The 72,089-nt window shown below is 31.8% G+C and overlaps 4 protein-coding genes and 2 long non-coding RNA genes across 8 annotated transcripts in view; 2 read left to right on the top strand and 4 right to left on the bottom strand.

Moving 5' to 3' along the window:
• Positions 1-4,056, top strand: part of LOC105780425 (phosphoglucan phosphatase DSP4, amyloplastic) — a 6,490-nt gene extending 2,434 nt beyond the window's left edge. For all 3 annotated transcript variants that reach the window (XM_012604745.2, XM_012604743.2, XM_012604749.2), the window contains exons 9-14: positions 110-169; positions 727-783; positions 1,700-1,795; positions 2,668-2,727; positions 3,220-3,327; positions 3,816-4,056. In XM_012604745.2, the coding sequence (XP_012460199.1) occupies positions 110-169; positions 727-783; positions 1,700-1,795; positions 2,668-2,727; positions 3,220-3,327; positions 3,816-3,932 (498 nt within the window). In that variant the 3' untranslated portion in view covers positions 3,933-4,056. The remainder of the gene's footprint in view (positions 1-109; positions 170-726; positions 784-1,699; positions 1,796-2,667; positions 2,728-3,219; positions 3,328-3,815) is intronic.
• Positions 4,057-4,984: 928 nt separating this feature from the next.
• On the bottom strand, positions 4,985-5,934 carry LOC128040368 (uncharacterized). Its single transcript, XR_008194992.1, has 2 exons — positions 5,720-5,934; positions 4,985-5,607 (listed from the first exon to the last, which is right to left on the bottom strand). It is a non-coding gene; the product is annotated as an uncharacterized LOC128040368 (long non-coding RNA).
• A 21,089-nt stretch (positions 5,935-27,023) lies between these two features.
• LOC105780530 (uncharacterized) lies at positions 27,024-32,526 on the bottom strand. The gene is made up of 6 exons (XM_012604917.2): positions 32,151-32,526; positions 31,589-31,779; positions 31,306-31,351; positions 29,333-29,415; positions 29,120-29,236; positions 27,024-27,382 (listed from the first exon to the last, which is right to left on the bottom strand). The coding sequence occupies exons 1-6, from the start codon at positions 32,350-32,352 to the stop codon at positions 27,311-27,313; spliced, it is 711 nt and encodes a 236-aa protein (XP_012460371.1). The 5' UTR covers positions 32,353-32,526; the 3' UTR covers positions 27,024-27,310.
• Positions 32,527-32,782: 256 nt separating this feature from the next.
• LOC128040608 (uncharacterized) lies at positions 32,783-36,346 on the top strand. The gene is made up of 2 exons (XR_008195399.1): positions 32,783-33,593; positions 35,983-36,346. It is a non-coding gene; the product is annotated as an uncharacterized LOC128040608 (long non-coding RNA).
• Positions 36,347-41,116: 4,770 nt separating this feature from the next.
• Positions 41,117-48,005, bottom strand: LOC128040509 (putative glycine-rich cell wall structural protein 1). Its single transcript, XM_052629283.1, has 3 exons — positions 47,743-48,005; positions 41,586-41,645; positions 41,117-41,366 (listed from the first exon to the last, which is right to left on the bottom strand). The coding sequence occupies exons 1-3, from the start codon at positions 48,003-48,005 to the stop codon at positions 41,117-41,119; spliced, it is 573 nt and encodes a 190-aa protein (XP_052485243.1).
• A 17,259-nt stretch (positions 48,006-65,264) lies between these two features.
• The window catches only part of LOC105780900 (glycine-rich cell wall structural protein), a 10,292-nt gene continuing 3,467 nt past the window's right edge, over positions 65,265-72,089 (bottom strand). The window contains exons 3-5 of the mRNA XM_052629282.1: positions 70,828-70,838; positions 69,883-70,448; positions 65,265-65,761 (exon numbers count right to left, since the gene is read on the bottom strand). Coding sequence (XP_052485242.1) covers positions 65,265-65,761; positions 69,883-70,448; positions 70,828-70,838 — 1,074 coding nt within the window. The remainder of the gene's footprint in view (positions 65,762-69,882; positions 70,449-70,827; positions 70,839-72,089) is intronic.

Here is a 72,089-nt window from a genome sequence, read left to right as displayed (position 1 = left end):
GTCTTTCCATCCAGATTTTATAGCTAAACCTTGATGAAATGAGCTGTGTTTTTGTTCCTCTAATTTATCTTAATACTGATCTGTACATTTTTGTTGTTACTCATTACAGTTGGCATATATGTTCTGGGTTCAAGGCTATAAACTTAGCGAAGCTCACAGAGAACTGCTGGTATCTTTGCCTCTGTTTCCGTGCTTTTATTTTCGGGTCAATTCAATTTTGGGTGCCTGGATTTGTTTCTACCATTTCAGGGTTGATGACTTTATCCTTGAATAAATATTCATAAGAATGATACTCCTCAATCAACTAGTACATTCAGTGATTACTGTGATTGTTTTTGCAATGCCAGCCATTTGGTTGAGAGTTCCTCGATTTAAGTGGCACCAATCTAGATTCTAGGATCTAAGTTTTGGTGTCTGAACAGCTTGCTTTACCGTTATAACAATAAGCACTCCCTTCATTTTTGTCCCTCCTTTCAAAGAAGCAGGCACCAATCTGATCCCTATCATAGAAGTAATTTCAGGTTAGAAGTTAGTTTATGTCAATTCTGGAAATAATTTTGGAAAACATTAAATTGGTGGGATAGTAACCTCTAGACTTATTCCGTTTTTCCCTCTCTCTTTTTCTTTGTTAAAGATTAAAGAGGGTTTTGCATTGTTATAGTGTGCAACTGTGTGCAGGTTATCTTATAACATCTCTGATATATTTTTTAATTTCTTCTCTTTCAGAGCAAACGCTCATGCTTCCCGAAATTGGAGGCCATCAAAAGTGCTACTGCTGATATTGTGAGTTGTTTTCCTTCTATTACGATAGGCATAATCATTCATGAACCCAAAAGTTTTTATTTTCTTTTTGGATGTTTGAATTTGTTTGTTTATTGTATGAAGAGTAGATCTTGTTATTTGCTACAAGTTTCATATAAATGCTGCTTGATTGTGCAGAAAACACTTTTAGTTTCCTTTTTATTTTGGTAGTGCTAATATATATTTAATATGTGAAGCATGCAAGCCCTTCTCCAGAATATTTGGTTAGAATTCTTGTCCTTGTTTGGCATTAATCCGTTTGCTTTCTTGTATGGTATAAGTCATTCATATTCTTGAAATTGAATATGGTTGCAAATGATTGGCTTCTATATAATATTTTTCTTGCCTTAGCTCTTCAATGGAGCCTTTTTTTGGTGACTACAGTTGAAATAAATATATCTAAGGATTATAAGGGTAATTGAATTCTTGATGATTTTATTTGTTTTGTTTGTCTGTACATGCTAAAGATAGTGACAAATAAAACTAATGAGGTAACTATCCATGGGACTTGCATTGCACTTTCTCGGTTTTTCTTTCCCCTTCCCTCCCTCTCTCTCCCCTTTAGCAGCATTGTTATTGATTAATATGAAGGTTAGAAATGTAGAAAAGCTATTTTATTATCTGCTTCATTGAGTTCATGAAATTGTAAAGCATTCTCTCTTTTGGTGTTCAATACAATATGTTTATTGCATCATTCTCTAAAGAATAAGCTCATGCAGTCATTGAAAAACATTTATTTATTATTTGGTGTGTAATATATATAATGTTAATTGCAGTAGTCACTGGAACACAAGCTTCATGATGTTGTTATTATTATATTTAAAATTTCCTACACAAGCATTATATATTGAATGAGAAGTTTTTACAAACTCATTTATCATATTTTCTCAATGTACAGCTCACCGATCTCAAGAAGGAGCTTGTCACTTTGTCATGGGAAGACAGAAAGTGCTCTACAGTGGAAGTTTCTGGACTTGATATAGGTTGGGGCCAGGTAATGATCTACTATTCATTATTAGCACATTTGAGCTACTCTAGTTCTTGAGAATTATAGAAGCCATGGACTTCGTTCAAGGATGCAAAAAATGCCAATCCTTCAAATACATAGAAAAACTTGGAAAAATCTGAACATAACCGTGTCGGTGACATATTCATATCCAACACTGCCACCCGAGGCCAAGTAACATAGCTGTGAAGATACTTGACTGTTGGAAACAAATATTTTTACTGTTCTTCTCAGTTGAATAATATTGACTCCAGGAAAACATATTCACCACTCTTTGCATATTCCAGCTGTTTTCTAGATAGATGTATCATATGCTGTTAGGGATAGTATTCTCTCTAAATCTAGACAGTTGTTCCTTTCAGTTATGATGAAGGATAGCATAACTACAAGATAGTTGCTATTTTATATGTTGAAAAAAGATAACCTTATTATATTTATAGAAAGTAAGATTTGGATGATTTTCTTTTCTAAAGGATACACATAGTTAGCTTCGTTTACAGTAGGCAAGATAAGTTGAATCAAGCACTCTTTTCTTACAGAGCAAGTGGATTATGTGGTATCCAAAGTGAGGCCTCTATTCCTCATGGTAGCTTTCAACCTAAATCTTGCATATCATATCCAACTGATTTTGTGCATATAGAGAGTTCTTGGTTTCCTCTATATTGGATTCAGAAGTGTGTTCTACATATGAGGCAGATTGTGGTTAATTCGTTTGCTTTTATTCCCTTTTCATGCAAAGTTGAAAAATAAGTTTTGAGAAGATTTCAATGGATTATTCATTCTTGTTAAGATGAAATACTAATTAATTCATTCACTTTCTGCTTTTTTATTATTCTACCTATATTGTCTTTTTTATCCAGAGAATGCCTTTGAAGTTTGACGAAGAGAATGGTTCATGGACTCTTCAGAGAGAACTTCCGGTAATCATATTTTGTTCGCTGGACTGTGTTTTATTTGTCTTTAATTTGTTCGATGCTGAAAAATATATTCAGTATCTTACATTTTCCCTGTTACAACTTATTGCTTTCTTGCCCTGTTTTCTTTTAATGTTTCTCTTATCCATGTTCATTCTGAGTATCCTATTGGGACGAAAATTTTGCCTAGTGACCACTCATGGTTTTAAGATTAAGATCCCTGTGCATTTATGTTTCAGTTATGCTAAGTCTCCCAATTTGCATGCATTTGTCTTCAGGACCAGAACTTCTATCCTAGTTCTTATTTAAGCTATTTAAATGCTTCATTCATTCATGCGTCTAACTTTCATAGAAAATATCATAGAATTCTTACTTTCACTTTAGTGTTAGGAACGAAACAATTGGTACAGGTCTAAATTATTGGTATAGTTTTTCTGAGCAATAATATATGTAGACTACATTACAAGATAATGGTTCGTTTTTTTGTTTCTTTCACAGGAAGGACGCTATGAGTACAAATATATAGTTGATGGTGAATGGACCTACAATGAGTTTGAACTGGTAACAACCCCTAACAAAGATGGCCATGTCAACAATTTTCTTCATGTAAGCTTCTACTTTCTAGTTTGGTTGTCAAGTGAGGAGCTCAATCTTGTATTATCAATTATGTATGTGCCATTTATGTTAATCAGACTTGGGAGTGAGTATTGGGTATGGGTATGGGCATGGGTATGGTATGGGTATGGGTATGAGTATGAGTACGAGTACGATTTTTTAAGTTTTCTTGGAGGTTACCAATTTGCCAGACAGGAATGTCAGACAAGGGTACTTTCAGAACAAGAATTAGGTGTAACATATATATCATGGATTTATTTACCCATGTGTTAGACATAATGTTAGACATGGGTACTTGGAGATAAATAAAGAGTCAGAGCCGCATAGAGTACAGTTAACTGCTCCAACATTGTGTAAATTAGTTCCAGAGGTACCTCCAATGGACCATTATTAGATAGTTTGAAAGAAGATTGTTCACGAAGCTGTATCAGTTGTGAATAAATTTGTGAGGTGGAAGTTAATATTTGTGATGGGTGCAGGTTGTGAACAGTGACCCAAACAGCGCAAATGGAGAAGCTCGGAAGAGGCTGACTAGTGACGATCCTGATCTTACCAAAGAAGAACGGATTAAGATTAGACGGTTTCTGGAGTCCTAAACTGAAAAATAGAATAGAAAAGCAAACATGTAAATTTTGTTTGAAATAAGCTTGTATCCTACTGTTATCTTGTAGAATTACTACGATAAATAAAGAGTGATGGCTTTAATAATTACCCACAAAATGCCACCTTCAAATATAAACACCCTTTATTTATTTAAATAATATTCAAGAATTACCATGATCTTTAGACTCATTATAAAAAAAAAAAAGAAAGGAAAATAGGCATAATAATAATTTATAGATAATTAGATTTTGACACAATCAGGTTCTGAGTGAAAAGAAATATGTTTTGTTGAAATAGTAAAAGAAATATTTTTAGTTGAATAGTAAGATTGCTTTTTAAGTTCAAGTTCTATTAATTGGATTTTTTAAATTTATTCTAATTTTAAATTAATTTTCTATAAAAAGATAAAAGTATTTTTATAATAATATTTCTTGCTTTTAATTTTTTTTTAATTCAGTTATGTTTGAGTGGTAAAAGTGAAGAGATGATTCAATTTAGTAAGTATAGAATCTTGCATAAAAAATTTCAAAATGAAAATTTTAAGGAAGTCATGTTGCCTAAGGATTTGGTCACAACATTAGAGGGTCAATGTCGCGACACTGAAGTTTTAAAGCACCCAAAGCACTCGACTGCAGAGGGTGTCACAAAGCCAAGGTTTGGGTGTCACGACACTGGTGCTTGATGAGGAAAAAAGTTGAAGGACATCTTTCAGTTTTACCTCTGATTATTACATTTTTGATTTTGGTGATTTTGCAATTTAGTCTTTTAGATTATAATTTAGTTTAAATCAATCTTTCTATTGTTTGTCATACTATGTCACTTAGCCATTAGCTATCCAAACTCCTTGTTTTTGTGCTTGGTTTTAGTTAATTCACCTTATCACACAATCTCCTTTGGGTTCGATCCTTGGAATACTTAATGTGTTCTGATATAACATTACAAATATTACAACTAACCTGTCACACTTGCAGTAAAAGTTACTTTTTAGTTATTGATATTTTGTGTGTATTCTCATATTGTTCGTATGGCTTGGTCAGTCACTTAATAATAACAATACGAGGTTTATTTGTTTATACATGCAAGCCAAATCAAAAGAGGCATGGCATTGATCACATCCCTACCCTCTAACATAAAAAGGTGAACTCTCATTGCCAAAAGATAGTAACACATTTTAAAATAACTACCTTTCTTGAAACGATTGAACTAGTGTTGGCAACCTCATGATCCAAAAAAGGTGCATGCAAGCATTGCTCTTAATAGGGCTCATTCCGATGAGGAAAATGTTAACCCTTGAACTTGGCCTCCACATATATTTACCTTCTTTTGTCAGGATCAAAGGAGGCATTCCCTACGTTATTTGAGGTACTTAGGTGTCCAACTCTTTTTTGACGAGAAAAGTAAAACATCTCACGATTCTTACAACTCCTTATTGTCAAAAATTCAATCAAATTCTTCTAAGCTAGCAAAAAGAGTGGCTAAACCTCTAAGTAGAAGAAGAAAAAAAAAGAAACATGCCAAAAAGGACCAAGCATGGCTTGCCAATCAGTGGAGGAGAAAAGGCTGAGTCGCACCCTCAACAGACCAACCATGACAGCCACCTGGCGAAGCCCAGTGCAATTACACCACTTGTCATCAAGCACCACCACCGACGGATCTCCAACGTCAAAGCTGGCGTTCCAACACAAAAAGCAAGGGCTTTGAAAATGATAGGGCGAATAAAGAAAAGAAAACAGAGAAAAACAACATCTAAAGGCTTTTGGCATTGCCACCCATTACCAACCAAGAGCTACAACAAAACTCTCATCGACCACCGACATCGGAACATCACACGGGACCCTCCTCAACAAGGTTCTGCTCGGGAGAAGAGAAAAGAGCCATGAGAGCTCAAACAAGGCCCCTAAAAGGGGTTATTAAACCAAGAGGATGGCATAAAAAATAGAGCAGAAACAAGGAGAAGGACGACCAACCACTGACGGCAGGTGGTTGGCCGTCAAGGACGAGAAAAAAGAAAGAAAAGGCTGAAGTTGTGCTTAGGTTTTGATCTTTTATAGTTCTTCATTCAACTAGTATAATAATAAATAATATGTAATTTACTACTATTATATATAAATATTACAATATATATTATAATAATAGATATAGTTTTACATGATATTATAATGTTCAATCATTGATGCATATATATAAACTATTAATATATTGTATGATATGATATAGCATTATATAATATAATAGGAGGACTAACTTTCAAATATAGGGAACAGTATAGGGCCTAGAGCATATTTCAACAATTATAATAATAAACAATAATATATGATAATAATTAATAAATTACGCACTATAATGTAGTCATAAACCAACTAAAAATTCGACAAAGACAAGTGCACCTATTAATTAAAAGTATAGCTACGGTGAGTACAGACATCGTTCCCACGAGGACTAAATTTCTATTATTTAACTAAAAAATTAGAGTGATGGATTAAAACTAAAATTAACTAAAAAACACAACAAAGAACAAATTAAGAAAATAGTCAATTAACAACCAAGAAGCGAGACAATATCCAAGAAAAAACCCACGTAGACTTCATCTATCATTATCAATCTAAATTGTTGACACCATTTTTTTGTGAAAACAGGGTCGACTTGGATTTTGAAAATAAAAACAAAAACGGGAGTCGTCACCAATCCTTTTTGATGAGGTGTGATCAGATCACCTCGAAAAGTGGTTGTTTTTAATTAACGATTTAATTTTATTAAAAAAACGATTTTGGTCCACGAAATTCAGAAAAACAGGTTCGGGAGTCGGTTACGTACGAGGAAGGATTAACACCCTCGTAACGCCCAAAATTGGTATCTAGTTGATTAATTAATGTCTTAGTGTCGAATATTGAAAAGTTTAAAGAGATTTAAAATACTATCTTTTATTGAAATGTTGAAAATTTTCGAGAAAATGGCATATTTCACGTTAATCAAGAAAGAGAATTATATCCAGTAAGTTAGAACGCAATGTCTTGAATTCCCGAGATCGTTTAAAACTTGAGTTTGAAAAGATTCGTGTATTTGGATTCATCGAGAAAATCGAAACCCCGTAAGTTAGGGCACGACCTTTTTGAATCTCAAAATACGAAATTTTGCTTATTTTAAAGTCGTGATTTATACCTTAAATAAAGTAATAAAACACAATGTCAATATGGGTAGCAAGACAATAATAAATACAACGATGTAAACATAACGTGAGCAACCACAACAAAATGATAAATAAATAAATAAATAAAATATGACAAAATAATTATACATGAAATAATAAACAACTAGGGCTAAAATATTTCATAAAAATAATGATGAACACATAAATAAATAAATATAAGATAAAACAATAATAACAATACGAAAATAAATAAAATTATAAAAAGAAAAATCTATGTATGTATATTTATATATAACAAAGTTTAAAATGAAAGAAAAGATATAAATAAGTAAATAATAATAGTAATATTAATAGTAGTAAAATAAATAAATGATAATAACAATAATAATAATAATAATAATAATAATAATAATAATAATAATAAAAAAATAAAAATAACAACATTAGTAATAATTCTAATGATACTACTAATAATAATAGTAAGGGTAATAATAATAATATTGATAATACTACTAATAATAATAATCGTAATAATAAACTAATTAGCTTAATAATAATAAAAATAACAATAATAGGACTAAATTGAAAATAAAACAAAATCTCATGGGAGAAATCAGAAGTAAAATAAGACAAAGGATCACATTGTGACACGCACAAAACATGGAGGGATCGAAAGGAAATTTTCCCTTTCCCCCAAAACAACGTAGTTCCAGTGTGGACTAAACTGAAACCGAAAATAAACTAAAGGGGAAAATTTTAAAATAAGAAAAAAAATGATTGCGAAATCATTAAAAAGCGGAGGGGCTAATAGCGCAATTTGCCCCTCCGCATAGAAAACACACGGATCCCACTGGAGGGTGTCAGGTTGGGTCGGACGGCCTTAAAACGACGCCGTTTTGATGTTTTAAAGGGCTGAGCAAAATGGCGCCATTTTGCTCCCCTATTTAAACCAAAAATTTTCTTTAAAAAAATCCCATTTTCTTTCTTCTTGCCAAAAATAAAAAATAAAAAACACTCTCAATTCCCCTCCCCCTCTCTGAGCACCAGCCCAGAATCTAGCCAACGGTCGTCGCGTCGGCCGCCGGTCGTCGGTGCCACCGTGCACAGCGGCGGAGAGTCCAAAAAATCTTTTTTTTCTCCGATGCAGATCCTCGGCCTCCAAACACTCCGACGACAGCTAAAAAGGTAAAAAGCCTATCCTTTTATTATTTTTATAATGCTTCGAAATAAAAAAAAAAGAGAGAAAAAAGGAAAAAAAATCACCTTTTAAAAAAAAATTGATTTCTGTTTTTTCATTTCTCCTTGTTTTTTGTTATTGTTTTTTTCTAAAATCCCCCCAGACTATTACATTTGCTTCGGCTTTTATAGCCTATTTTTGCTATTATGCTGCTCTTTCTTTATTGTTTGCAGGTACTCGAGGGCGGTGGGTGATGTGACGATGGCGATGGGTGGGCGTTGGTGGCAAGTGGGGTGCGCCACTTGTGCTGATGCGATGGAGGCGCCGCTGGCAAGTCCAGAGTCAGAAGACCCTAGGTGCGACGCACTTAGGGTTAGGTTTAGTTGTTTGTTTCTGCTGATGGTGGGCTTATTGGGCTGAATCGGGTTAGGTCTAGGTGGGTTGGTATTTGGGCTTGTAATGGGTTTGGGTAGTATTGGACTTTGTTGTAATGGACTTTTTGGGTTGGTTATTGGGTCTGATGGTATTTTGGTCTCTGTTTGTTGGGCCCGGGCTAAATTGGGCTCGTACATAAATTATGCAATTTCTTCACTTAGTATCTTGATCCGTAGGAATCTCTATATTATGCTAATATCTCTCTTCAAGACTAAGAACAATTGACTCTAGGTTGATTAATTGAAATTTCTTTCTAATTAAAACCCTTATTATCGCTATCGCATTAACTCGATCTATGAATTCCCCTATTAGATTTGACTCTAATCCGATAGATTTATGTTGTTCTATTTCTAGGATTGCATGCAACTCCACTCCATTACGCTAGATCTACTTTTAAATATGGTTTATTCCTTCTCTAATTTAAGCACATCAAATAAGGATTAATAGCCTAGAAAGATTAAACCAAGAATTAAGCACACTAATTGACAAAAAGATCCAAGTATTTATTGTGTAAAAATAAACATCAAATAACAGAATCCATCTTAAGGTTCATCTCTTTAGGTATTTGGAAAATTAGTTCATGATAGCAAATAAAAACGTACCAAAGATAGTATAACCACAAGAAATAAAGAAACTCATAATAAACTTCAAAGAAATCAATAGGAGATCTTCAATCTTAACGGAAATATGCTTTAGAGTTAGCTTCAATGGTATTTTCCGAATTGTTTTCTTAAATATTCTACGATGGCTCTCCCCTATCTTCTTATCTTTGTCATATATAGGTCTTAGAATGCTCGAAAAACCTAAAAAACGCACTTTCCTGTAGGTTTGGAGTGCGATTTGCGATTTTCACACTGTTTGGCACATGGTCGTTTGGCAGCCCGTGTGGAATGGTCCAGCCAGTGTGGCTTCTGAAACTTGCTCCGATTTTTCGATTGTCGCTCTTTTTTCACACTTTTTGCTCCAAAATGCTCTCCTAAGTATAGAAACATGGATTTAAAGGATTAGAAGTATAAAATTCACCATTTTAAATCGAATAATCATCTAAAAATACATTAAGAATGAGGCTAAAATATGTTACTTTTGGCATTTATCATACTACTCTATTATTATAGTATGTGATATAGTATTATATAATGAAATAATATATTTTATAAGTATTAATATAGATGATATTATAGATTATAATAAAAGATATAACATCAATAGTTATGTGTAATTTAGTATATTAAAATACATGTTTATAATTATAAGTAACAATACATAAATTATTATTAAAATCTTAATATCTTAATAAAATATTATTTTTATGAAATTAGATTTCAAATTGGGCTTTAACTTTTACAAATTGTAATTGGATATTGAGTTTAATTTCTTTTTATTTTGGAGTTGAGATTTGATTATAATTAGTTTATTTTGAGTTTGGGTAATAAAGAGCATATTATTTAGGTTTGAACTTAGTATGATATATTTGAATAAATATTTTAGGATACTGAGCATCATATTTATAAATTTAATAAGAAAAATAAAAATTATTTGATTGTCAATATAATATAATAATGAACAATAAAAGATATTTTCGTTAGTTTATATAATATCATAGAATAATAAATTTTACATACAATAAACACTTTAATTATTTTATATAAAATAACTTTATTAAATATATATAATTTATGCCTTTTATAAGGTAAATTTGAATTGTGTTGTCATCAAATAAAAGTAAAATAAATTATTACATTTGAAATTAATATATTTATAACTTATAAAATTCAAAATTATTTAAATCTGTCAGAGACCACCCGACTCGATCTGAGCCCGAAAAAATCCGAGTGTGAAAGGGCTCAATCCAACCATCATATTTTATATTTCCTTTATATAAATCATGCATGTCAAATTTTACATAAAATTGTTATTTTTTAACTATTTGTTTATGTAAAAACTTTCAACTGTTCAATCTTATTAATATATATAGTATTTTAGATCGATATAATAGAGATATTAAATTAGTTTAAAAATTTACATGCATGGCAAGTAGATCGTTAGAATATTAATCCTACAAAGAGATATGAAATTGTATAAATTTACTTTAATTATACACCAATATAAGTAGATCCTCCTCTACATATTCAATTGTCTTAATTCTAAATTCGAGTATTTTAATGTAAATATTAAAACCAATTCGGTCTAGTGTTTTTTTAGGCTTAATATAACATTTGGTACCTATACTTGACACTTTTTTTTAATTTGGTACCTAAACTTTTTTGGTCCAATTTGGTACTTGAATTTTCCAAATTAACATTTTAAAATTACTCTAATATACTAACAATGTTATTTTAATGAGGTAGCAAAAATAATCAACGATGACCGTCATGTGATAGATGATATGTTTATATTTTATACGTTCAATTACTTTTAGTTTTATTTATTTATTTATTTATTGAAAATAATTAATTTACTTTAATTTGGATTTTAAAACTCTTTTTTCTTATTTAATATTAATTAGTTAAGCATAGTTAAATACTTTTTTTAACATGAATTTCCTCTAGTACTAACAAATTTTTGTAGCATTACAATTTTTTTAACACTGTTAGTGTTTTGTGTAATTTGTATAATATTTAATAAATTTACGTACCAAATTGAATCTAAAAAAGCTTAGGTACCAAATTAGGAAAAAATTTGCCATGTCTAGGTATCAAATTAGGCCCAAAAAAGTTTAGGTACCAAATTAGGAAAAATGTCAAGTTCAAGTACCAAATTGGGCTAAAAAACTTAGGTACCAAATTAAAAAACTACCAAATTTAAGTACCAAATGTTATATTAACTTTTTTTTATTTTGTTGGTCATATTTTCTAATATTTGACGTCATTCATGTATGTTTAAAAAGAAGGTATAAACATGGGAACCGTAAATTCCTTTTAAATAATGGCCCAAAAGTATTCCTTCTTAAATTAAAAGAAAGAAAAGAACATATGCCAATCGAAATAAAATCCCTATAGTACAGCTAGGAACACCACACCTTCATATGGATTTCTCAATAATATTCTTGTAAAACAAACAATTAAAATGAAAAATATATAGTTTAAGTATGATAGTAACATAATTTATGTTTACAAGCTGAAAATATGGGTTTGTTTATCTTTATGAATGTCTAATTGTCCAACCTTTTCTTTTTAATTTTGAAAATTATTTATAATATTTTAATTTAATATTTAACATTTTTTATGTTTTTCATTTATTGAAATTTTAGATATAGGAACTTAACATTTTTAATGTTTGCATTATAATATAAATATATTATTATATATTATAAATTACATAATATAACATTGGATCTTGAATATTTGACCCCAAACCTAACCCGTATTTTAAACGAACTTAATTTTTTGTCCAAACTCATTTTTAGCCTAATATTATTTGGTATTTACTAGTCACACGGATTCACTTATTTTAAAATTAAGCAGGATTAGATTTTACAAAGCTCAAACTCGAATTTTATTTAAAAGTATTTATTTATTTCTTTATTACTCGATTCAAGATAAATTGTCGATAAGAATTAATGTGATACAATATTATAAAGAGAGACAATAAAAATAAAAAGGCAGGGAAAGGTTAAAAATTCTTAAACAAGGTTGACACAAGGAATAAAGTGGAAGGTTAAGAAGGTAAGATTTGGAATGTTGTTGTCTGGTTTTATCAAGAAAAGTTGTTCATCCATTGACTTTAATATTATTAGGGTTTTACTTTTTTCACTGAATTCTAGGTAAAAATGATTGTTCACTACAGTTTACGAAGTAAAACCCTAATCCAATTAAAAAATGGATTTGTGGTTCAGCAGCTTTAAATGTGGTTGATGAAGGAATATGACCCAATGGTCTACCTTTTCCAAAAAGTTGGTGTCACATATAGAGGACATGAACCATGCAGAAATTGAAGAGACAGCCTTCACGTGGAAAGAGAAGATTAACGAGTTTGGTAAAACCTAATCCAACCAAAATTTTGATTAAAATAGTGAAGAAGATAAAGCGTCTTCAAGGCTCTAACATGGAAGAATCCAATGCCAATGTCAACATGAAAACACATGCCATTTTTTTATAACTGGATTTCCACAATCATTGAACCATATGAGATCATCAGCTTTATTTTATTTTTATTTCTGAATGATCCGATCTAAGTAACATTTGTTAGATTGGTTTAAAACTTAAGTTTGACAAATCGTGTGATCTTAGGCAATTTTTTAGTTTTAAATCTGTTTAAGTCAGTCTAACATTTAAAAAGTGGGAATTTTCTTAAAAATTCTTTAAGGCATTGAAAAATATAGTGGAAGCAAACTCGAAACAAAATTGCAATGAGAAATTTGAAAAAACCACAAGAAAGCAATACATATCAAGTATTTGAGTAGACTCTCAAATATATTCTTTAACTATCAATGACGTTCTATGGGATGAGTACAAATAATGGGTAACACTTTTATTTATAGTTAAGCTCCCCTAAATCCAACGGTACAATTTAAACTCTATACATTTTTATCCATTAGGATTTACATTAATTACCCTGGTAACTTTAATTCTGGAGGGTTTCACTGAACCACCAAAGTTTCAAGTAAATAGACTTCTTCATAGATTCCACTATCGAACCAGTTCAAGTGAGTCAAATGAGTCTCATTTAATAAATTAACCTCTACAAAACATTCTGTATGCAATAATTACAAACTTTAATCCGCGGCCCGTGACACTAACAGTTTCACCATCTTCTTTTAGTTAAAAAAATATAACTTTATTTTTGTTAGGTAATTAATATATTTAAGTAGGACATCTTAAATTTATGATATCCAATGAAGGTTGGTTTAACATTGTTTCGTACAATTACTCTTAGGAAAAAGTTGAATATATTTAATAATGTGTTTCACTACTGAAAAAAAATTTTATTTTATAATAATGTATATTTATAATTAAATTTAAATAAAATAGATTTTTACTAAAAATATAAATTCATAGTCGATTCCAATAATTTTTTTAATTCTGTATCCATGTTAAATCTAATACAAGCTAAACCAATCGAATTGATCAAGTAGGTCGAGTGTCTAATTATACTTAAGATTAATTATAATATATATAATCTATTTTACTAATATTATTTAGATTATTATTTAATTATAATATATATGACAGGGATTATTTAAAATTGAAACCTTGGAGGTAAAAGTATTAGGAAGGTCCTTGTAGTAGTAGGAGTAAAATTACATTTTGTTCCCTCTACTTAAAAATTGTGCAAATTAGTCTTTATACTTTAAATTAGAGAGAAACTAGTCATTGTATATCAATATGATGTACACATGGTACACCACGTGTTATTGTTTGATTATCTTGTCAAGCACACCCGTTTTTAACCGTACAAATAAATAAATTTTTTAACAGAAATGGCTCATTTGTGCTTTGATCTAATGTACAGGGGCTAATTTTCTCATTTTTGAGTAGAGGGGATAAAATGCAATTTGACTCCTAATATAGAAATCTTGTTCTAGAATTATAATAAAATATATCATAACCCAACCCGAAATCCAACCCGCTCTGGTGAACCTATTTGGGTGGTCTACTCTCCAGACGATCCACCTCTTATCTCCTTCTCCAGTGCCGTTGATACTATGTATCAATGGTGCGGTGAGCGTGGATCAAATTCGCCAAAAGAGTTCGTCGTTCTCTGTGATGTTGAGGTTCTTGTCATCATCTTCTCCAATACTGGCAAGCTATTTGGTTTTCCAGCTCTGGTTCAAAAGCAATAGTGGAGAAGCTGCAGTACCCAATGGCGACGGTGGATATCAAGAGGAAGCGAGCGGCATCGATAGAAGAGACATGCACTGCTAAGAGCCGCGCCAAGCAAGGGGAATGGCTCTAACAACACTATATCCAACACATACTTCTGCCTCTTTAGTGCTTCATAGCTATTTATGGATACATTTGTGATTTTGGCTCCACCTTCATTCCAGCTTGCTCCAGTTACCGTCTCAATTGTTGCATTAGTCGTTTCCTATCATCTGTGTTATGGGGTTCGCCATTTATTGGCGGATTTTTCGGGAAAGCTAAGGTGAAGAACGATGAGGAAGAAAGGATGTGATTCAGCTTCAAATCGACTGATTTGCTGGCTTGAAAATATAGTCACCCTTTAGGAAATAAAAAGAGAAGGTATTATGCCCACACCAACTGTTTCTACTGTGCTCATGAACTACTCGATGATATGCCAGAAAAAGGACGCCTAAGGGTGAGCCTCTAGTCTTTTCCTTTGGTTTGTAGCACCAAAAATCAAACTTATTTTTATATAACAATTAAAATATATTTAAACTATTTTATAATTTTACATTAATTTTCAATTTATTTTATATATTTTGCAATTCAATATTTTATTTAACAAAATAAAGTATTAAATTATTAAATGTGTATGATATATACAATTTCTTAGATCAAACATAGATAAAAAGTATTTATGGATTCAATCGTTACTAATTAAGTTAAAATATGTTTCAAGTTGTTGTATTTTTATAAATTTAGAATTTAGTTCTTATACTTTTTAGATTTCAAAATTCAGATTTAATTGTTAACGTCACATTAAATTTATTTTGTCAATTTCACCGATGTGACATTTTAAAATTTTGAAAAAATACTCACTTGGTAGTCATATAACAAAAAATAATACTTCAATGAACTTGAATTTAACAAAAAAAATTAACGGTGTTAATAATTAAACTTGTATTTTAAATCTAAAAGTAGAGGATTAAATTATTTGAAATAAAAGTAGTAGGATTAAATTTCAAATATAAGAGTATAGGGACTTAGATTTTAACCTACTCATTAAATTTAATTTATATATTTATAGGGTTTTTATAAAAAATTAATTTATTTTTAAATATTTAAATATTTTTTATTTTAAACTTATCAAATATGGTAAAAAATATTTATTTTGCAAATATTTTAAGGAAAATAGGATTTTTTAATGGGTAATCTTATCACATTTTATTTTATTTTACCTTTTTAACTAATAACAAAATTTTAAAATTTATTAATTAACTTAAAATATGAATAACCCATATGGTAAATAATTAGGTTGTTCACGTCAATTGGCAACTATATATATTTTCAGATTTGGTGTCATGAGTTAATGGAACATTAATTTAATTGAAAACCGACTAAAAGCACCACCTCTCATAAAGTAACAAATCTAAATCTAAATATATGTATATGTGTATATTTAAAGGATTTTTTTATCTTTTATATTTTTTGACATCATCTTTCTATATTTTATATAAAGTTGATAAAAATCAACACATGATAAAATTCGAATTCACATGACAAAAAGAAAAATAGGGGAAGGCCAAAAAGATTAGAGCTAAATATAATCACGGGAGTTGGGTGAGATGGTAATGGTTTCTCTTATCTTAATCAGTGGTGAGGGTTCAATTCTCGCTCTGGGTATGGAATAGCTTTAAAATTCGTGACCAACATTTATTCCTTAAGCTTACTAGATACGGAGGATCAATTACTAGATTTGTTCCGATAAATACTTGGAGAATTCAAAAAAAAAAACTAAATATTATACCAAATATTATAGATATAATCATAATTCATAGGATCTTGGATGAGTATGGAAGACGGAATGCTCACAACCTTTTGTCTGTAACGTAAGTTTCACGTTCCGCGTGTTACAAATTAATTCCGCCATCAACTACTATACACCAAACAGTTCATCTGGTATTAATCACAGTTTTTTTGTTTTTTTATTTTTTTATATGAGTGTAATATCATAATTTTTATTTTTATTTTTTAATATAATGTTTAAAATTATTCATAGCCCCTTTTCAACCTTTAAATAAGAAGATAATGCGCTTCAACGTACTCGAATCCATATTTTTTGCACTAACAATAATATCGATATTAACTAAGCTAAAACTCAACTAGCATTAACAGTTAAAATTAGCGAAAATAGTTGAAAAAGAAGTTACTGGAAATAATGTATTATTATTTCGAAAGCATAACCCTAAATAATAATTTAATTATTGTTCTCTCAAAACGAATTTTGTTTTAAAATAATGATTTAATTATTATTTCGCCAATGGCTTTAGACATTACTCGGAAGTTTGCTTTTAGACATTGCTAATATTTATTATCTATGTGAATGTTTATTAATATATTTATTTTTAATATATAATTTTATATATTTTTAAAAAAGATTGAACTCAAAAAGTGTAGGTTAACTAAAAATTATATTAACATAGCCAATTGAGTCTTAACTTGATTGACATGAATATTATTGTCAATGCAGGAGGATGTGGGTTCGAGTGCGCTGAAGCGTATTATCCTCCTATTTATGGGTTGGGAGGAAAATGTCAGAGCAAGACAACACAATACACTATATAGCGACAATTGACCTGTAATGATGATCATTGCCTACCCTTCGTACTGTTGGTTGCGTGGCATTACAAGACAAGGGGTGATCCCTCTAGAGCATGAGGGACTAAGGATCTCCCCTTCTTGCCCAAAAAACCCTTAAGGATGTGCTTGGTTGAGTGAAAAAGTTGATGGATGGGAAGGAGGGAATTAAAAAGTGGAAAGAAAATAAAATTTGATTGTAGTTGGTAAGAAAGAAAAGTTAAAGAAAGAAAATACGAGAGATGATCATTTTCCATCTAAATGCATAAAAATCAATCCTTCCAAATTGAAATAATGATCAGAATAAAGAAAATGAGAGAGATGTGTATGTTAGTTCAAAATTTTGTATTTTTCAAATGTTTTATTTTATTTTCCTTTCATTTTTCAGATCTACCAAGCCATGGATGGAAGAAAAATAATTTTCTTTCTATTTTTTCATCTTTCCTACCAAGCACACCTATGAAAAGAAAATTTATATCTTCCATCTTTCTATTTTTTTCTATCCTTTCAATTTTCCATCTTTCTAATTAATTTTTTTCCGCTCTACCAAGCAAAAGCTGAGTGTCACCAAGCTTTCTCATTCTTTCTTCTCTCCTCTCCTTTAACACCTAAACTCGTACCTCCACCACCTTCTCTTCCATGTTGAGTACTCATATCGACATATTTATTATCAAATTATTTCCTTTAACAAAAGTGTTATAGTAAAATTTACTTAATTACATAAGTTCCAAATTATTCTAAGAAAAGTAAAGAAATAAAATAAATATTACTTAGAAAAATAAAAGATTCTTAACTCAAACAATTAAACCTAATGATAAACCTACAATGTGAGTGAAAAAAATATGTACCAAATTTATAAAAATTAATATAAAAATTAAATGTAGGTTTGGTTGAAATAGTGCACATCATAATGTCTTTGATTCAAATTTTATGAACATATTGTTTTAAATTTATCAAAATATAAAAATACAAAAATACCCTCAAAATAATATATGTTATTTTGTAAAAGGAAATAGCTTTAGGTAATTCTACAATTGAGTTAGGACCGGTTGATGAGTGACACTAACTTAGTCAAACCCTTAATATATATACATATGTATAGACTATAGATAAAGTAGAATATATTATTTTTATTACTGTACAATCATAGACGGTTAGAAAATTTGAATTGTAGGTTAATTTTTAAAAATTAAAACGACTATAAATGTCATATAAACAAATGCATAATATTAGTCCATAATAAAAATAATACAAATATGCTCTTCTTATGTTGTCTCTATTATTTGGATGATAATCTATAATCGTAGTTCTTATCTTGAATTGGTTGGAAGGTTTTCAAGGCTAAACTCAACTTGACCTTTTTTTTTCTTTTACTGTTTTTTCAATTGGTATTTCTTAAAATAATTTTCATTCCGTTAAATAATTTTAACAAATAAATCTAAACCTTAAGCACATAAAGGTTTTCATAAAGCCAACATACAACTACTAATTTTATTTCACAAGAATAAAAATCACTTTTGGTATTATGAGAATGCAGTATGTCAAACACTAGATAACCAAAATACAAGATTCACAATAATCGCACAAGCAACAACAACAATTTCTAAATAAAATGCTAAATTTTAATCAAAGTTCAAGAAATTCAAGACAATTAAGACATCAATTCTAATTTTTTCAAGGATTTATAATCAACCTTTAAAAATTATTATCCAATCAAGATGTTAGAATTTTGTATAAAATCAATATCCCCAAAATTAATCAATAAAAACTGAATCTTGCATAAAAATCTTAATCTATCACATGAAAAGTCACAATCTAAATCCCATTATGTACAAATATTTTTCTAAATGGTTTCAAAATAATATTTATTATTTATTAAAATAAAATATTCTTGATTAATTCGTCACTAAATTGATAACTCGACGAAAGGTAACATCAACCTTCAATAGATAATTATTACAAGCAAAGCATATTATCACATGTTTTCACATTTACTGATTTGATTCATATAAGACATATAAATAATCATAAAAATTTAGATCTCAGCTGATTGAGGGTGGGTTTGGATGGGCGATTGGGTGCGGTGCGGTGCGTTTAACTTACTTTTTGTTTCACGTTACAGTATCGCTACAATATCTAATCTCACTGCCACCGCTGTTTTTACACTAACCGTAGGTAAATGCACCGCCCATCCAAACTCACCTTGAGTCTAACATGGACATTATTGTTAATGTAGGAGGACATGAATTCAGGTGTATTGAAATGTGTTATCATTTTATTTATGAGTTTGAAAGAGATTGAATAATTTTTTGCATTGTGTATGGAAGAGTAGAATGTTAATTAAAAAAAAAAAACCAGATTGTATAAAAAGGCAAAGCAAAATCTTGGTGCCCCCAACAAAACAGGTAAAAGAAAAAATAAAGTAAGAAGACTGAAAAAGCAACCCACCCAAACCCCAACTCATCAATCTAGCTTATACAGAAAGTTTTCACACACTAAAGATTATACCAAATTCATTAAATAATTCCATCAACTCTCCTCACATGAACAATATAAAAGGATTCCTAACACCTCCATCTTCTTACCTCCCTTCACACGTCTTCTTCTCTCCCTTCATTGTTTGAACCAGGCTATAACCTCCATTTTTTTTTATAAAGGAAGATATGTCTACAGATCTTTTAAGATTACCCAAACTGAAGATTCAATCACCCACTGAAGATCAAACCCTATGTAAAACTCCCTGCTCCAAAGAAAACAAGATCCCAGCAGTTGTGTCATGTCCGCCAGCACCCAAGAAACCTAAGACCAGACCCCTTTCATGCAAACGGAAGCTGTCTCCACAATTCCAATTCCTCGAAATGGTTAACAGGGATGAAGTGGATGCGTTTTTCAAAGCTGCTTTTGATGATTCTCACTCTAAAAGGAGGTGCCCTTGTATATGAAACAACCTTATCATTTATTTATTTATTTATTTTCCTCGTCTGTTTGTAATGAATTGAAATTACATGCAAATTCTACCACTAGGATTCAAACCAAGTCTGTAAATTGTTCAGACGTTTGGATCCCATGTTCATTTTATATGATCCGGTTTTCAATGTAATTTTATCAGATCATACATATATACATATACTGTTTCTCATTTTCCTGCTTTTACTTATAGCCAGTGAATGGGTTGCAATGAATAGCATTGAAAATTTGTTCTTGGGGATGGGTGGTAGTTTAAGTTTGAAAAAGAAGAAGAAGAAGAAGAAGAGAAGAGATTAGTTTGAACTTTGAAGTTTCTAATCAATATTATTTTATTACTTTGTTGATTCAAACTTAAAATGGTTAGGTTTTGTTTTTCTTGATTATTAATATTATTTATTATTTAATTTTGGTTTGACATGTGGGAAACTTTGTGAGTGATTGACGTGGCTTTGGGATTACCCAAAACTTAGATTTGAATTTCTCGGAGATGATTTTCCTCGAGAAAGTGACAGAAAGGGAGAGAAAATGAGAATGGCCCAATGTGCTTGTCATAATGCTATTGTTTTGTCTTTTTGGATCATGTTTTTTGCATCATGATGGTAGAATATAAAGATAATGTCTTACGTTATCTTTGAATTATTTAATGGTTAACATGCGTCAGAAGTTCCTGTAATTTTAAAAAAATAGGAATTTAGTCCTTATACATTATGGATTTCGAAATTCAGATCCAACTGTTAAATCCTTTTATTAAATTCAAGTTAATTACAAAATTATTTTTAATTACATGCCTACCAAGTGAATATTTTCTTTTATTTCAAAATATCACAGCAACAAATTTAACAAAAATAATTTATCAATGTTAATAGTGGACCTAAACTTTGGAATCTAAAAGTAGAGGGACTAAATTTCTAATTTTAAAAAGTACAGGGACTTCTTAGTATATGGATTTTCATCATATTTTGAACTACATTTTAAGTTATCTACCGAATATAACCCAATACAAAGTATAATTTTGGGCACAATGGCACAAATAACCCTCAAGTTTATGTGAACTTTTAAAGAGGTCTATGTATTTTCAAATTGTTTAATTAAGGACTTAAAATGTCATTTTATTTATATTTTATATTTTGTCACTAACAACTTGACTTGTAGCATTACTAATTTATGACAATTTAAAAAAAATTAATTATATTTTTTGGGCTTAATTGTATCATAAGCCCCTATACTATTACGAAAATCAATTAAGTCATTTGAACATTTTACACTCAATTGAGTTCTTAAACTAAAAAACTTAATCAAATTAACTCTTTGACTGACGTTGACTGTTAGCTTCTAATGGTATTGCTGATGTGCCCATTAATGGTTGCTGAGTCAATTAAAGGATACTGATATGGCAATCCGCACAGGCAAAAAAAATTAAAAATTAAAAAAAATTCAAGTATAGAATGAACCCAAATAAATAGTTGTCCTCGTTCATTTGAATCTAGACACCCATTCGTCCAGATTCATTCCGGATGTAGTTTTTTAAAATTACAATAAATCCATAAAAAGTTATAAAATAATCAAAATTTTACAAAATATAAAAAATAATAAGCGTAATTGAAAAAATGGTGAAGAAAATTTACTAAAACAACATTTGAATTGTTATAACAAATCATTACAACATTTGAATTTTTTTATAAATTCTTTACGATTTTTATAATTTTGCGATTTCTATAAAATTTTCTATTTTATTATAATTTTAAATATTTTCTATAATTTTTATAAAATTTTAATATTTTTCTATAACTTTTATCGATTTTTATTTCTTTTATCATTTTTCATCACATGTTACGTTGTGTTGCGACACGTGATGGCTTTAATTGAAAAAATTGGGGTTCGTTAACTTTAATGGTGAAATGACCTTTTTGATGCATTTTGGTAGTTCGAGATTCCAATTAAGTGTAAAAAAAATAGGGGCTCCATTAAGCCATTCTTTTATATTTTTTTATTTTTTTAATTTGTAAAAATTTTAAATATTCAAAAATTATTATATTTTAGGACTATTTTAGGATTTAGGATTGATTGTTATTTTTAAATGAATTTTTAAGTAAAATTTAAGTATTTTAAAATATTATTTTTGGTATGAGTATTTAAAAATATTATTATTTTTAACAAATAATTTTAATTTTTTATACTTTTAATCGATTTTATTTGCATATCTTGCTTTTCAATTTTTAAAATAATCTTATTTTTCTAAATATTTGGAAACTTAGATTTAATTATTTTAAATATTTAAGCGTTTAGCCGATTGCGTCTTAGTTCGATTGGTATGGGTATTATTTTCAATGCAGGAAGACATGGGTTTGAATGTGCTGAAGCGCATTATCTTCCTATTTATGGATTGGAGAGAGACTATGAGTAATTCTAGACATTATGTAAAAAGAGAGTAGATATAATCAGAACCCGTGATGAAAAAAAGGGGTGGTACATATATATATATATAAGTTTTTATTATTTTTAGTAAATATTAATTTGCTATCTTGATCCATTTTCGATAAACATACAGTTACTTATACCAATTACATTAAATTAAAAATTTACAAAAATATCAATAGGACATGTGCCAAAATCTCAATCTTGTTTCCGGAGGAAAAACTTTCTACTACTTGTGTACCAAACAATCACCCTTTTATTATTAAATAAATGGACAAATGATTGTGTTTAGAATTCAGTATCTATTATTTAATTTTATATAATTGATTCCTCTACATAATACTATTAGTTAGTTGAAACAGTCTATACCCTTAATTAAACAAAACTCGATTCAACCATCAATTCAACTGATTTTTTAATCGATTCACACCGATTTTCAACCTAACCAGTTCAAAGTCACTTTTCAAACCGTTCTAAACAGCATTGCCAAAAGTCGATGAGTAGATCAGAGTAGGCATAATTTGCGAGTTAATAAAAAATTTTAGGAATAACTTTGGAAAGGAAAAAAGAAAAGAAGAGAGCGTAGAACATAAGCAATTCTTAATTAGCATCCTAATGTTGACTGAATAAAGAAGAGATAATTTTGTGAAGAGGAAACAATAGACGTTTACTTAAAGTATAAACAAACTCAACTTCTGACTCAAAAGAGATTTATTTGCTTTTACATACCCTTACTTACTTATAAAGTGTTCAAAACTCGAGCTGGTTTAAGTGGGACATAAAAATCCAATTCAATTTATTAAAAAAACCCAAAAAAATTATTTTATTGTTTTATTATATATTACATATTTAGAGTATAGACATGTGTTTCAATGTATACACATCACCAATGTTTGCATTCATGGTAAAAGGTTATATGATATCCTAGACAAACTCCACTATGTAGTGATGAGCAATGCTAGTAGTCATTTAGAGTTGTGATCAATTGAGTAATCGAAATTATTCATTATCAATGTTTGTATCCGCATATAAATATTTGATAACACTCAAAACAAACCAATAGAGTGTTGGAAAATCATTCTTAAAGTGATTGAGTATCCGAACTTTTGCTTACTTTCTTTAATGATTTGATTTTCATCGGTGTTGCAAAATTTGATTTTAAGTTTAAATTTATTAAGTTAAGTTAGTACAAAAATATTAATCGAACAGTCATGAGGCGAATAAAAATTAAGGAAAAATTATTTAGTAATTTATAAAAGAAGTAGAGATTAAACTAGTCCTAATATAGTAATTCAGGCAAGGACCTAAGATTAATTAAACTGTTAATAATATATGGCTAGTTTCTAGGTGTGATCATTGCCACTAATTTCCAGTAAGTGTTTCATGATGAAACTGTAGCCATTGATTTATTTATTGTTATTGTCAATTTAGTTTAATTATTTATACACATACATAGTGGGAGAGAGAAGGATGAAACAAGGTTCATCTTCATCCTTTCTCCACTGTACAATGAAAGAAAAAAAGAGGAAGAACAAATCCTTAAGGTTCTCTCCCATTGTGGTGCATCAAACATAAGGTAAAGAGATCTTTTCCTTTGATTTTTTTTTTTGAGTCCTTAGCTTTAAGTGAGTTGATATAAGTGACCATGTGTTAGAATTGGAGTTTGACATGAATTGATCAAGAAACTTAAAGATAGAGACAAATATGATGACAACTTTGAAGAAAAATAGTGTTTATACATAGTTTGAGGTACCTAGAGTATAGTTATAAAGTTAGATTTAGATTTGAACGGGAGAGTGATAAAATATGGGAATTTTGAATATTACGGTTTAAGGGACATAAGTAAAAAAAATATTCCTTAATGTTTTGATTTTGATGGCTTTTACGTTTGACCGTGAAACTAACGATGTTTTCATAAACATACTATCGTATGTAACTAAAGATGACATTGAGATTTGGAAGGAGAAAGGAAAGATGAAAGTGATCAATGACTAACGACTTCGATTTGTACTTACATAATTCGTTTTCTTTACATAGCTTATCAAGTAATTGAGTTTATATGTATATGTATATGTATTAGAGGTAAATGGTGACATGAACATGAGCTTATGCCTTGTTGATTATGAACATGAATGGTAAGTTCTAAGCTTTTTTTTCGAAATTAACTTAAACAAATTAAATAGTTACGAAAATGACTTAGGAGTAAAATCATGCACAAGAATGACCTGAAATTTATAGTGCTTGTCGGTGCCACCAGATACATCGGCGGCAACACTCCTCATCATTAGCCAATCATCGGCTTTTAAAAAAAAATTGGGTGTCACCACTATTCCCAACAACACTCGTATGTATTTTTCAAAATACCTATATTTCTCACAGGTATTCACGGTGGAATTTTTTTTATTTATTTTGGTGTCATATTCGTGTTAGGCGGCACCAATTTTTTTTTTAAAAATTTGATCCCACCGTCGTATCAGGCGGCACCGTTGTCAGGTTTTAAAAAATTAATTTTTTTTGTGTTGCTAATGTGTCAGACGATACTGGACTTGCAAAATGGATCTGTTTATCATAAAGAGAATCGTTGTTCCTGACTCTGCTTCACCTTAATTGTTATTTGAACAAGTCAAAGTCAAAGTTATGTCTTGGTCTGAGTGGGGATAGCATTTCTCTTCTGCATGTCCATGGAGTTTTGAAAAATCCAAACATCTCAGAGATAGATAAAGAGGTAGGAATTTATTGAACGAACCGCACTCCTTTGTATACGTCAGGAGTCCATTGATGAGAAGGGGCTGGGGAAAGCTTGAACCCAATTCCTACAGTGATGAATATAAGCGCAATTGAAATTCACCGTTTTTAAAAATAATTATTTTTTATAGTTTAAAAAAAACTAAGCAAATCTTAAATATAGGGAAAGAGAAAAAAAGCACTATAAAAACCAAAACACAAGTAAAAAGATCCAAGCTAAAAACTGACTAGTAGGATGTAGTAAAAAGGAGCAAAAGAAAACAAAATGGAAAAGAAATATATACTTGGAAAAATTATTTGCAAGAGTATTGAAAGAAATTAATGCTTTTTCGTTCCAGATTTTCTAGGCAAGAGAGGGAGAGGATTATTGAAAACTTTTCCTGGTAAATCCTTTTCCGACACGAAAATGAAAAATGAGAGAGGGAGAGGGACAGATAAAAACTTTTCAGGATTCAAAAAAAGTAATAATTAACGTAATTAATGCAATTTATTTACGTTAAGTGGTGTATTGAAAAAAATTAATGCTTTTTTTTTCAGATTTTCTAAGCTTAATTGCATTAATTTTCATTGCTCTTGAGTTATTTTTATAATTATTTAATTTGTTTGGATCAATTTTGAAAAAAAAAAAACCTAAGTTATAAAGTATATGTGAATTTCACTATTATAATATGTGGCAAGATATATTGATTTCATGATGAGTTGAATTATGTGATCAAGCATGAATATGAATTTATGTTTGATGATTTCACAATGATTGGCATAATATTGAATATGAGTTGTGATTGGATATTATGGTGAAAGTTGCATTAAAATATGCTTTGATGATATTTAATAATGGAAATGTATTATTAAATGATGTCGGATAGAGTTTCGGGTATGTCATAAGATTAGATACATCGGAGGATGTTTTAGTGTTGGGCGTACTTTATTTGTCTCTCATATTCTTTGTTGGGTCGATGAGAGTTCTCTAATTCTCTATTGAGTCGAGAACACATTTTTATCTATAATTTATTATTAGATCCAGAATAGTTCTTTAATTCCTTGTTGGTTTGAAAACATATCTTTAATTCTAATATTTGGATTTAAATTCATAAATTTGTTTATTATTTTTATTAAATTTGAATATTTTTATTTTAATTTTAATTCAAATTAAATAATTTATCATGTAATATTTTAATATTTGAATTTAATAAAATAAAACAAAACATTAAATTAAATATTTAAAAGTAAAACAAATAATAAAATCAAATATTCATATCCTAATCAATTATCCACAAAAGTAAATTGATTTTAATAATAGATATAAGAATCTAAAGTTATAATCCACAAAAATAAAGTAAGATTTTATTTGAAAATGTATTTTGAAATACTTTACATTTTAAATTTAAAAAATAAAGGTAGAAAATGTTTGATATAATAAAATTGTTAATACTTTTAATTTAAATTCATTCAATGTGTTAATTTAATTTCTCCCTATCTAATTTTTTTTAATCAATAAATATTACTATTAATTGTTGTGTTTAATAATTTTTTATTCTACCGGTTGAGTCTTAGTTCGATTGGCATTGATATTATTGTCAGTGCAGAATGAGTTTTAGTTAATTCTATTTAGCTTTCCTCTTCACCCTCATCTGCATCATATCCTTGATCATGCAATCTGCAACAATTATGTGTGAAGAGCATAATTGCATTCTCATAATTGTGTGAGCGAGAGAGATACCAGGCAATCTGCAACAATCATGCTTTGCATGTTCATATCATGTCCTAAATCGTCAGGTTCGACATAACAAGACCATCTATCATTTTGTTTAATCCAACATAAAATCCAAAGAAAAAACTGAAAACAGTTGCCAGAATTTCATATCAGAATAGGAGGAATATACTGATCCTAGAGTCTGCATGACTGATATTGGATGAATACAATGAATTTTCTTAATTTGTTGCACCTAAGTGCTGAGGAACACTAAACTGCCTATATATTACAGTCAAAACATATTATGCTGCCAAAATTGAACAAGATGACAATTTCAAAGAGAGTTTGAAGAAATCTTATCTTGCGTGATTTCATATCTCCCCGGTTCCAAGAGGTTGCCTTGAGGTATCACCAGAAGCCCATGCTTGATAGTCTTTAACAAGCTGCCAACACAGAAAGGTATCACAACCATGTCATTCAAAATGCAGAATTGAGCATTTACTTTAAGTCACACTTGGTGCTTCATATTTTCATATTTCCAATTACAAAAACAAATCAATTCCAGTAGAAGCAGCACTTGCTGCAACTGCACGTTAGAAAAAAAATATGATATCAAGCACCTATGTTACTCAACTCGGATGTGAAAATCGGGTATGTATCAATGTCCAGCATACGTAAATCCATTTCTTTTGAAAGTGTTTTCTTAATGAAGATATGATCCTCCGAAGACTTTCTAAATGCATGAAAGAACTACAAAAAATTGAATATTCCCGTATCTGCTACTCATATGAGTCCAAGTAACAAAGAGTAAGAGCCCGCAAGGATGGCTAAACCGAACAAGAGAAGAATAGTCAGGAACATTTTCAATCACCAGCTATATTTGTCAATGCCATTCATGCAATTAAATGTTTGGGTTTGTTTGAGCAAAAACTCATTCCAAAAGTGAAACCTGCTGAAAAAATATTTTTAGATCAAAGGGCTCTCTAATGTCATTCCCACCCATATAAGCACCATAACATGATCCACTGCTAAACTTGTCTCTGAATACAGAGAGGCTTCCCATGAACTAGAAGTTTATAATACTCTATAAGGGAAATTCCAAGAACTTCCTAAAAGTTATTTCTACCACTATAAATAATATAACTCAAAACAGAAGTAGAAGATATAAATAGTTTTTCTAGTTAATATATTGTACTAGACCAGTCCATTGTGTGAGTCAAATTGATTTCAGATCTACTCAATTTGGATTTTAAAAATTTCAGATCATTTTGGTTTGAATTAATTCCAAGTTTGGGTCAATTTTGGATTCAAGTGGTCTTGGGTTTGAGGCTCAGATTTTTCAAGTCGGGTCATCATAAATTCAGATCATTTTGGATTCTAATCACTTCAGGATCAAGTCATTTCAAGATTACTTGTTTGAGTACTTTCAAGTTTGGGTGTTTCGGTTTGGATTGTTTCATGCTCAGATCAACTTGGGTTCGATCAATTCATGTTAAGGTTAGACAGATTCATGTTATTGACTTTTTATGGTCACAATACATTGGTCGGGATTGGTTTCCGGTTGATTAAGTCAAATTTTTGGTTTGGATCAGACTAGATGGGTATATATTATACCCTTTGTATCAACAATCAAAATAGTATAGTCTTACATTCTTTATAAGCATGTAATCTTGAAAACAGTTCCCAATTGACAATCAAACATAAATGTAAATGTAATAGTTGCATCCAAGAAGTGCTGCCACCATCTTTATTTTCTATCGTTTTGACAGATACCCTTTAATTGATAGTCAATTATAAAATTTGACTTCAAATTGGACCTCATTGGCCACAGAGAAGAATCTAGCAAACAAATTATGAGTTTAACGTGACTATTACCAAGGAGTTTAAAGTAACCTGTCTGAGAAAAACTCAAACTGCCAAAAATATCTGCTTACATATCTACATTCCACTTCATGTAGGAAGTTATGTTATTTGGACTAGGGTGTATGTTAGATACAGGTATGCGTTTGACATAGTTATGGTCAAATTTTTCTAAGTTTTTTCATGTATATGGAAGATTCTCAGAGGTATCCATGCGCCGAACATGGAAACTTCAAGAAAAATGAAGAGCAAAGCAACAGTTTAAGTATTGAGGGAAAAAGAAATCAGTGAAAAAGAAATCTGAATAATATTCTACAAACCTGCGCCATAAAACGGGGCAGCATCAGCCTGAGTATTTGTTCAAGGACTTGGGTCCCACTTGATTCAATCATTCCCAATGGAATTGGTCTAAATGCAAAAGGAACCTCGATGTTGACCTAGATTAAACATAGAATTGCAAATTACAGTAAGAAAGATATGCCTCTCTGAAATGCAATGGCGATATTGGAGAAAGAATAATTTGCAAACACTACCTCAATAACTGCGTCCGATGTAAGCTCTTGTACTAATGAGTCATTTCGGATGGTATTGCACGATATTCGGTTGACCATAGAAGCTGCATTTTCATATCAAATCAGTGTCAAAGCATGCCAGAAAGAAAAATTGCACTTAATTTAGGTATAACTGACTCAAACAGATAATGACTAAGCAAGTTGTCATTTCCTTAACATCATGCTGCAGTTGTTCAATGTCTCATCAACACCAATGGCACCCCTCAAGCCACAACCCAAAAAAAGTGGCTAGCTACACAAATTAGTTAAGACATTCAAGCTTATCAGAACAGTGCCCCAAGCAGCAAAGGCACTTGAGTAGAAAAGAGCTAAATTTATACATTCAATTTGCAAGGTGAGATGAAATAGCAGAGAATGATGAGATTCTGTAGAACGTTAAGATTTTATTATGTTAATGTACTTTGTCAGTACAAAGCTAGCAATATCCACACACACCCCAACCCACCTACCTACAAAAATGCTTTTGACAAAGAAAGCTTACAAAGATGACACCAGTGTGGTCAAGGCATGCGCCTAGATATGCTTACGTCTTAGCATTATTCAACAAAAACACCTCATACCCATTAGGCATGGCCCATTTGATCAGGCACATGCTTGGTGAGCTTAGGCACTTTTTTAAGGCAATAGGCATAAGTAAGAAAACAGGGATCCCCTGATTGAATTTCACTTTAAATTTCATTTTACTTTTCAGTGTTTTCATTTGATATGCCTTTATTAGTAAAAAAAGAGATAACATCAAACTCTATCCTTCTCAATATTTGAGCAGTCAACAGCATAAGAAAATCATGCATATTGACCTGTGAAAAAATTGCATGTTTTGTAGATAAACTACACCACACTTTAGAATTTACTATCTTAAGCTTTATATATTATATATGCAAACACAGACTAGAAAAAACTCACATACATATTGCGGTTTACTTTACTCTGGCTGGTGCTTTTTTTGCACCTTGCGCCTTAAGCAATATAAGGGTTTTAGCACCTAGACTGCACCTTGTGCTTCACAACACTGGATGACACTCGCACATAAAAATGGTTTTGAAAAATAAAGCTAATAAGCTAGTTAAAACATTGCATATGACCAAATGGAATTCAAATACAGAATAAGGGGAGAACAGAATACATACAAGTTAAAGGTCTACCCTAGTGCGCATGTAGTGAAAAAATGACAAAAGCCAGCAACAACCAGATATAGTCGATAATTGGAGGGGAAAAAGTATGTTAAAACAATACATATTTAAATTTATTGTTCTCATTAACATTAATAGCCAATTTGGAGCCAAAGATGAAAAATACGCTACAAAGAGATTGAGAGGAGAAATGGTTCTTTTATTTGAATAAAGAAAAGGAAACAGACCCAGTAAAGGATTGTTAATCTAAATCAGACAAATCAAATAAACTATGAAATTTCATTTGCACAATCTCATATAACGGAACAGGCATAAACAGCCTTTTGCAGTTTGCATTATGCAATAATTAGTTGTAAAACCTGCTGCTTGTAATTTGGATTAGAATGAAACTTAAGATAATTGTTAAATTAGAAAGTAATTAAAATAAATCAGGGTAAAAGTAACAGGTCACCTACATAATTCAACTTATTCTATTAAAAGACAATAGGATCAAAAAACATCGGTTCAAGACATGTTTCTGAGATGCTCAAGCTTCACAAAAGTCACATTGCCTTTTAAACATAGTACTAGTGTTTTTTTACTGATAGCCTGATACTGCTTCAGCTATGAATCAATTATATACTTCTTTGATGAGCGACGGCTTAATACATAACAAAGAAAATATCAAACAACAAGATTAAACAAAAACCACAATAAGAATTGACAATAACTATGGATTTATCCTTAATTGACCTTATCACATAACATTCAAAACTAAAAATATGATATCTTTACTGGATGGAGAAGTTATAGACAGATATTTACCATCAAACTTATCATTCTGTGCAACCACAATTGGTGAGCCCTCCAGCTGCAATCAGTGGACAGAACATTATGACACTCTCAAAATCCATGAAAATCTATAAAATCTAAAATGTATACATTAGCGACCCTTCAATATCTGAAGAGTGTTTCTAAACAGTATGTCTAAGTCCCTAGAAATACCGATTAAGATACCATTTCAAGAAATGTTGCACTTCAAAATGTTAACAAATATTGGTTACAAAGTATATTTTAACAAATTCATGGAATGGAACTTTGAGATTACCTTACAAGACAAGAGCTTAATACAGCAACCATTAGGCTGTTCTTCAACTCTAACAAGCAAAACAGGGCAAACCTCGAAATTGAAAAACTTAAACCTATATACATAACACCTAAATGTATTATCATCTACCCTCTCAATCCTTTCTGCATCCAGCACCGAGTATTGGCTCGCTGGTAAGCTCATATACTCAACTGCACCATCAAAACAAAATCCCAATTAAAATAATAACACAAAAAAAAATTATCTCATCAGGCTTCAACAGAGTTTTTACTTTCCCAAACCAGATTAAGAGAGTGACGCATCTATTTCAAAAATAAAATATTTTTTTTGGTGTAAAAAAAAACTTTAAAGAATTAAAATTTTTTTTTAAGTAATTATATGGATAATTCGTTAATTTTGCTATTTATAATTAGATAGAAAACTGTTAATTAAATAGAATCAAACCCTTTTAACAATTTAAAAATAGTTAAATGCATAAATAATTTTATAAACCTTAAAACAAACAGCAACAAAGAAACAAGTAAAAGAAAACAATATATATATAATTGTGGTGCAAGATTACTGAGAGGGCGGTTCAACTGGCGAACGGAAATGGACTCCTTTCGACGAGCGACAAAACGGGCTTTAGGGGGGGAGTCGGTGGCGGAGGCCTTAACGCAGAGCAAGTGAAACGACGGTGGATTTTTGGAGGTTTTGATGGATGATATGTTTGAAGGGAAGGAAAGGCGCGTTGAAGTGAGTGAGGAAGAAGATCCTAAGACCATGTTTGAAACGACGTCGGAGAAATGGTTTCCGAATCCAAGAAGGTAGATAGAAAGCGGATATTTGGGGAAGAAGCCTTGAACTGTGGACTCTGGTGTTTTGATCCCAGGGATAAGAGAAGAGATTTTTTGCCTGCCATTTGCGCCTGTGGTTAAATTGCGTCCCCTCGATAAAAAACAAAATTCAAACTAGTCAGAAAAATATGTACGTTAGTTGTGAAAGTTAAATTACTTCAAAGGTTAAAATGATAGTTGTGCATATACACCTTCACTCTTTTGATGGATACTTGCGATATTTAACTTTCTTAGGCTAGTTTGGATTGACGATATTTAACTTGCGATATTATTTTTTTTGTCTCACGTACCATATCGTTATAGTATTAAATCTTACTATTAATATTATTTTTACACTAATTGTAATAAATTACCGTGCATCTAAACTCACCCTTAAATTGCCACCTTCTTCCACTATAGATCTCCCATTCCTTATCCAATGATTCCTTCTCTCTCTTCTCTCATTCCAACTTTCCTCAATAATTACACTTTCTTCCTTTTTTTTATCTAGCTCCTTATTTTTCCTTAACTAGCTCTATTTTCATATTGTAACTCTCAACTTTTATCGCATTTTTCCTCCAATAATTGATTTGGTGAGCGTAAACATACATAATTCATTCTAGCTTATTCATTCTTGTATGTATAAAGAAGAATGAGAACAAGATTCTCAAGCTTAGAACCAACTTCAAACAACCCAAGTCAACTTAGACTAGTAGGAGGCAATAGTATCTTCCACAACAGTTGCAACCAAACCACCATTATTATCTACATAACCTGTATGACCCTCGCCACCTAGATATTACACTCAATATCCAAACCAACAAAACCAACCACCACCTCCTTAAGGCAGCGATGGAGAGCAAACGTCACAAACCCAAACTCTAGCTTACAGTAGTTCACAGAGATGCAAGAAAAAAATGAGGATACTTCCTTGCAGCAACGAATATATTAGCAACAACAAGAGGCGAATTTTAAGTTTTATGTTGAACCTTCACTAGAAAGCTATAATAGCTCGCACAGAGGTTTCCCACCATTACATGATCACCAAAGGCGAAATCCTAACATACACTTACATTTAAGGGCAAACATTTTTCTAACCTTGCTAATTCTATGAACTCGATGAGCAGAGGGAGAGATGGTAGTTAGTGGAATCAACAACGAAAGCAAATTGAAAGAGCTCCATATAACAGGTTTGAAACTTATACACCTAACCTTACTTCGTCGCTTATATTCTTAGCTAGATAGAAAATTAAGGAATTTTAGAAACACCCCCATTGGTGAAACCTAGTCACTTTATAGTCAGCCCATAGGTGTCAGTTTCATAATGCTCCTGATCACAAGAATAAAACTGTATACACCTAAAGGATGCAATTGAATCTATTGTGTGGAAGGGATAGTTAAAGTAGTATGTAGCTCAACCCTTCAAAATCGAAATAACAGAGAGTATGGTAATTGAAATGTTGGTTCTTCTCAAGAGTTTAGAGAGGACAAAGCAAGAGATAAGCAACTACTTAAGGGAGTCATCAACGTGATGGTGGAAAATAATTAGGGTTGGACAAGACTTAATGCTAAGAGGAAGGCATATTTGAAGAATGCAATGTTCATCAATGCTCCATTAAAAAAGCCTCACTCGGGGCAATCATGGCAACTTTGGCTTAATGGAATTGATTAAGATCAACTTTTAGATGTAAATAGTAATGGCCTTCTGGTGGTTATCAGCGACCATAATTGGGTTTCAAGTGAAGAGAATATTAGTTGACCCTGAAGTGCAGTGGAAGTTTTACATTGATAGACATTCAAGTTGATGGATTTTAAGGAATCAATACTCAAGAGCGTGAGACCTATTTATGGCTTCGCTAACCAGCCAATAGAGGTCAAAGTGGCAGCAACTTTATCAGTCACGTTAGGCGATGGTCAGCATACAAAGACAGAGATGATAGAATTCTTGATGGTTGACCATCCCTCAGCCTATAATGCCATATTTGGTAGATCATTCATAAGGATGGAAAAGATGGTCGCGACAACATTTTGTTTGAAGCTTAAATTACTTGCCCCTACAGAAAAATGCTACATGAGATCCAATCAATGTACTACTAGACAATTTTGCATGCGAATAAAGCAAGTAGAAAGAGAAGTGGCATAGGTATCTCCATTAGAGAAGCGTGGGAAAGATATATTCACATGATAAATGCAAGGGGTAATCAAATTGGAAAAAGTACGATGAACTTGGAGAGTCTAGATGACAAGGCAAAGACAAGGATCCATAAAATAGAAGCAGCAAACTAGACAGAACCTTTGTGTTTGTTTCATAATGATTTTGAGAAAACAACATAAATTTCATTTGTTTTTCCTAAGACTAAAAGCGAGCACTAATTCACCTTATAGGAGTAAAGGTGAATTCGATCTTAAGGGTTTTTGGCTTAATTGTGATAAGAATGTAAGTTTCAATTTTAGGAGCTAAATTGAATAAAAGGTAAATGTTTAAGGAAATAGTGTAAAATGTTATTAAATGGTCATATGTATGTGTTCAGACATTTTAAAATTGAAAGTGATAATTGAGTTAAATTATTATATATAGATCAAGAAATGGATCAATCAATTAATAAACGTGGAAAAGGAAAAATTGTTGACTAGTCATCGGTGTGGTGTTTGTTGTTGTTTCATTTAAGTAAGTTCGCATTAGGTTCATTTTGATTGATACTTATGTTTGTACTAGGTGTATATATGTGTGTGTTGTTGTTGTTGGCATGATTGTTGGAAATAAATGTTGAAATTGATATTGAAAGACTTAATTGTAAAGTATAACAACTTATGTGTTTGGAATGAATTGAGAGATGATATGGAATGTAAATGACCATGATGAATATGAAACTATGTTATAAAGATGGAAAGAGTGTGATGATGGAATTAAGGCCCGTGTGATCTTAGTGAATGATTAGGATATAAATGACATGTCATTAGGGTTTATCAGACACTATGTACAGGTGATTATATTTATCAGGTACTATGAACCGGTGGCCATATTATCAGGTACTTTGTATCGGTGTTCATGTTGTATCAGGCACTATGTGCCGGTGTTATATTTATCAGGCACTATGTGCCAGTGTTATATTTATCAGATACTATGTATAGGTGGTGGATATAATTTCGATGGCTAGAATTTAGCATTTGTCGCGAATACTCGACAACTTGTGTGAGCAACATTGAGTAATGGTTAATGTCTCGATTTACAGCTTGAGTGAGCAAATTTATCCCAAGTATCCCAAGTTCAGTTATTATAGTTCTCCAGGCAAAACTAGATAAGGAAATAAATAGAGATGGAATATTATGGCATAAAATGTTATTCATTGAATGAATGGAAATGTCATGTGTATTATGCTATCTATATGTCTTGATGTTTGCTATATGTTCATGACTAACCATTTTGGTATGGTAGAGAATATGTAACTTGGTCAGGAATACTAAGTTTATATGTTAATTTCAATTTGTAGGAATTTAAATGACAAGCATGTTGTGTTTGAATTATACGAACTTATTAAGCTTTGAGTAAGCTTACCATGTTTCTTTTCTTCCTTGTAGATTGTTGGAATCTTCCTATTGATTGGATAGTCTTCGGAGCTCACATTATCCGTCAATCCTTTTGGTAGACTTTTACTCATTTTGGCCTAGTTATAAGTGGCATTTAAATAGGTTAATGGCAATGTATGCATATAAGTAATTGAATTATGTTCGGTGCCATCTTGAATATGAATTTTGCATATAGAGGTAAACCTTGATGGTTGCTTTGGTTAGTTGTGGTACTTGATGGTATAAGCATGCTTTGGTACCTAGAATGCATTTTGTTTGATGAATTTGACCATTTGGGATTGATGTTGTATTGGTGAATAAATAGGTATGAAACTTTGGTATGATTATACATGAATATATAATGATGAATGGTTGATTTGATGTGTCAATTGTGACATATTGGTTATGTAACAGCCCGAATTTGGGGCTAGTCGAAATAGTGGTTTCGGGACCACAAATTTGACGAGAAAAGAATTTATTTTCATTATATTTTATGGTCTACGATTTCACAAAATGATTTTGTGAAAATTTCGTTCAAAAAATTTGACGTTTGGGCACTCAATTTAGTCAAAAGGACTAAATTGTAAAAAATGAAAAAGTTGAGTTCTATATGTTAGAGGTGTCCAATTGTTATGAAATTTTAAATTGGAGGTCTTTATATGGTAATTAGACCATTGGTTAAGTTGGTGGACAAAAATAGGCATGGTTGGGCATGTTTCCAAAGTTTTCATTAAGGGTATTTTGGTCATTTAGTTATTAAAATGAATTAAAAACAAAATTAAAAGCCAATTTTTGTCCATCTTCAACCCCCTAGGCCAAAAATTGCATGGAGAAATCATGGCTAGGGTTTTTCAAGCTTCCAAGCTCGATTGTAAGTCTGTTCTAGCCCCGTTTTTAATGATTTTTACGTTTTTGAAATCCTCGTAACAAGATTTACCTATTTTTACCATTATTTTGAACTAGGGTTTGTGTTTAAAAATTTACCCATGAATGATATGCATGTATTTTGATGTTTTATGGAAGAATATGAATGTTTGGAGTGTGATGAACGTCTTTTACTAAGTGATTTTTGATGAAAATGCCTAAAAGGATTAATTTGTAAAAGTTATCAAATATGTCTCAAGTGTGTGAATAAGTGAGAATTGTGGACTGCTATAGTTATGAAAATGGTTCAGCTAGGCCTAAAATGCAAGGAAATTGAATAAAAATTATTTTACGAGCCTAAGGGCAAAATCATAATTTTGTAAAACTTTAGGGGTAAAAATGTAATTTTGTCAAAGTATGATTTTTGGACTGGAATGAATAGTGTGAATGTTATATAAGTTAATTTTATTGTTATAAATCAAGAAATACGAGAAATTTAAATTGATCGATAAAAAGAAAAGTGAGAAAAAGTGAAATTCTCGAATGAACCTTTGGAATAAAAAGGGATACGAATGAAGTGACAGAAATGATCACATGTGTGGCACGGACTGTGTGTAGGCCACTATGTAAAGTGAAAGTGATGGTCACGTGTGTAGTACTATGTGCAGGCTACTACGTGTACCGAAATGATAGGTTGCATGTCTAGTACTATGTGTAGGCTACTATGCGTACCGGATAGTTTCGATCACGTGTGTAGTACTATGTGCAAGCTACTACGTGTATCGGATGGTAATGGTCACATGTGTAGTACTATGTGCAGGGTACTATATGAACTGAACATCATTGATTAGTAAGGTGGTTGCTATGTGCTGATTCCACCGGACATCATTGATTAATGAGGTGGTTGCTATGTGCTGAATCCACCGAGTATCTGTTATTATTCCGAAGTGTTCATCGGGAAATTGACTAAGTGTAATTAAATAGTTAATATAGGTGTGGAATGGAATTGAATATCGAATTAGAAATGGAAAAGTGAATTTTGAATTGAATTGTTATTGAAAGTGAAAAAGTGAAATTATGAAAGAGTACATTTAGCAATAAAACAATTTAGATAGCAACAGTTGTGTGACTTTGAAAAATCACCAAAAATGGTGGAGATTGAATTAGAGGCTGAATAATATATGAAATTGAAGTTGAATGAGTCTATTTTCACATAAAAGAAATAGAGCAAGCAAAAGAGTTATATATTTTGAGATATTTGAAGTTTGGTTAGATAGAGTTAGAATGAGTTTGGAATCCCCTATTCTGACTTTGGAAAATTGTCAAAAATTGTACAAAAATAATTATGGGATAAATTTTATATGTTTAGAATCCTCAGTGAATCTATTTTCAAGAGAAACAAAATGAAACAATATCTGAATTCTGTACAATGAGATAATTAATTTTTAGTTAAGAGAGGTTAGAACTATCAAGCAGTGAAACAGGGAAAATTTTAAAGAATAAACTGTACTATTTGGCTAAACCAAAAATTCTAAAAATTTTATGGTAAGAAATATGAATCTAGTTTTGGGAAAAAATAACGGTTCTTAATTTGGAGCTTTGTAGCTCCAGGTAAAAATAATTTAGTGACTCTAACTCAGAGAGACAGTTTTAAGTATACATGTAAGTGAATAGTGAAACTATAGAAAATGTTATTTCTAAGAGTGTTATGTACATTAAGGATGTCGAATGGAGAGGGGGAGGAGGAAAATTGGAAGAACATATGAATGACTTGTGTATAATTGACCATATGCTCGATTATAATCGATAAAAGATTGAAAAGAAATGATGTTTATAATTGTGCATTATTAGTTATGGTTAAAGTTCATGTGGGAAAATAAAGTTTCATAGCATGTGTATGTGGTATACTTGGTATATGATTTGGTATGTAGCAATGTCAGAAATGGTTTATGAATTAACTCTTGTTGGTAAGTTTGATACATAAATAAATGTGGTGCTTATCCATGCTTATACTGCTTATACTATCTGTTTATTTGGCTAGCATACTTGGTGTGTATGCTTAGGCTTTGGCCAAGTTGTGGCTAGATTACGCCACATCAAATTTATAAAATTATGCATTGAAATGGTAAATGCCTAGATGGAAATATGCTTGTGATCATAAAAGGGTGGTAAGGTTTAAAGTTTGTAATTTTTATTAAAATGGTTTATCATGTGGATAGTCTTCAAAAAAAAAAAAGACTAGCTTGCGACAATGCTTGAGTGTAATGTTTATATCTTATGTGATATGCATAGGAAACGGGAGTGGAAAGGAAATGAAATACTAAGTTCATGCTTGAAGTGTAAAATGACGCAAAAAGGGGATGTTAAGTTAAACGATAAATATGTATTAGTATTAAACTTAATGAAATTGAACTGTAAGTGAATTAAATGGAAATTGCAAATGATATGATTTGAATTAAATGATTGAAATGTATATTGGATTGAGAAATTGAATTGAATCGTGAACATGAGAATCGTGAATTAAATGAAGGATTGAATTGCATGAGTATGTATAGAAGCCCTATTTGTTACAAATATAGTATTTTGAAGGTATAACATGAAGATTTATAAAAGCATGTTAAAAATTTGAAAAGTTTAAATTTGAATGAAATTTTATAACTCGGTTTAACATGTTTATAAGTGTTTGTGTTCTGGTAATGCCTCGTACCCTATTCCGGTGTCGAATACAGTAAGGGGTGTTACAGGTTAGTCACTTAGGATAAATGATATAAGTGTTGTTTTGGCATGTTTTTGATGTATTTTAATAGGTTGAGGAATGGTATGTTGCATGGTTGTGGTATATTTGAATGTTTGGATTAGTAACTTGCCTTGTAGAGTACCTTTTAGGTATACACAGTTTGTCACATGACCATGTGGCACATATGGCCATGTGGCACGGCCGTGTAGTCTGTATGTTTTGGAAAGTTATTGTTGTACATGGCCTTAGAGAGTTTCACGATCTAGGACACGGCCGTGTGACTTTTTTTTTTTTAGTAATTTTACATTTAGGTCCACATGACTTCGGTCTATTACACAGCCTGGTGACACGACCGTGTGACCTTGTTATACACGGTTTCAGTCTATTGCACAGTTTAAGCACACGACCATGTCATCTAAGACCACACGACATCAGCCTGTCACACGGCCTGGCCACATGACCGTGTGACCCATATTTTTTATTTTTACCTATCTTTTTGTAGAAGTTTTGAATTGATCCTAATTTGTTTTGAATTGGTTTAAGAGCTCCATAATCTCGATTAAGACACAATTTTAGTTGTAAATAATGTTATACTTGTGTTAATGAATGCTTTGTTGATTGATTTAATATTTAAGTTGAATTCATAATTAATAGTGATCGTTAACTGTCATAGCATTTTATAGCTCGAGTCTGTCAACCGGACTAGGTATAAGGTGTTACAATTTCGTTTAAGATAATCTGGAAACATCAAATAAAATTTTAAAATTTAAAAGGAGATTAAATTAATTAATTTTCATATTACAGTAACAAATTAGTTGACATTATTAATGGATAAAAAATTCAACAATTTATTCAATTTATTTTGATGCTTTAGAATTTAAAATTTCAATATTTAAGAAAAAAAGAAATTTAAAATTTTGGCAATGGGATAAACAAGTACAATTTGGCAATTCTTGTGTATTATTTTAGTTTATATCACTTTTTCACTTTAATTCTTGAATTTTTTACTCCAATCAATGCTTTAAAAAAATACTTTTTAAGTGAAAAAAACGAAAGCGACCTAAAAGTTGGGTGATCAAAATGAAAGTGTAAACATGATGTGGACTGTACAGTTTATCGCCATTAAAGATTTAATGCTTGGATGACCAAGATGAAAGCACCTAAAAGTTGGGTGACTAACTAGGTAGTTTATCCTAAAAAATAACGCATGTTTGTCTTGAATCATATCAACGTGATTAAAACCCTTGTCAAGCACCCATTTAACACGGATTTAAACCATGTGATCCTATCCCCTGATCCCAATGTTGTATAAAAATAATAATGCAAACTTTTAAAGATAAAAGCTCTATCTTCTTTGAAGTACAGGAATAAACATTATCCAAAAACCCAAAATTGAAAATCTTTACAACATTTAAATTTATTATAGAAATATAGATATGCATGCCATGGTGATAAGCAGACACTGCATTTTTATTTTGAAACTTATAAATCGAACTTTGCATGTCATTGATTGAGTAGCAATCACATTTAATCCGTAGATTGAATTTAAGGTGAGAAATCACCATTTTCCCCACTACCATACCCTGAGCCATAGCCTGATCCACTTCCATAACCAGAGCCGTTGCCTCCACTTCCACCACCTCCTCCTCCTCCACCACCACCTCCTCCTCCACCTCCACCTCCACCACTACCACCTCCACTTCCATATCCGAACCCATATCCTGACCCTTCTCTATTGCCACCACCGCCTCTACCACCTCCACCACCACCACCTCCTCCACCACCTCCACCTCCACTTCCATATCCGGACCCATATCCTGACCCTCCTCCATTGCCACCACCGCCTCCACCACCTCCACCACCACCACCTCCTCCACCACCTCCACCTCCACTTCCATATCCAGATCCAAACCCATATCCTGACCCTTCTCCATTGCCACCACCACCTCTACCACCGCCACCTCCACCGCCACTGCCTCCACTTCCATATCCAAATCCACTTCCATATCCAAACCCTCCTCCACTGCCACCACCTCCACCACTACCTCCTCCACCACCACCACCACCACCACCACTAGCACTACCACCTCCACTTCCATATCCAGATCCACTTCCGTATCCAGACCCTTCTCCACTGCCACCACCTCCACCACCACCTCCTCCTCCACCACCACTAGAAATACGACCTTCACTTCCATATCCAGACCCACTTCCATATCCGGATCCGAAACCATATCCCGATCCTCCTCCATTGCCGCCACCACCACCACCTCCACCACCACCACCACCACCTCCTCTATTTCCTGTCCCACCACTAGATTCAGAGCCACCTCCACCTCCTTCGCCCCTACCTCTATCTCTTCCATTACCATTAGCTCCTGAACCATACCCAGAGCCACTTCCTGAGCCATAACCTGAACCATATCCAGAACCTGTGGCACCACCTCCACCACTTCCTCCTCCTCCACCGCCACCAACTCCCTTTCTTGCAGCTTTAAATGGCCTAGTAGCAAAAGCTAAATCCACAAGGAGCAAAACCAAGAAAGCAGCACCAATAACCCTAGAACTTCCCATATTCAAACCACACTTAGACAATTAAAAGCTGAATTCAAACTTAGAAATCTACATGAAACAAGCTTTGATGATGGAGAAAAAGGTTAGGGCCAAGCAATCTATTTATAGGAGTTAGAAATCAAATAAAGAAGTTTAAGTAAAACTTGAGATAAATATTTTAAATCTCTCTAATCCACACTTGCAAATTAATAATTTAAATCTCTCCATGTTAGCTGAAATTCTACTACTTCAGTCACGAAAAAGAAGGTTGAGAAGAGGATGGTAATGGCTATGAACTTACGTCTTCTTCTGCATGCAATTTTAGCATAAAGTAGTATCCTAGTTCCCAGTTTTGACTTGAAGGTCTTTTTTTCTCGTCACAACTGTGGGCTACTTCATTTTTATAAAACAATATTATATATAATTGAAAAAAATATTATCCAATGTTTCAGTTTTCCTCTTCTTCTTTTCTTAAACCATGTTTTGACTTTTTGGTTTTGACTTTCCGCACAATGTTTGAGTGGCTTATAGGCATCCATCGAAGTTTCAATAACCATATATATTCAAGGTTTCAGTAACTATACATATTATATATCTATACCTATATATCAACCTACAGACACCTGTCATTTTCTATAATAAAAAAAATCTCTTTCTTTGCCATCGAAATAGTTTATTTCCAAGTTTTAAAATAATGAAAATATATTTTATTTAAATTTAATTATAAAAATATGAATATTAATATAAATCTTTTAATTTTGAAAAACAATTAAAGCCATGGGAACTTACAATGGTATCATATTTTCAATAAAAACAAATAAATATTTTTTTCTAAAATTTTAAAATTCAAATTATTAACTAAAGCACAATATAAAACATGAAATGATTAAAAATTGAATTGGGCATAAATAGAAGAATGCTATAAATTAACATATTAAAAATTATATCAATATAAAATACTTTATCATGACTTATAAAATTTTGGAAATTTTAAAAAATTAACAAATAAACCAAAAATATCTATCATAATTAATGAATAAATATTAGTAAGCAAGTTTTTAAGAATAGTAAGAAAGTTAATTTTATTTTTGGCATAATTACCTTTTATTCTTTCAACTTTACAAAAAAATTTAGCTTTCATTTTTTCGTCTCTTTTACCATTGAACTTGTATTTTTTTATTAAATCACCCCAAAATGGATTGGAAAAGTTAACGTTTGTTAATTTTGCTAATATGACATACATGCGTCTTGTCACATGGATGACATGTTAGCATTTAATCATTTTAAAATTTAAAAAATATTAATTTTTTTATAATTTTATATTTTTAATAATTTTAATGATTTTAATTCTATTTTTTGAATTTTTATAACTTTGAAAAATTAATTAAATGTAATGTCCGTAAAATTTAAAAAAGGTTAACTTTTCCATCCATTTGGGTGATTTGACAAAAATATAAGTTGAAGGGCTGAAAAGGTAAAATTAAAAAAAATTAAATGTAAGACTAAAATAACTTTTTTATAAAGTTGGATGGTCAAATAAGTTATTATGCCTTTATTTTTATATAATGTTTTCGTTCGTTCACAAAGGTGGATGTCACATATTTTATAGGGTAACTACATTAATTGTCCCTAAATTTTGTTTTAAAATTACACTTCAATCACCTAATTTTCAAAAGTTACATAACAGTCACTAGTGTTATCAAATTATTACATTTTTGTTACTTGACTGTTAACTTCAGTTAAAAAAATAGCGTTGCACCTTAAGTCGAAGGGTTAATAGCTAATTTGGTCCTTGAGATAGCGTTAAAAATCATTTTGATATTTTAAAAATTTTATTAACAATAATTATAAAAAATATTAGACTAAAAATTATTAAAAAATCTATAAAAATAATAAAATATCATATTTTAAATATATATATATATAATATTTAAATATGTATAAATCTAAAAATTCTTAAAATTAAAACTAAAAATTTCAAATTAACATTTCTTGCAAATTTTATTATATAAAAATGAGTGGGATCAAAGTGAATGAGTAATTTCTTTTCTTTTTGAAAGTTCAAAGACTGTGATTTTGATGAGATCAGATGTGAAAAAATTAGCAGCAAAATTCTTGGTTCTTCCTTGCTACAATTGATTTTTAATGATTTTTTTATTTTTAAGATTTTTAATTTTTTTACAATTATTGCTATTTTTTTAAAAATGTCAAAATAATTTTTTTAACTATAGCTTATGGACCAAATTAATTATTAACCCTTTGACTTAAGGTGCAACATTACTTTTTAACGAAGTTAATGATCATGTGACAAAAATGTAACAATTTGATAATGTTAGTGACTATTATGTAAGTTTTGAAAGTTGGGTGATTGAAATGTAATTTTAAACTAAATTTAAGGACAATTGGTGTAGTTACCTTATGTTATATTATACGTCGATAATGGCAGTAGAAATGATCGCAAAGTAATAAGAAAGAAAAATAAGAACATTGATTTTACGTGGAAAACATTTTTTGGAAAAAACCATGGGCAAAGAAGGAGAAATTCACTATTGTTGAGAAACAACAATACAAGAGTTTTTCGACTACACACATTTTTAAGTATTAAACAATCATGTTATAATCAATTTCTAATAGAAGAAGTATAGTTCTATACGGATTCAACTTGTGCAGCATGGTTCGTACCGCGAGGGCTCCACCCCCACAGATCTCCCTATTTTGCCTCTCTATTTTATTTTTTAACAAGTGACGGGATTCAGGTCGCACAATAACACTTTGTTTTATAATATATATATAGTAATATTTTTTAGAGAAAATATATAAAATAAAAATTTTAACATTAATCTCATTATAGGTTCTTATCATATATGCTCTTTTTAATACAATGTCTAGAACTACCAATAGTTTCTCCCCAACCCTTAAATATGAGGATAATGTGTTTCAATGCACTCGAACTCACGTCCTCCTATATTAGCAATAATGTCGATACCAATCAAATTAAGACTCAACCGATATATATAAAATAATTTAACATTAAAAATTTAAATAATTAATTATTTTAATGTATTAAAATTATATAAAATAAATTTAAACTCTAATAAGTATAAACAAAAACTTATCCACAAATCATTAAATTATCTATTAAATTCATTTCTATTGCAATTTTTATGTGGTTATCATGTGAATATTTAAAAAAATTTGAAATTGCGACTTTAGCAATAAAAGAAATTTAATAGTGTTACAAATTTGACCTAAATTTTTAAATTAAAAAAATAAATGGACTAAATTTTTAAAAATAAAAGTATGAAATTTAAATTTTAAATGAATGAAGAGTATAAAAGGCTAGAAGTATATTTTAACCTTCAAATTTTACTCTATAATTTGGTCAAAAATAATTAATTCAACGCTAAACATGGTAAAAAATCATAGTAGTAAAATTTAATTTAAAGGGTGAGGTGTCAACTTATAAAGTTTTGGAAGTTAATTTTTATAAAATATAATTATATTAACTTTTACATTTAGAGTGCGTTTGGTTTGTCAAATTTTAAATTACGTTTCATAATATGATTACTAAAATGTAAATTAAGGATGGAATGTAAGATTATCCTGTTTGGTTCATTTGGTGGAATGTGATATTCGAGCAATAATATTTTTTAATTGATATTTTGTGTCATATTTTTTGATTATTATCATGATTCAATTTACAGATTATTAGTTGTCATACTTTTAGTTTATAATATATTTTACATAATTTATTAAATTAGTATTATAAATTAATTTCAATATTTTACATATTAATCATTAGTGTTTATAATTTAGGTTAATATATGTTTCAAGTCCTTATACTCGTTAAACAATTAGAACCTAGTCTTTCTGTTTTTCAAATTTTAAAATTTAGATTCAATTGTTAAAATTCGCTTTTAAATTCGATGATGTAACATTGTAAATTTTAAAAATAAAATCTCACTTGGTAGTCATGTAACTAAAAGAACTTCATTGTAATGAACCTCAAGTAAACAAAACAATTTTAATGGTGTTAACAATTGGACTTGAATTTTGAAAATCTAAAAAACAAATGTAGGACTAAATACTTAAACAAAAGTAGGGACTAAATTAAATATGCACAAAGGGTACAAAGACTTATAACATATTTTAACCTATAATTTATGTATTATACATGTTATTTTTCATATCATACTTGCTTCAGCTTATTTTCTCATATTAACTCTGTGTCATATCTTAAGTCACCCCATATTATGTATAGTTTTTCATAATATTTTGTTTTTAACTCTAAATCCATTTACTTAAGATACTAAAATATAAAAAATTAAATATATTGTCATAATTCAATTTTTAAGTGTTTTTTCAAATGGATGTCAATGTGCCAATGGAAGTGGCCACTTCCGCTAGCACATTGACAAGAAATATACTTGCCTTATTTGGAGTTTCAATCAAATCACTTGGGCAATGACTCAAATAATCTCGTAGTAGTGTGTTGGACCATATTTGAAAATTCATCTTCTGGAGCAACAAATCTTTGAAGATTCGATTAGATTGGACCAAGCAATCAAATCCCGTGAAATATGGAGATTGAATCAAGACTGATTAGAAGACTTATCTTGAAGATCTTTGGTTTATTTTCGACTTTATTAGGACATTTTTAAAGCCTTTTTATAAGGTTCTTTTAATGGGATATTCATTGTAATTTATCTTTATCTTAGCAAGCCATTAACTCTTATATGCTAGAGGCTTATGTGCGTTAGGACTATGTATGGAGAGCACTTATTTGTTCAATAAAGAACATTATTTGTAAGAGTACACTTTGATTGTAAAACCTCTTTGTGTTTGGTTTTACAAAGAGGTTTTACAAGCTAAGTTCTTAAAGAGATAATTTAGCAGTGAGAGCTCTAACCTTTGAGGAACAAAAGTAATGATTCTTTACTGGAATGTGTTAGATCTAGGTTCATTGGTTGTATTTGTTTCAAAGATAGTGAATTCATCTCACTTAGATAAGCTCTGGAAATGTAGGGAAACTGAACTGTGTAATTAATTTATTATCTCTTGTATATGTGATTTATTAATGAAAATAAACTATTAAAAAAGTAGGAAATATATTGTAATAATCTTAATATTCATCTCTTATAAATGACTTAGAAGTCTTTAGAAAACATGTGTGATTCATTATATAATATGGAAATGCATAGAGTGCTAGCAAACATTACACTTTTATTTTTGAAAATTACATAACCATCATCATTTTAGTATATGATCAAGTAGTAAGCCGAAGTCATAGTTGGATTGAATTTATGGTGAGAAATCATCCTCCACCACTACCATACCCTGAACCATAACCGGACCCACTTCCATAGCCCGAACCATTGCCTTCACCTCCGCCTCCTCCACCTCCACTGCCACCACCTCCTCCTCCACCTCTACCACCTCCACTTCCATTCCCACTTCCGTATCCGGACCCGGATCCATATCCTGACCCTCCTCCATGACCACCACCTCTGCCACCGCCACCTCCACTGCCACCACCTCCTCCTCCACCTCTACCACTACCACCTCCACTTCCAGATCCAGACCCACTTCCATATCCAGATCCAGACCCATATCCCGACCCACCTCCGTTGCCACCACCTCCACCACCGCCACCTCCACTGCCACCACCACCTCCTCCACCACTTCCTATCCCACCACCAGACCCATGCCCTGATCCAGATCCTGACCCATACCCAGAGCCACTGCCTGATCCAGAGCCGCCACCACCTCCGCCTCCTCCGCCCCCACCCCCACCACTTCCCTTTCCTAGCCTAGCAGCAAAAGCTAAATCTACAAGGAGCAAAGCCAGGAATGCAGCACCAATAACCCTTGAACTTCCCATATTCAAACTGCACATAGACAAGCACTCAAAAGCAAGCTTTAAAATCTACGTAAAACAAGCTTTGTTGGTTGAGAAAAAAGGTTCAGGCCATGCACTCTATTTATAGTTGTTAACAATAAAAAAGAAAAACTTGAAAATGAATATTTTAAATCTCTCCAAGTCATCTCAAAATTCTGTCACGAAAGCAATGTTTAGAAGAGAAAGTGCAGTTGGTATTGGGACTGTTAGTGATGTCGGTGTTGACCTTATGTCGTCTTCGTGTGCATGCTTTGCATGTCCTTTTTGACTTCGAAGGTTTTTTTATTATGAAGAATTCATCAAACTGTGGGGGGAAAGTTAGCTCTTAAATAAATAATATATCATTAAAATGAAACTTAAAAGATACCATCCCTGTTCCCTCATCAAGTGACCACCAAAGTGTCAAAAACTATATATATGTCCTTGGGTTGTTTTTCAATCTAGGATTAGCATTTGGTTTTGACTTTGAGAACCAAGTTTTAGTGGCAAATACGATCCAAGTTCCATCAACTAGTAAGGGACTTTTCATTCTACAATTCCCATGATTTTGACTTTCAAAGCTCATACTCTATTTGTCTTTCATGTCCAATAGTTTTCTCTCACCCATATGCTCTTATCATTCAAAAACAACACCCATACTCTACTTTAGTGGTTGCTTTACTTTTATTTATTATTAAAATATTAATATAAATAATTTTAATAATATATCAATAATATTATTTATAATTTAAAATTAGTATTTTTAAATTATATTATTAAAATAAAATTGGAATATTAAATAACTTATTTATTTATATATAGTTTCTTACTTCTATATAATTGAGAGACTTGTATAGGTTATTGTCTTGAGAGAATTAAGCATGTAATTTGTCTTTGTGAGGAACCTTATTTTATGAGTGCATATTGATAGCAAAACCCTTTGTGTTTTGTTTTGCTGGTTAAATTTACAGGGGTGAATTTAGTGGTGAGAGTATCATTCTTCAAGGTACAAGGGTGAGGAACTAGTCACTGGTGTGTGGTGATTAGGATCACTTGTTGTAAGTGTTGAAGATAGTCGATATTTCTCAATGAGTTAGGCTCTGCAAATGTAGGAAAAGCGAATTGCATAAACAACTTTTGTGTCTTTTGTTTGTTTACTGTTTTACTTTCCGTGGTGAAAGAGTGCCCACTCCCTTGCCAGTCCTTCACAGTGTGTCGCTTTTATCTTAGCTACATTTTAAAATCTTCAAAGAAAAATGCACATTAAAATTCTGTTATTAACTTAACGATTGGGTGACTAAAAAATCTAATTTCGAAAACTTTAGTAACTCAATTGAAAAATTTTGTAGTTAGGTGAGCAAAGTAGAATCACTCTCATTGTTAAGTAACCAATTGTGCAGTTTACCCTAAAAACATCAATTTGAAAAACTATTTCAAAGACTGAGGTGTCAACTTATAAAGTATTGGAAGTTAATTTTTAATAAAATATAATTGTTGACACCATTTTTTTGATAAAAACGGGGTCGACTTGGATTTTGAAAATGAAAATGAAAATGGGAGTCTCCGCCAATCCTTTTTGATGAGGTGTGATCAGGTCACCTTAGAAAATGGTTGTTTTTAATAAACGATTTGATTTTATCAAAATAACGATTTTAGTCTACGAAATTTAAAAAAAAACGGGTTCGGGAGTCAGTTACGTACGAGAAAGGATTAGCACCCTCATAACGCCCAAAATTGGTACCTAGTTGATTACTTAATGTCTTGGTGTCGAAAATTAAAAAACTCGAAAAGAATTTAAAAATACAATCCCTCTTTATATTGTGCTATTTTAAAATTACTCGAATAAATCAAAATGGAAAATGCCTCCTTATCTCGAAGTAACAAGATGTCACATCTAGTAAATTAGGGCACGACACCTCGTATTTTTTAGAGTAAGCTTGCATTTTATTTTTTTATTTAAACCTCATTTATTTCAATTTTAAAAGGATATTCGGTTATTTAGGTTCAACGCGAGAAAAATCGAAACCCAGTAAGTTAGGGCACGACTTCTCGAATTTCCAAATACAGAATATTGCCTTTATTATTTTTTTAAAAAAATCCTCGTCTTAAGAAAACAATGTGTCATATCCAATACGTTAGGGCACAACGTATTGAATTCCCGATAATGAGCTTTTTATTGATGTTTTTGATTAAAGAGCATTCTCGATTATTTAGATTCAATGAAGAAAATTGGAACCCAATACGTTAGGGCTCAATCCTCTCGAAGATCCCAATACCGAGTATTATTTTATTTTCAAAATTTCATTTTTACGAATTTGGATAAAATTTATATATGACAAAGTTTGAAATTAGAAGATATAAATGAGTAAATAATAATAAGAATAATAATAATAATAATTTGAAGATATGAAAAGCTAGAAGTAAATAACAAATAATAAAATGATACAATAAGATAAATATATATAACTAAAAAATAAACAAATAACATATAAAAAGTAATGCAAAACTAATTTATATAATAATATAATAATGATGAATAAAAAATAAAAGGGAAAATAAAAACTAATAATAAATAATAATAATAATAATATCACATTTATTGATTTTAATAATAAAACAAACAAAATAACAGAAAAATGGGCTAAATTAGATTTTAAAACAAAATTCGGGGCCAAATCTATAAATAAATAAAAGGGGAGGACTAAACTGAACGCGCGAATAACATAAAGGGACTAAAAGGGAAATTTTCCTTTCCCTCCAAAACGGCGTCGTTCAAGCAGGGACTAACTTGTAATGCTGAAAAATTACGGGGTAAAATTTAAAAAAAACCACAGGTACTTGATTGTAAAACTATTAAAAAGCGGAAGGGCTAAAATAAAAAATAACCCTTCCGCTACAAAACGCGCGGATCTCTTTTCCGGAGCAGGTCGGGTCGTGGGTCAGAGACCAAAACGGCGTCGTCTGGAAAGTCTTTAAAAGCCTAAAAAAAACCCTAATTTCATTTTAGCAGTCTCAAAATAAATAAATAAAAAAGAAAGCACCCATTTTTTCTTCAGCCCTCCAAACTCTGGCATTAAAACCTCAATGGCGATTCGCCGTGTAGTCACTGCAGCCAAAGGCCGACGCGGCGCGAGGAGGTCCCCTTTTCCCGAGTTCTAAAATAAACCCAGAGATTTGGGTTTTGACCCCCAAAATCGAAAAGAAATGCCCTTAACCCCCCTTTTTTGATTCAAATCCAGCGACGGCCAAGACGGTGGGACGACTGGGTGATTCAGGTAACCCTCCTTCCTTTTTTTTCTTAACAGTTTTAAAAAAAAAACCGTTTTAAAAAGAAAAAATTATATATAAAAAATAAAATAATAAATAAAAAATAGTGACCTTTGCTTTTATTTTTGATGTTCGTAACAAAGGGTCCCACACTTTTGTTTTTACAATAATTAGCTTTATAGTTGAAAGAAGAAGAGACAAAATGAATAAATCCCTATTTCTCCTGTTTGTGGTCTGTTTTTGTTCTTGGTTGCTTGTTTGCAGGTTACTGTGGCAGGCTGTAGAGGCAGAGAGCAGGTGCGGATGGGACGTGACGAACGGCGGTAACAGAGGGGGCCTAGAGTGCGGGGTACAGCGCCAGAAATCCTAGAGTTTCTGGCCTTCTGCAATGACTTGGGCCGTTTGGCTTATTGGGTCTACTTTTGGGCTGTAAATTCTTTTGGGTTTTGGGCTTGGTCATTGGGTCAATTGTTTTGGACTTATGGACTGTTTTATTGATTGTGTTGTTGGGCCGGGCAAAATTTTGGCTGTATAGCTGCCCCTCTTTGCTCGTTGTCGTGTAACGAGAACAAAGCAAAGACTAAGAAAGACCAGTTTTGCCCGGTCTCGTCAAATCTTGACTTCTTTGGGTTCTTTTTTTCTTCAAATAGCCTCATTCCAGTCCACTGGGTCTTGTTGCTTCGATCCACTCTACTACAACTTTAGAAAGAGATACGACTTGTAGCTTCAATCTACTCTGCGCAACTTCAGGGGATGAGATTTGATATGATCTACTCTACTTCAATTTCAGAGAGATAAGATCTGAAAGTTTATAGCTTTAATATGTTCCACTGCAACTTCAGGGAAATAAGACTGGTGGCTTAAATCTACTTCCTACTATCTCGGAAAGATAAGATTCATCGTCTTTGATTTGCTCTACTACTGCTTAGGGAGATAAGATCTACAATCTTCAACCTACTCCACTGTTGCTCAGGGAGATAGGACTGATGGCTTAAATTTGCTTCCTACTATCTTGGGAAGATACGATTCGCCGTCTTCGACCTGCTCCACTACTACTTAGGGAGATAAGATCTGCAATCTTCAACCTACTCCACTGCTGCTCAGAGAGATAAGGCTGGTGCCTAAATCTGCTTCATACTACCTTAGGAAGATAAGATTCGCCGTCTTTGATCTGCTCCACTACTGCTTAGGGAGATAAGATTTGCAATCTTCAACCTACTCCACTGCTGCTCAGGGAGATAGGACTGGTGGCTTCGATCTGCTTCACTGCCAGTACAGGAAGACAAGATCTACAATCTTCGACCTACTCCACTGCTGCTCAGGGAGATAGGACTAGTGGCTTAAATTTGCTTCCCTACTACCTTGAGAAGATAAGATTCGTCATCTTCGATCTGCTCCACTACTGCTTAGGGATATAAGATCTGCAATCTTCAACCTACTCCGCTGCTGCTCAGGGAGATAAGGCTGGTGGCTTAAATCTGCTTCCTACTACCTTAGGAAGATAAGATTTGCCGTCTTCGATCTGCTCCACTACTGCTTAGGAAGATAAGATTTACAATCTTCAACCTACTCCACCGCTGGTCAGGGAGATAAAGCTTGATATGATAACATTAATCCATCTCACTGCAACTTTAGGGGTATGAGTAACTTCATTGATCTGTTCTCTGGGGAACATGACCTACAAAATCCATTTTATGGACCTATTTATGCCTAGTGTTTAGAATATTATGATCGAAATGAATCAAAATTTCCTAACTGGATGTGTATAAATGATATTTGCATGAATGCAGAATGTCATGAGAATGATCCCTTTTTAATGCTTAGGTTGTCCTTACTCGCTGTTCACCAAAGTTCTATCACTAATATATTCTTATTCAGCCGGTATCTTTGACAGAAAACTAAAGAAATAGTCACAATTTAGACTATTCTTTCTCCAATGCTTCTAACCCTTAAGTTGGTTAGTTCTAAACAATAGTCCTGTTTCAGGTCCTCATACTATTTAAAAGTTTTCAGAGTAATATGTAGAACTTCTTTTGCTTGAATATTATCAGTCTAGTAATCGTTATTTCAATGAAAAACGCTTGAAAAGATTGTCAAAATGGACAAGATGAAATTTTGTTGAGAGCAAAGCTCAAAATGCATGAATCAATCAAGATAGAAAATTTTGCTAGAATACAAAATGAGAATAAATTAATCAAGATAGCGTATTTTGTCAAAAATACAAAAAATGAATAAAATGGAAATAGGTGCCCCAGATATCATAGCATGAGCTTCTCTACCTCAAACTTCTTGAGGACCATTTTGAACTTGATATGTGTTTGGAAGTCCTAGAAGACTTTGTTGATGCCCCAAGATATAGCATCTCTCCTTCTTACTAATTCAGAGAGGACAAGGCTACTGCATGTCCTACCTTCAATCAAAATTTGAATTGCCCATTCCTGGGTTTTCAATTCAAAACCCCTTTGGTCTCAAGGCGCCCTTTGTGGGTTTTCACCTTGGCCTCTTCTTTTTCTTTTCATTTCTTTTTTCAAGTGAAGTATTTATTGCTTGAATCAGAATTCTCAAGATTCTTGGTCAATATCGAAGCTTTTCAGATAAGGCATTCCACATAAAGTCCTTTCCAGTTTGGCATCCACTTTCTCCTGAAGTCCTTTTGTATGGGAAGGATCTTCTTCGATATCAGGTTCCCCTCATGGAATTCTTTGGGGTGAACCTTTTTTGGTGACCTCACATCATTTACTTTTGGTACATTTGACCATGACAGATAGCTTTCAACCTTTTCTCTTTAATCAAATTTAACTGATCGTAACGGGCCTGGATCCATTCTGTTTCATCCAATTTCAGCTCTGACCAGACTCGAAGGGAAGGAATATCAACTTCAATGGGTAAAACTGCCTCTATTTCATATACCAATGAGAAATGAGTTGCCCCAGTGGAGTTTTTTTATTTTTTTGGGTTTTTTTGTTTTTTTCCACTGTACTGTTCATTTTGGGGTGACATGGTGTTAATCTTGAACAGACTGCAAACTTCTGATATCGTGCTATTGTTCAAATTTAGTGCATTGTCAGATATGATCCTTTTTAGCATTCCATACTTACATATGATTTTTTTTTCAAGAATTTACAGACTGTCAGCTTTGTGATATTGGCATATGTAGCAGCTTCCACCCACTTAGTGAAGTAATCGATGGCCATAAAGATGAATCGATGATCGCCAGAAGTTTTTGACGAGGTCCGCCCAATGACATCTATGCCTCTAATAGAGAAAGTCAATGGAAAAGTCATAACATGAAGAGATGAAGGAGACACATGAATCTTGTTTCCATAAATTTGGTACTTATGACATTTCTTGGTATAACTGATGCAATCCCCTCTCATGGTGGACCAATAGTACCCTAATCTCATGATTTACTTAGCCATTACAAAATCAATGCATGTGTTCCTCAGACACCCTTATGAACCTTTTCAAGATTTTTTTTAGCCTCAACAGTGTCCACACGTATTAGTAGCTCAGTCATATCTCGATACGATCATGCAAAAACATCTTTGAAGTCTTGGAGTAACTCAATGACGTCTCGCTTTGTCTTTGCAATGATACATGCTCTGATCTTCACCTCTTTCTTTTCTCCTAAGCCCACAATCTCCACTGATTTTTTGTAAGGTAGGACCTATTTCTTGACTTGTTCTACCATTCTTAACAAATCAGGAGATAAATCACAGTCTTGGTCGTCTTCAAAGTCCTGAGGTTCCTCTGGACACATATCTTGCTCAAAAGGAGATTCTGAGTCAATAGCATGTCGCTCATATCATTGATATCTGGAGATCTATTCTAGGGACGAAGGAAGGCTCAAAGAGCTAATGAATCAAAGGATAATTATCTGTATGGTATGAGTATGAATGAAATGGAAGGAACAAAAGAATGTTTGCCAAGACCAATCATAAAGATGCATTTCATTGAAATAAAAAATAGTGGACATGTGCCTCTTTCACAAAAGAATTTTCTATTGCTCACAGGCTGAAAGCAATAAAAGTGTTATGAATATTACTCTAAAATGGTTCTAAAAACTATAAGAATCTCCTCCACAGTCCCGTTCTTCAGAACGCCTCTAGGGATATAGAAACAAATTCCTGATAGGTTTTTTTTGTTTGTTTGTTTTTTAGTTCCTTCTTCAAAGGCACAAACATCTTTCATTTCCATACCATTGATATCTTCAAAGAATTCAAATTCTTTATCATCTATCTGGCTCTGTACTAGAGTTCTGAATTCAATGTACTTTTGGATTTTAGAAAATTTTTTGTATGCAATGAAATGTAATGTTAATGAATAACATGCAATGAAATGTAATGCAGATGCATGAATGCAAAAAGAGGCATTGATTCTTGGTTCAATTCTATTAGAATAACTTTACTAGAAAACAAATCTCTTTACATAAAATGGAATATATACGGTTTTGCCCTCATAGGCGGAGACATTCGATCCTCTTCTTCATTCGAGTGTTAAGATAAATCTTACGAACTCTTCAAAAGGCCGTCTCTTCTATCTCTTTTTGCTTGATCTGAGCCGCGACTCATTGCTCACTCATCCTCGTGATGCTCGTTGGCTTTACTTTAAGAAAGTTTGGTAGCTCTCAAATAATCTTTTCCATCTTGAATCCTCGGGCAACAAAGCAAAGTCATGTACTTATTCACCAGACTATCACCCTTCCCTCCTTACGTTTTCTGGGACCATATTCAGACGACCGCATTGTCTTCCATTTTATCAAGAAACTCATTTTCTTATGACAAGCTTTTCTATTTAGCAATCAAATTTGAATCAACATCTCTTTTCTATGATGAAAATGCAAAGCAATCATAACCAAAACAAAACGAAATAGGTTAGAACAAAAGCAAGTAAGAAATAAGCAAATTGAGCACCTACTTGGGAGATCACTAGAGTTTGGTGTAATTATTCCTTAGGTGGGCAATTAGGGTTCACTATATGTAGTTTAGCTCTAAAGTAAGGGTACCCGAACCGACAGATTCCTTGATCCTCACCCATTATAGGCTCGTACGGACCAAGTTCAGTTCAGAGGAATACATTTCCCTATGGCTGCACGGAGATGAAAATCTCACGAAGACATAGGTACGGATGTATCCCGAAAGCGATCTGCTATCCTGTACAGAGGTGAAGACCTCACAAAAGAAATAGCTTTTCACTCCCACTTAAAAGGGAATAATCGAGCGGTTATGTAATGCAAGATACAGAAATATATCAAAAATATTCAAACCAATAGAGTAATTACAAACCGAAGTAATAATCGTAACAAAACGGGCGAATTTAAACCAAGTTTTCAGGTGACCTCTAGGTATTTGGTGTGGTTCTACCTAGGGTAGGCTCTTAAGGCTCTTTATATGAGGTTCGGTTATAAAGTAAGGGTACCTGAACCAACAGATTCCTCGATCCTCACCCATTATAGGCTCATACGGACTGAGTTCAGTTTAGGGGAATACATTTCCCTATGGCCATGCGGAGATGAAAATCTCACGAAGACATAGGTACGAATGTATCCCGGAAGCGATTCACTATCCCATGCGGAGGTGAAAACCTCACAAAGACGTAGCTTTTAACTCCCACTGAAAAGGTGTGACCCACAGTCATGCAATGCAATGTGTACAACCCAAATTTACCCGCGGCCCAACAAACTCAAACCTACCTAATACCCAAATACCCCATTACAAGCCCAAATACCAAACCCACTTAAACTAACCCAAACAACCCAATGCAATTGGCCCAATAAGCCCAATATCACCCCAGCCCAACAAACCAAGTCAAACTAGGGTTTCAGCTTTTCTGAAACCCTAGCTCTTCTGACGTCTGCCGCCATAGCCACCTGCCTTCTGCCTAGCGCCGTACGTCCCATCGGCCACTTACTCTGCCTCTGTCAGCCACCTGCTCTGCCACCATCAACCCTGCAAAATAAAGTAACAGCAGTAGCAAGTGGGGGGATTTGTAATGAAATCGGCTGTAAAGCCATGAAAAAGATATTTGTAAAACAAAAAACGAATGTAAAAAAAAATATTGAGGAGAAATCAAAAAAGAAAAACAGACATTTGAAAATAAAAATTTTTAAGGTGATACTTCTGTTTTATTTTTGTTTCATTTTATCATTATTTTTCTATTTCGAAATATAAAATAAAAAGGAGGCCTTTTCTCACCTTCTTTGCCGTCACAGAAGTGTTCGGAGGCCCAAGGAGTGCGTCGGAAGAAAGAGAAGCTTTTTTAGCTTTCCTGCCGCCATGTCCGGCGACGTCGGTGTCGGTGTAGGTGTCGGTGACCGGCGACCGACGCAGCGACCAATGACTGATTCCTTGGCCTGAGCTTGGCCAGTTTTTGGAGTGAGGGAGGTTGTTGAGAGAAAGTTTTTCTTTTTTTTTTGGAATGAGGGAAAAATGAGAATTTTGGGAAAATTTTTGGGTTTTATAATAGATTGAAACGACGCCGTTTGACTATAGCCTTTTAAACTCCAAAACGGCGTCGTTTTAAGGTCGACCCGATCCGCCCGACCCGCTCCAGGCTAAGATTCGTGTGTTTTTTTAGCGGAAGGGGTAATTGCACTTTCAGCCCTTCTGCTTTTAAATAATTTTGCAATCAAGTTCTTTTCCTTTTTAAATTCACCCTGTAATTTATTTTGATTTACCATCTGGTCCATTTTGAAGCGCAGTGTTTTGGAGGGCGGGGATATTTCTCATTTTGGTCCCTCTATTTTTTACTCGCGTCACATTTGGGCCCCGATTCATTTTTTTCTTTTTAAATTTAGATCTTTAATTTTATTTTTCTTTCAACTTAGTCCCTTTCGCGTTTTATTTTTAATTTGGGCTCTCAATTTTATTTTAACTTCATTTTAATACAATGTTCATTTATTATCAATTTTTTATATTTATATCTATATATATACATACATTTTCATAATATATACATATGTACACATATATATTTTTTATAACTTATTTAATAAATACATACATACATACTCATATATATTTTATATATTTTATAATTTATATACTTATCTATATATATATCTATATACATTTTTACGAATATATATATATACTTATAAGTTTTTTTTATAAATTTTATATACATAGACGTGTATATACATACTTACATAAACATTTATATTTAATAATTTTAAAACATACATATATTTTCATATTTTCATAATTTTATATATATACATACATATATATTTCCTTTATATGTACATACATATTTTTATATTTTATAAATTTTATCTATTTTCTTTATTGTTATTATTGTTTTACTTTATGTTCATTTATTTATTTATTTATATGTCTATATTTTTAATGTTTTAGTTTTTTTATTTACTTGTTATTGTATATACATGATTGATTTGTTCATTTTTATTTTTCGTTTTTGCTCATATTATTTTCATTCATATTATCATATTTATTATTCCATTATACATATTAACACCATACTTCAAAAAGGAAAATTTTTCTAAATAAGGCAATATTTTGCGTTTGGAAATTCGAGAAAACGTGCCCTAATGTGCTGGGTTTCGATTTTTCTCGTTCGACCAAATAGCCAAATATCCTTTTAAAAAATTTCGAAGTAAGGCAATATTTTGCGTTTGGAAATTTGAGAAAACGTGCCTTAATTTGCTGGGTTTCGATTTTTCTCGTTCGACCAAATAGCCAAATATCTTTTTTTTTAAATCAAAATAAGGCAATGTTTTTTGTTTGGAAATTCGAGAAAACGTGCTCTAGTGTGCTGGGTTTCGATTTTTTTCTCATTCAACCAAATAGCCAAATATCCTTTCAAAAAATTTCAAAATAAGGCAATGTTTTGCGTTTGGAAATTCGAGAAAACGTGCCCTAATGTGCTGGTTTCGATTTTTTCTCGTTCAACCAAATAGCCAAATATCCTTTCAAAAATTTCAAAATAAGGCAATGTTTTGCGTTTGGAAACTCGAGAAAACGTGCCCTAATGTGTTGGGTTTCGATTTCTCGTTGGACCAAATAGCCAAATATCCTTTTATATCTTAATCCATGTCATTCGAGTTTTTTAAGGATCGTATTTTTAAAATTCTTCAAAATTTTTAATTTTCGACATTAAGACATTAACTAATCAACTAGGTACCAATTTTGGGCGTTACGAGGGTGCTAATCCTTCCTTGTACGTAACCGACTCCCGAACCCATTTTTTTTAATTTCGTGACCAAAATCGTTGTTTTAATAAAATCAAATTGTTTATTAAAAACAACCACTTTTCAAGGTGATCCGATCACACCTTATCAAAAAGGATTGGTGGCGACTCCCGTTTTCGTTTTCGTTTTTTTTTTAATCCAAGTCGACCCCGTTTCATCCAAAAAAATGGTGTCATCACAATGTGTGAAGATATAAAAATTTAAAATATCAGACATGATGAAAACTCAAACTCAAAAACAGATGAAATGTAATGAGAGGATCATATATTAAAAATCAAAATTTCAACTTTCAACAAAAAAGACAAAAGTTAATCAATTTACGGCCTGACTCTCTTATAGTCCCCAGCGGAGTCGCCAAGTTGTTGACACTATTTTTTTGATAAAAATGGGGTCGACTTGGATTTTGAAAATGAAAACGAAAATGGGAGTCGCCACCAATCCTTTTTGATGAGGTGTGATCGGGTCACCTTAGAAAATGGTTGTTTTTAATAAACGATTTGATTTTATCAAAATAACGATTTTGGTCTATGAAATTTAAAAAAAAGGGGTTTCGAGAGTCGGTTACGTACGAGGAAGGATTAGCACTCTCATAACGCCCAAAATTGGTACCTAGTTGATTACTTAATGTATTGGTGTCGAAAATTAAAAAACTCGAAAAGAATTTAAAAATACGATCCCTCTTTATATTGTGTTATTTTAAAATTACTCGAATAAATCAAAATGGAAAATGCCTCCTTATCTCGAAGTAAAAGATGTCACATCCAGTAAATTAGGGTACGACACCTCGTATTTTTTAGAGTAAGCTAGCCTTATATTTTTTTATTTAACCTCATTTATTTCAATTTTAAAAGGATATTCGGTTATTTAGGTTCAACGCAAGAAAAATTGAAACCCAGTAAGTTAGGGCACGACTTCTCGAATTTCCAAATATGGAATATTGCCTTTATTATTTTTTTGAAAAATCCTCGTCTCAATAAAACAACGTATCATATCCAATGCGTTAGGACACAACGTATTGAGTTCCCGATAATGAGCTTTTTATTGATGTTTTTGATTAAAGAGCATTCTCGATTATTTAGATTCAACGAAGAAAATTGGAACCTAATACTTTAGGGCTCAATCCTCTCAAAGATCCCAAATACCGAGTACTGCCTTTATTTTCAAATTTTCATTTTTACGAATTTGGATAAAATTTATATATGACAAAGTTTGAAATTAGAAGATATAAATGAGTAAATAATAATAATAATAATAATAATAATAATAATAATAATAATAATAATAATAATAATAATAATAATAATAATTTGAAGACATGAAAAGCTAAAAGTAAATAACAAATAATAAAATGATACAATAAGATAAATATATATATATATAAAACTAAAAATAAACAAATAAAATATAAAATATAAAAAGTAATGCAAAACTAATTTATATAATAATATAATAATGATGAATAAATAAAAATAAAAGGAAAATAAAACTAATAATAATAATAATAATAATAACAATATCACATTTATTGATTTTAATAATAAAACAAACAAAATAACAGAAAAAAAGGGGCTAAATTAGATTTTAAAACAAAATTCGGGGCCAAATCTATAAATAAATAAAAAGAGAGGATTAAACTAAATGCGCGAATAACATAGAGGGACTAAAAGGGAAATTTTCCTTTCCCTCCAAAATGGCGTCGTTCAAGCAAGGACTAACTTGTAATTGCTAAAAAATTACGGGGTAAAATTTAAAAAAACCACAGGTACTTGATTGTAAAACTATTAAAAAGCGGAAGGGCTAAAATTGAAAATAACCCTTCCGCTACAAAACGCGCGGATCTCTTTTTCGGAGTGGGTCGGGTCGCAGGTCAGAGAACAAAATGGTGTTGTTTTCGTCTCTGAACCTAAACCCCAAAACGGCCTAAAAAAACCTTAATTTCATTTTAACAGCCTCAAAATAAAAAAAATAAAAAAAAATAAAAAAAAGCCTCAACGGCGATTCGCCGTGTAGTCACCGCGGCCAATGGCCGACACGGCGCGAGGAGGTCCCCTTTTCCCGAGTTCTAAAATAAACCCGAAGATTCGGGTTTTTGACCCCCAAAACCGAAAAGAAAGGCCCTTAACCCCCCTTTTCTGATTCAAATCTGGCGACGGCCAAGACGGTGGGACGACAGGGTGATTCAGGTAACCCTCATTCCTTTTTTATTTTCTGAGCAGTTTTTAAAAAAAAACCGATTTAAAAAGAAAAAATGATATATAAAAATAAAATAATAAATCGAAAAATAGTGACCTTTGCTTTTATTTCTGATGTTCGTAACAAAGGGTCCCACACTTTCGTTTTTACAATATTCGGCTTTATAGCCGAAAGAAGAAGAAAAAAAAGAATAAATCCTTCTTTCTCCTGTTTGTGGTCTATTTCTGTTCTTGGTTGCGTGTTTGCTAGTTATTGTGGTGGGCTGCAAAGGCAGAGAGCAGGTGCGGATGGGACGTGACAAACGCCGGTAATAGAGGTGGCCTAGAGTGCGGGGTACGGCACCAAAAACCCTAGCATTTCTGGCCTTTTGCAATGATTTGGGCTGTTTGGCTTATTGGGTCTACTTTTGGGCTGTAAATTCTTTTGGGTTTTGGGCTTGGTCATTGGGCAATTGTTTTGAACTTATGGACTGTTTTATTGATTGGGTTATTGGGCCAGGCAAAATTTGGGCTGTACAATAATTATATTAATTTTGTCTTAAATTTCATATTTCGTTTGAAATTTAGATAATTTAAGAAATGGGTTATAATGAGATTACACTTATATTTCGATATTTTAACACTATTTAGGAATGTGAAATTATGAAATGATCGAATTTTGATAATCCTAACACTATAATTTCATTCGAAATTAACATCATAGGTTATAATGTAAGATTTAAAGACTCTTTAGTTTTTAATGTTGTTGAAATTTCCTACAATTTCATTCGAGCAATAATATTTTTTTAATTCTTATTTTTGTGTTATGTACTAATCATATCATATATTTTCGATTACTATCATGATTCAATTTACAGATTATTTGTTGTCATACTTTTAGTTTATAATATAATTTACATAATTTATTAAATCAATTAAATAAGTATTATAAATTAATTTCAATAATTTACATATTAATCATTAGTGTTTATAATTTAGGTTAATATATGTTTCAAGTCTCTATACTCGTTATTAGGGGTGAGCATTCGATCGAATCGAATCGAATCGAAAATTTTTGAGTTAATCGAGTTTTCAAATCTCATTTTATCATCCTAACTTTATTTGAAGTTTTCTCGAATTAAGTCGAGTGAGATGGAATTCGAATCGAATCAAATCGAATATATTTGTTCGAGTTAAATTTTAAAAAATAATTTTGGGTCCTTGTAACCACTATCACCCATCGTAATAAAATTTGTCCACATTAATCAAAATTTTTTATTAATTTTCATCACCTCATAATTTATTTATTAATTTTTTATATACTGGTTAGCTTCTTTGCTTGCTTAGTTGTTTCAATTATCTTGATTCTTGTCACTATGTATTTTGGAATTAAAAATATATTAAATGTAAAAATATTATTTTTAATAAAAGTTATTTTAAAATAAAATGTGATACCAATATAAAATTTTAACACAAATATTTTATGGCATAATTAATAATTCAATTTTAATATAAATATTCAATATGACTAAACAATTCAATAATATAAATAATATAAAATGTGAAATTTAATTTAATAATATAAATAGTAGATATAAATAAAATTATTAATATTTATGTTTAGCGATTTTTTTGGATAATTTTAAGTTTTTGAGAGTAAAGGGTGAGAAGTAAAAGTTTAGGGGAAAATAAAAGTTTTGGGAATAAAAGTTTGAGGAAAGTAAATAGGGGAGTAAAATTTTGGAGGAAAATATTAAAAAAAATTGGAGGGGAGGGTTTATGTAGATGAGAGGTGGGATGGGAAGGGAATAAAAGTTTTAGGGAAAAAAGTGGGAGGGAGTAAAAATTTTGGGGGAAAATAAAAGGTTTTGAGGGTTTTTTGGAGTAAAATTTTGAGAAAAAGTAAATGGGAGAGTAAAATTTTGGTGAGAATGGATTTTCGGTAGATTGGGGGTTGGGAGGGGAGGGGGTAAAAGTTTTGAGGGAAAAGTAAAAAGGTTTAGAAATTTGGGGTAAAAATGTAAAATATTATAGTTTGATATTCGAATTATTTGAATTATTCGAGTTATTCGAATTTAAAAGCTCAACTTGATTCGAACTCGAAATTTGAAAAAAAAATTGAGTTGATTCGAATAACTTGATTAACTTGAATAACTCGATTCGTTTAACTCGAAATTCAAAATTTTTTCGATTTTTTCGAGTCGAATCGAGTTTTGCTCACCCCTACTCGTTATATAATTAGAATCTACTCTTTTTGTTTTTAAATTTTTAAAATTCAGATTCAATTGTTAAAATTCTACTTTTAAATTCGATGGTGTAACATTGTAAATTTTAAAAATAAAATCACACTCCGTAGTTATGTAACTAAAAAAAATTCATTGTAATGAACCTCAAGTTAACAGAACAATTTTCATGGTGTTAACAATTGGACTTAAATTTTGAAAAATCTAAAAAGGTAGGACTCAATTACTTAAACAAAAGTAGGGGACTAAATTAAATATGCACGAAGAGTACAAGAACTTATAACATATTTTAACCTATAATTTATTTATTATACATGTTATTTTTCATATCATCCTTGTTTGAGTTATTTTCTCATTTAACTCTTTGTCATATCTTAAGTCATCCCACATTATGTATAGTTTTTCATAATAATTCGATTTTAACTCTAAATTCATTTACTTAATATATTAATATATTTCAAGTGGATGTCAATGTGTCAATGGAAGTGACCACTTTCGCTAGCACATCGATAGGAAATACACTTGCCTTATTTGGAATTGAAAATCTTTTCAACCAAATCACTTGGAAATGACTTAAATAATCTTGGGCGTGTACTGAACTATATTTGAAGATCAGATTAGATTGGATCAAGCAGCTGAATCCCGTGAAATATAGAGATTGAATCGGGATTGATTAGAAGACTTGTCTTGAAGATCTTTGATTTATTTTGGACTTTATTAGGGCATGTGTAAATCCTTTTTATAAGGTTCTTTTAGTGAGATATTCATTGTAATTTATCTTTATCTTAGCAAGCCATTAACTCTTATATGCTACATGCTTATGTGTGTTAGGACTATGTACGGAGAGCACTTATTTGTTCAGTAAAGAACATTATTTGTAAGAGTGCACTTTGACTGTAAAACCTCTTTGTGTTTGGTTTTCCAAGCTAAGTTCTTAAAGAGAGAATTTAGTAGTGAGAGCTTTAATATTTGAGGAACAAAAGTGATGATTCTTCACTGGAATGTGTTAGATCTAGGTTCACTGGCTGTATTTGTTTCAAAGATAGTGGATTCATCTCACTTAGATAGGCTCCATAGATGTAAGGAAACCGAACTGTATAATCAATTTATTGTCTCTTGTATATGTGATTTATTGATGAAAATAAACAATTAAAAAAGGAGGAAATATATTGTAATAATCTTAATAGTAATCTCTTATAAATGACTTAAAAGTCTTTAGAAAACATGTGTGATTCATTATATAATAGGGAAATCCATAGAGTGCTAGCAAACATTACACTTTTATTTTTGAAAATTACATAACCATGGTCATTTTAGTATATGGTCAAGAAGTAAGCCGAAGTCATCGTTGGTTTGAATTTATGGTGAGAAATCATCCTCCACCTTTACCATACCCTGAACCATACCCAGATCCACTTCCATAGCCCGAACCATTGCCTTCACCTCCACCTCCGCCTCCTCCACCTCCACTACCACCACCTCTTCCTCCACCTCTACCACCTCCACTTCCACTCCCACTTCCGTATCCGGACCCGGATCCATATCCTGACCCTCCTCCATGACCACCACCTCCGCCACCGCCACCTCCACTGCCACCACCTCCTCCTCCACCTCTACCACCTCCACTTCCATTCCCACTTCCGTATCCGGACCCGGATCCATATCCTGACCCTCCTCCATGACCACCACCTCCGCCACCGCCACCTCCACTGCCACCACCTCCTCCTCCACCTCTACCACTACCACCTCCACTTCCAGATCCAGACCCACTTCCATATCCAGATCCAGACCCATATCCCGACCCACCTCCGTTGTCACCACCTCCACCACCGCCACCTCCACTGCCACCACCACCTCCTCCACCACTTCCTATCCCACCACCAGACCCATGCCCTGATCCAGATCCTGACCCATACCCAGAGCCACTGCCTGATCCAGAGCCGCCACCACCTCCGCCTCCTCCGCCCCCACCCCCACCACTTCCCTTTCCTAGCCTAGCAGCAAAAGCTAAATCTACAAGGAGCAAAGCCAGGAATGCAGCACCAATAACCCTTGAACTTCCCATATTCAAACTGCACATAGACAAGCACTCAAAAGCAAGCTTTAAAATCTACGTAAAACAAGCTTTGTTGGTTGAGAAAAAAGGTTCAGGCCATGCACTCTATTTATAGTTGTTAACAATAAAAAAGAAAAACTTGAAAATGAATATTTTAAATCTCTCCAAGTCATCTCAAAATTCTGTCACGAAAGCAATGTTTAGAAGAGAAAGTGCAGTTGGTATTGGGACTGTTAGTGATGTCGGTGTTGACCTTATGTCGTCTTCGTGTGCATGCTTTGCATGTCCTTTTGACTTCGAAGGTTTTTTATTATGAAGAATTCATCAAACTGTGGGGAAAGTTAGCTCTTAAATAAATAATATATCATTAAAATGAAACTTAAAAGATACCATCCCTGTTCCCTCATCAAGTGACCACCAAAGTGTCAAAAACTATATATATGTCCTTGGGTTGTTTTTCAATCTAGGATTAGCATTTGGTTTTGACTTTGAGAACCAAGTTTTAGTGGCAAATACGATCCAAGTTCCATCAACTAGTAAGGGACTTTTCATTCTACAATTCCCATGATTTTGACTTTCAAAGCTCATACTCTGTTTGTCTTTCATGTCCAATAGTTTTCTCTCACCCATATGCTCTTATCATTCAAAACAACACCCATACTCTACTTTAGTGGTTGCTTTACTTTTATTTATTATTAAAATATTAATATAAATAATTTTAATAATATATCAATAATATTATTTATAATTTAAAATTAGTATTTTTAAATTATATTATTAAAATAAAATTGGAATATTAAATAACTTATTTATTTATATATAGTTTCTTACTTCTATGAGATTACAATATATGTCCCAAAGAAAACATTAATTTAAAGTAAAAATACTATATATTTGAATATAAAAATCCTAGATTTTCGTTAAATCTATATATGTTTATTTTAGGAAAGTATATATCATATATATATATATATATATGATAATGATTTAAGACATTATATATATCAAATAAAACATTGTATTACAACCAAATTTCCTGCATATCGAAAGAGAGACGATTGAAAAATATGGAAAAATGTATTTGAATGTCAAGGAAGTGCCTACTCTCTGGCCATACTGGAACTGTTTGAGATAGTTTTTATATTTGAGATGTTGACAATTTATTGAACGGTATTTATGGATTGTGTTAAGTATATGGATGATATCTAATTCATCAATGAAGATCATATCAGTTGGGGAAACATGTTTTGGAGATTGGATCGAATCAGATCATCCCTACCTAATCTTTTGGGTCGTGGATATTGGATTGAATTGAAACATTGATTAGTTAGATTCCAAGAGTCCATGTTTACTTTCTACTTTATTATTATATTGTATTCAACTTATTCTATTGATGTTTTATAGGGATGTATATAGATTTCTATATAATTGAGAGACTTGTATAGGTTACTATACCGAGAGAATTAAGCATGTAATTTGTCTTTGTGAGGAACCTTATTTTATAAGTGCATATTGATAGCAAAACCCTTTGTGTTTTGGTTTTGCTTGTTAAATTTACAGGGGTGAATTTAGTGGTGAGAGTATCATTCTTCATGGTACAAGGGTGAGGAACTAGTCATGGGTGTGTGGTAGATTAGGATCACTTGTTGTAAGTGTTGAAGATAGTGGATATTTGTCAATGAGTTAGGCTCTGCAAATGCAGGAAAAGCGAATTGCGTAAACAACTTTTGTGTCCTTTGTTTGTTTACTGTTTTACTTTCCATGGTGAAAGAGTGCCCACTCCCTTGCCACTCCTTCACAATGTGTAGCTTTTATCTTAGCTACATTTTAAAAGCTTCAAAAAAAAACGCACATCAAACTTCTGTTATTAACTTAATGGTTGGGTGACTAAAAAATCTAATTTCGAAAACTTTAGTGACTCAATTGAAAATTTTTGTAGTTAGGTGAGCAAAGTAGAATCGCTCACATTGTTGAGTGACCAGTTATGTAGTTTACCCTAAAAACATCAATTTCAAAAACTATCTCAGAGGGTGAGGTGTCAACTTATAAAGTATTGGAAGTTAATTTTTTATAAAATAAAATTATATTAATTTTGTCTTAAATTTCATATTTCGTTTGAAATTTAGATAATTTAAGAAAGGGGTTATAATGAGATTACACTTATATTTCGATATTTTAACACTATTTAGGAATGTAAAATTATGAAATGATCGGAATGTTGATACTCCTAACACTATAATTTCATTCGAAATTAACATCATAGGTTATAATAATGTTGTTGAAATTTCCTACAATTTCATTCGAGCAATAATATTTTTTAATTGTTATTTTGTGTTATGTACTAATCATATCATTTTTTTTATCATGATTCAATTTGCAGATTATTTGTTGTCATACTTTTAGTTTATGATATAATTTACACAATTTATTAAATTAATTTAATAAGTATTAAAATTAATTTCAATAATTTACATATTAATCATTAGTGTTTATAATTTAGGTTAATATATGTTTCAAGTCTCTAAACTCGTTATATAATTAGAATCTAGTCTTTTATTTTTAAAATTTCAAAATTCAAATTCAAATTTTAAAATTCTACTTTTAAATTGATGGTGTAACATTGTAAATTTTAAAAATAAAATCACACTCGGTAGTCATGTAACTAAAAGAAATTCAACGTAATGAACCTCAAGTTAACGAAACAATTTTAATGGTATTAACAATTAGACTTAAATTTTGAAAAATCTAAAAAGGTAGGACTAAATTACTTAAACAAAAATAGGGGACTAAATTAAATATGCACGAAGAGTACAAGAACTTATAACATATTTTAACCTATAATTTATGTATTATACATGTTATTTTTCATATCATCCTTGTTTGAGTTATATTCTCATATTAACTCTATGTTATATCTTAAGTCATCCCACATTATGTATAGTTTTTCATAATAATTCGATTTTAACTCTAAATTCATTTACTTAATATATTAATATATTTCAAGTGGATGTCAATGTGTCAATGGAAGTGACCACTTCCGCTAGCACATCGACAGGAAATATACTTGCCTTATTTGGAGTTGAAAATCTTTTTAACCAAATCACTTGGCAATGACTTAAATAATCTTGTGGGCGTGTGCTGAACCATATTTGAAGCTCAGATTAGATTGGATCAAGCAGCTGAATCCCGTGAAATATAGAGATTGAATCGGGGCTGATTAGAAGACTTATCGTGAAGATCTTTGATTTATTTTGGACTTTATTAGGGCATTTGTAAATCCTTTTTATAAGGTTATTTTAGTGGGATAGTCATTGTAATTTATCTTTATCTTAGCAAGCCATTAACTCTTATATGTTAGAGGCTTATGTGCGTTAGGACTATGTATGGAGAGCACTTATTTATTCAGTAAAGGACATTATTTGTAAGAGTGCACTTTGACTATAAAACCTCTTTGTGTTTCGTTTTACAAGCTAAGTTCTTAAAGAGAGAATTTAGTAGTGAGAGCTCTAATCTTTGAGGAACAAAAGTGATGATTTTACACTAGAATGAGTTAAATCTAGGTTCACTGGCTATATTTGTTTCAAAGATAGTGGATTCATCTCACTTAGATAGGCTCCATAGATGTAAGGAAACCGAACTGTATAATCAATTTATTGTCTCTTGTATATGTGATTTATTGATGAAAATAAACAATTAAAAAAGGGAGGAAATATATTGTAATAATCTTAATAGTAATCTCTTATAAATGACTTAAAAGTCTTTAGAAAACATGTGTGATTCATTATATAATAGGGAAATCCATAGAGTGCTAGCAAACATTACACTTTTATTTTTGAAAATTACATAACCATGGTCATTTTAGTATATGGTCAAGAAGTAAGCCGAAGTCATCGTTGGTTTGAATTTATGGTGAGAAATCATCCTCCACCGTTACCATACCCTGAACCATACCCAGACCCACTTCCATAGCCCGAACCATTGCCTTCACCTCCACCTCCGCCTCCTCCACCTCCACTGCCACCACCTCCTCCTCCACCTCTACCGCTTCCACTTCCACTCCCACTCCCACTTCCGTATCCGGACCCTGATCCATATCCTGACCCTCCTCCATGACCACCACCTCCGCCACCACCACCTCCACTGCCACCACCTCCTCCTCCACCTCTACCTCTACCACCTCCACTTCCATATCCAGACCCACTTCCATATCCAGATCCAGACCCATATCCCGACCCACCTCCGTTGCCACCACCTCCACCACCACCACCTCCGCTGCCACCACCACCTCCTCCACCACTTCCTATCCCACCACCAGACCCATGCCCTGATCCAGATCCTGACCCATACCCAGAGCCACTGCCTGATCCAGAGCCGCCGCCTCCTCCACCCCCACCCCCACCCCCACCACCTCCCTTTCCTAGCCTAGCAGCAAAAGCTAGATCTACAAGGAGTAAAGCCAGGAATGCAGCACCAATAACCCTTGAACTTCCCATATTCAAACTGCACTTAGACAAGCACTCAAAAGCAAGCTTTAAAATCTACGTAAAACAAGCTTTGTTGGTTGAGAAAAAAAGTTCAGGCGATGCACTCTATTTATAGTTGTTACCAATCAAATAAGAAAAACTTGAAAATGAATAGTTTAAATCTCTCCAAGTCATCTCAAAATTCTATCAAGAAAGCAATGTTTAGAAGAGAAAGTGCGGTTGGTACTGGGACTGTTAGTGATGTCGGTGTTGACCTTATGTCGCCTTCGTGTGCATGCTTTGTATGTCCTTTTTGACTTCAAGGTTTCTTTATTAAGAACAATTCATATCAAACCGTGGGGAGAACTTAGCTCTTAAATAAATAATATATAATCAAAATGAAACGTAAAAGATACCATCCCTGTTCCTGCAACAAGTGACCACCAAAGTGTCAAAAACTTTATGTATATGTCCTTGGGGGTTTTTATTTTTTTATTTTTTTCATTCTAGGATTATCATTTGGTTTTGTCTCTGAGAACCAAGTTTTAGTGGCAAATACGATCCAATTTCCATCAACTAATAAGGAATTTTTCATTCTAGAATTGCCATGATTTTGACTTTCAAAATCCATTCTCTTTTATCTTTCATGTCCAATAGTTTTCTCTCACCCATATGCTCTTATCATTCAAAAACAATACCCAATAGAAATATTTTTAATAATATATCAATAATATTATTTCTAATTTAAAATTAGTATTGTTAAATTTTATTATTAAAACAAAATCGCAGTATTAAATAACTTATTTGTTTATAGTTTCTTACTTCTATAAGATTTTATAATATATGTCCTAAAAACATTAATTTAAAGTAAAAATCCTATACATTTGAATGTAAAATCCTAGATTTTTATATTATTGTTTGCATTTTAATATGTTTATTTTAGGAAAGCATATATGATAATGATTTAAGACATTATATGCATCAAATAAAACATTGTGTTACAACTAAATTTCCTGCATTATGTATGTTTTGCTTTTCAAAGAGGGAGATTATTGAAAAATATGGAAAAATGTATTTGAGTGCTAAGGAAATGCCTACTCTCTAGTCACTGGAATTGTTTGAGAACGTTTCCATATTTGAAATGTTGACAACTCATTGAACGGTATTTATGGATGGTGTTAAGTATATGGATGATATGTATTTCATCAATGAAGATCATATCAGTTGGGGAAACATATTTTAGAGATTGGATTATTATATTCGTGTTTACTTTGTATTTTATTATTATATTGTATTCAACTTATTCTATTGATGTTTTATCGGGATGTATATAGATATTCTATATAATTGAGAGGCTTGTATAGGTTACTATACCGAGAGAATTAAGCATTTAATTTGTCTTTGTGAGGAACCTTATTTTATGAGTGCATACTAATAGTAAAATGGTTTTGCTTGTTAAATTTATAGGCGTGAATTTAGTGGTGAGAGCATCATTCTTCAAGGTACAAGGGTGAAGAACTAGTCATGGGTGTGTTGTAGATTAGGATCACTTGTTGTAAGCATTGAAGATAGTGGATATTTCACAATGAGCTAGGCTCTGCAAATGCAGGAAAAGCGAATTGCGTAAACAATTTTTGCATCTTTTGTTTGTTTACTGTTTTACTTTCCGTGGTGAAAG

Source organism: Gossypium raimondii, chromosome 4 (genome assembly GCF_025698545.1).
Source record: "Gossypium raimondii isolate GPD5lz chromosome 4, ASM2569854v1, whole genome shotgun sequence".
Classification (NCBI taxonomy): Eukaryota; Viridiplantae; Streptophyta; class Magnoliopsida; order Malvales; family Malvaceae; genus Gossypium; species Gossypium raimondii.
Note: the sequence above shows the minus strand (reverse complement) of the source record. Positions and strands in the feature narration are given on the sequence as shown.

Excerpts from the sequence above, each read along its gene's own strand:
- LOC128040509 (XM_052629283.1), bottom strand. The coding sequence starts at position 48,005 with ATGGGAAGTTCAAGGGTTATTGGTGCTGCATTCCTGGCTTTGCTCCTT. Across the intron at positions 41,646-47,742 it reads GGTGGTGGCAACGGAGGTGG|TGGTGGTGGTGGTGGTGGTG; the intron begins GTCGGGATATGG and ends TGGTAGTGCTAG. Across the intron at positions 41,367-41,585 it reads GGTGGTGGCAGTGGAGGAGG|TGGAGGTGGAGGTGGTGGAG; the intron begins GTTTGGATATGG and ends CGGATATGGAAG.
- LOC105780530 (XM_012604917.2), bottom strand. The coding sequence starts at position 32,352 with ATGGTCTTAGGATCTTCTTCCTCACTCACTTCAACGCGCCTTTCCTTC. Across the intron at positions 29,237-29,332 it reads CATCGGACGCAGTTATTGAG|GTCAACATCGAGGTTCCTTT; the intron begins GTAGTGTTTGCA and ends TGTTTAATCTAG. Across the intron at positions 27,383-29,119 it reads TGCCCCGTTTTATGGCGCAG|CTTGTTAAAGACTATCAAGC; the intron begins GTTTGTAGAATA and ends CTGTGTTGGCAG.